This window comes from Amborella trichopoda, chromosome 10 (assembly GCF_054954075.1).
Source record: "Amborella trichopoda isolate Santa Cruz 75 chromosome 10, AtrichopodaSantaCruz75HAP2 v2.0, whole genome shotgun sequence".
Classification (NCBI taxonomy): Eukaryota; Viridiplantae; Streptophyta; class Magnoliopsida; order Amborellales; family Amborellaceae; genus Amborella; species Amborella trichopoda.
In genome coordinates, this window is record NC_142345.1 from 29,171,272 (window position 1) to 29,243,360 (window position 72,089).

At 35.0% G+C, this 72,089-nt stretch overlaps 2 protein-coding genes and 1 long non-coding RNA gene across 6 annotated transcripts; 2 read left to right on the forward strand and 1 right to left on the reverse strand.

Moving 5' to 3' along the window:
• Positions 1 to 18,049: 18,049 nt before the first annotated feature.
• Positions 18,050 to 19,969, forward strand: LOC148780127 (uncharacterized). Of its 2 annotated transcripts, none has more exons than XR_016043432.1 (3): positions 18,050 to 18,345; positions 18,440 to 18,524; positions 19,686 to 19,969. It is a non-coding gene; the product is annotated as an uncharacterized LOC148780127 (long non-coding RNA). The 2 variants fall into 2 exon arrangements; XR_016043433.1 differs by having other exon boundaries at positions 18,090 to 18,345; positions 19,338 to 19,777.
• A 19,890-nt stretch (positions 19,970 to 39,859) lies between these two features.
• On the forward strand, positions 39,860 to 47,780 carry LOC18429701 (65-kDa microtubule-associated protein 1). 3 transcript variants are annotated; one of them, XM_088849705.1, is made up of 11 exons: positions 39,860 to 39,959; positions 40,807 to 40,879; positions 41,884 to 42,014; positions 42,224 to 42,427; positions 42,625 to 42,882; positions 43,105 to 43,320; positions 44,084 to 44,239; positions 44,343 to 44,654; positions 44,854 to 44,941; positions 45,033 to 45,181; positions 47,259 to 47,780. In XM_088849705.1, the coding sequence occupies exons 3-11, from the start codon at positions 41,943 to 41,945 to the stop codon at positions 47,550 to 47,552; spliced, it is 1,749 nt and encodes a 582-aa protein (XP_088705831.1). In that variant the 5' UTR covers positions 39,860 to 39,959; positions 40,807 to 40,879; positions 41,884 to 41,942; the 3' UTR covers positions 47,553 to 47,780. The 3 variants fall into 3 exon arrangements, with proteins under 3 accessions (XP_088705831.1, XP_088705832.1, XP_088705830.1); XM_088849706.1 differs by having other exon boundaries at positions 40,807 to 40,874; positions 41,765 to 42,014; XM_088849704.1 differs by having other exon boundaries at positions 40,807 to 40,874.
• An 18,706-nt stretch (positions 47,781 to 66,486) lies between these two features.
• Positions 66,487 to 66,924, reverse strand: LOC18429702 (F-box protein GID2). The gene has a single exon (XM_006838985.2). It carries the CDS (start codon positions 66,922 to 66,924, stop codon positions 66,487 to 66,489), a length of 438 nt encoding a protein of 145 aa, XP_006839048.1.
• Positions 66,925 to 72,089: the final 5,165 nt, after the last annotated feature.

Genomic DNA, 72,089 nt, shown 5'->3' on the forward strand with positions numbered 1-72,089 from the left:
TACCAACTACAAAAACTCCAGAACAAACTGTAGAATCTTCTTCATCAACCCAAATAGTTGTTTATGAAACAGTAGCCACACCTTATAAGCTCAATAATACAAATATAGCTCGAATAGAATTACTTCCACACATAATCGAACAGAATAATTATACAAACCTTTGTCTTCATACATTAGGACAACAAACAAATAGATTAGAAAATCTATTACAACCTTCCATTCCCACTCACAAAGAGAAAAAACAATTATTCTTCAAACCACCTCCTGACTTGAATAGAGATAAGTTTCATATTGGAGATGATAATACAACACTCATGGGACAGCTAATTTCTAAATTAGAAATAAAAGATCCCAAACCTACAATAGTTCTCCCAGTTCTCCCTGATAATGATAAAGGAAAAGCAAAAATCCCTGAACACGATAATATGACTCTACAAGAGGAAATACTTTTCCAAACTAATGAAGTTGTAGAACCACCTATTGTCAATACAAACAAAACATGCAGGAAGCATTTTCTGAAATACAACTTGCTCCTGATAGTATAAATCGTACCAATTATAGTAAAACCTGGCAACCCATAAATGCCCGACCATATTATAAGAGACCAACCCCAGTTGATATCCAATTAGAAGAAGACCTGACAAGTCATACTTCTACATACACAGGTCGAACAATTATAGATTGGAATATAGATGGAATTTCTGATCATAGAATATTAGATACAATGAAACACATGACTATGTATGCATCGGCATGTAAAATGGCTGGTAGTCAAGACCAAGAAATAGCTAAAGCCATAGTTTCAGGATTCACAGGATGGCTTAGAGGATGGTGGGATTCATACCTTAATGAGCAAACAAAACAACAAATATTAACTAATACTCGGCAATGGACAGCGAAGAATGAACATAACCAAGATATGGTATATTCTGAAAGTGATGCTGTCAATTCCTTAATATATACAATTGCTCTTCATTTTATAGGAAATACTTAGATACTTGCAGCAAGAACTGCTGATCTTTTATCTAATTTACGATGTCCAACATTATCACATTATAAATGGTATAAAGACGTCTTTTTCTCCAGATTACTTATACGAGAAGATAGTCATCTTGATCATTGGAAAGAAAAATTTGTAGCAGGATTACCGTACCTCTTTGCTGAAAAAGTAAAAGAACGTCTCAAAAATAAAAACAGCGGTGTCATAAACTATTCCCAATATACATTAGGAGAATTATCCTCAGAAATTTGTGCTGAAGGTCTAGCCCTATGCACAGATCTGAAACTCAAGAAGCAACTTGATAAACAGAATCTAAGTGGCAAAAAGGAATTAGGAGATTTTTGCCAACAATTTGGCTATCATATGGACCAAGGTCATATAGATAAAACCAAACCGCATAAAATCCATAAAGTATATAAAAAGAAAAAACATCGAAATAAACCAGATAAAACCTATAAGTCTTTTCCAACCAAGCAGAAAAAATATAAGAAATTTACAAAACGTTTTGCTTCTAAATCATCTCAAAATAAAAAGAAATTACCTGTTTGCTATAAATGTGGCAAAATAGGCCATAATAAAAGCCAATGCAAAGTTAAACAAAAATTAGACTCTATTACTTTAGATGAATCCATCAGAAACAAAATTTATGATATTATTCAATTATATGATTCATCAGATAGTTCAGACTCCGATACTACTTCTTCCAGTAGTGATACTTCTTTTATAGGCACAAAACATAATGATGACTTTTATTGGACAGATAATAGTTCAGATACCGAAAACAATAATGAAATATGTAGATGCCCTATTACATCTTCGGATATTCATACATTGACAAAAGAAGATAATCTTATTTTAGATTTAATAGAAAAAATATCCGACCCTAATGAGAAAAGAGAAATAATTACTCAGTTTATCAATTTAACCAAAACAAAAACAAAACATACACCATTGGTTAAACCTCCTGATAATTATAATTTTTCTGATATCATGAAAAGGATCAGTCAGCATGAAGCTACCCAAAAAGAACCTACTATTGCTGACCTCAAAGCCGAAGTCAATACAGTAAAAATAGAATTATCCCAATTAAAAACAAGGATTCAAATCCTCGAACTTCATAATAATACTTCCGAAATACATACTGAAGAAGATAGAGTAGAGTTCAATCATTTACTTAAATCATATCATCCCAATGATTATTTAGAACAAATGAATCATGGTGAATCATCAAATAGACATTCAGTAAATGTGTTAAATAGAGTAATAACACAAAAATGGTTTGTATTAATCATCATAGTAATAAATGATGAATATGAATTTCAATCCTTAGCATTAATAGATTCGAGTGCTGATTTGAATTGCCTTAATGAAGGATTAGTCCCTACAAAATACTTTGATAAGACTACTCAAATCCTCAATACCGCTGACGGTAGCAGACTCTTTATCAAATACAAATTATCCAATGCTAAAATCTGTACGGAAGGACATTGTTTTCCAACCCCATTCATAATGGTCAAAGGACTCAGTCAAGCTGTGATCCTTGGCGTCCCTTTTCTTACTCTGTTATATCCTGTCACAGTTTCTCATACTGGTCTTGAAACAAATACACATGGTACTCCTATTAGATTTGAATTTCTTGATAAACCAAAAATTAAAGAAATAACTACTGTTAAACAGAATATGAAATACAAAGAAAATTTTCTAGGATCTTTACAACTTGAAATCAAACATAAGCTCACCAGCGAAAAGCTTCAATCGCCTGAGATAATGCAAAAAATACAACATCTCAAGAGCTTTATTGAAAAGGAAATATGCAATGAATTACCAAATGCTTTTTGGCATAGAAAACAACATATAGTAGGGTTACCATATGAACCTAGTTTTAGTGAAACAAAAATTCCAACAAAAGCTAGACCAATTCAGATGAATACCGAATTATTGCAAACATGTCAAATAGAAATAAATGACCTACTCCAAAAGAAATTAATACGTCCCAGTTCTTCTCCTTGGAGTTGTTCTGCCTTTTATGTCAATAAAAATGCTGAGCAGGAACGAGGAGTTCCTCGATTAGTCATCAATTATAAACCCCTTAATAAAGTCTTAAAATGGATTAGATATCCCATTCCAAATAAAAAAGATTTACTTGATAGATTATTACATGCTGTAATCTTCTCCAAATTCGATTTAAAATCCGGGTTTTGGCAAATCCTGATAAAAGAAGAAAATAAATATAAAACAGCCTTCAATGTCCCTTTCGGACAATATGAGTGGAACGTTATGCCTTTCGACCTTAAAATTGCTCCATCTGAATTTCAAAAAATTATGAATGAAATCTTTAATCCCTTTTATAAATTTATGATTGTTTATATTGATGATGTTTTAGTCTTTTCTGAATCAATAGACCAACATTTTAAACATCTTCATACTTTTATTCACATAGTTAAAACAGCTGGATTAGTTCTTTCTTCTAAAAAGATAAATTTGTTCCAAACAAAAATAAGATTCCTAGGACATAATATTAATCAGGGAACAATCATTCCAATTGATCGATCAATACTTTTTGCTGATAAATTTCCTGATAAAATCTTGGATAAAACAGAATTACAAAGATTTTTAGGATGTCTTAATTACATAAGTGATTTTTATCAAAATCTAGCATTAGATGCTAAACCTTTATATGATAGGTTAAAAAAGAATCCTCCACCATGGACTAATATTCATACTTTAGCTGTACAGAAACTTAAGCTCAAAGCTAAAGAACTTCCATGTTTAAATTTATCTAATCCAACAGCTTTTAAAATTATTGAATGCGATGCTTCTGAAATAGGATTAAGAGGAATATTAAAACAATCAATTGATTCGAAAGAACAATTAATACGTTTTACTTCTAAAGCATGGAATCCTACCCAAAAGAATTACTCTACTGTCAAAAAAGAATTGCTTGCGATTATTCATTGCGTATGCAAATTTCAAACTGATATTCTTAATCAACATTTTTTAATTCGCACTGATTGCAAGGCCGCCAAAGACATTCTGCAAAAGGATGTCCAAAACCTTGTATCAAAACAAATATTTGCCAGATGGCAAGCTATCTTATCTGCTTTTGACTTTTCTATTGAACATCTTCACGGTTCTTCTAATTCTCTGCCTGACTTCTTAACCCGTGAATTTTTGCAGGGGGGACCATATACCGCAACTTAAGGACAATACCATCTCATCCTACGGTTTTTCCTCCTACGGTTTGTAACTCTTTTTCTCAAATAAGAATAGCAATATAAATATGAATCCTCATTCTTCAGATCCCAAAGGAAAACATCCAATGGAGTTAGTCCCAAGCAATAGGTATGGGCCTCTTATGCCCATCCATTCCTCTCTTAACCTAACACCTATGTCACCCCTTCGATCCACTAATGTACCAGAATATCTTATACACACTCCTCCACAAAGTCCATCATCCACTCCAAGTCCGGCATTCTCCCCGGCATCATACCCACAAAAAAAAACCTCAACCTCTGCCAAATCCATTTATATAGATACTGCTTTTTTACCAGAGGTAATCATTTCTGATGATCATGCTCAACTCGACCCATATAAAATAGCTCCCCTCTACCTTTCAAATCATATGAATTCATCTTATGGCATTAAAACCCGCGAATGGTATGAAGCCATTCTCATGGAAACTGGTTCCGTATCCATTGTTCACTTCTACCAAGGAACTACCAAATTATATGCATATTCGAAACTCCAAGTCAAAAAATTGCTTTCTTATGAAGATTGGGGCTGTAATCCCCTCCAGGGAAAAAGATTATTAAATCCAGAATTTCCATATAAATCTTATAAATATTCTGAATATATTGAGGCATGGCATAAAGTATTTGCCTACCAAAATCCAAATAATACTCATACCTGGTATATCCAATTCAAACTTCCTGTCTTAGAAAGATTCCCCAGTTGGTTTCGCCACTGGTTTCTGATATGGGGATCTCAAACCCAAATATTGCCTGATGCTTTTCAGAACCTACAAACAAAATTTGCTCAACATAATACTTGCACCGACCTAGACGATTATCATCTCTACTTTATGGCAATATATCAAATCCCTTGGATTCTTAAGTGGGATTACTCAATTTCTGAAAATAATACCAACAACTATGAATATATTCCCCAATTAGGCAAAACTGTAAAAGTTAAATGGTGGGACATTTTTAGTACTAATCCTACCACACTTCCTTTGAAAAGAATGCCTCCACAACCTGAAACCCTCAAACCTGTGTCAAATAATACAGTCAGTCTTCCTACCTTTTCAGCTTACCTCAAAAAACTGAAGCAAACACATCCTAATGCTACATTTGAAGAAATAGAGCAAACACTACTCCATGTCTTTGCTCCTGATACAACCAGGCCAGCAACTTCAGACGAAACAGTCCAATCAGGGAATCCCCTATTGGAAGATTTTAGCCAAAGGCCCACAGACTGAATAGCCCGACCCGATGATTCGTTTCCCGATGGTTCGTTTCAGCTAATCCACTATTGATATGACCGCTACAGTATCAGATTATCAAAGATGCCATTTGTCCGACCACGACAAGACAGTAAATAGTACAAGATTCCCTCCCAATAGTAAAGAGTGAAGCAACTCATTTGATGTCACATCCAGGAGCACAGTAAAGATTCCTTTGCCGTACTATTCACGAATATGACAAAATAAAGCCACTGACTTGTCTCCTTTTTCTCAAGATAACTCACAAGCATAAGATTCGCCAGTCCACTCGCACAGTTCGCCAGTCCACTCGCACAGTGCAAAAGATTCGCCAGTCACCATCACCGACGCCCAGAGCCTTTCTGCTTCCACCACGTATCTACCTTCGCCATCAGCAACCTTATCTTCAGATTCCTTCCTCCGCAAGGAACTCATAAGAGCCACATGAGTTTCCTTCATCCCAAAGCAATTGCTGCCAACCACATATTTCCCATCAAAAGTTTCCTATAAATAAGCATTTCGACCAGAAGAGAGGACACACTGCATTCAAGGAAAGACCAAGCCTCTTCAAGCAAAGCAAAGTATAACTTCTCATATCTCTTCTCATCTCTCATATTATCTCTTTTCTACCTCCTTCTTACCTTCTTCTCCATTCTGTAGACAGTAGGTTAGATTTTATTCAAGTCATCGACATTTGTATATCATCAAAGTCGGTAACCTCTATGACTTCTTTTTAGTTAAAAATATAATATGTGTGATTGTAATCTATCTTCTTTACCCTCTTATTATCCTCCTGAGTGGAAGAAATTTGCAAGTCTCTGTATATGTAACCAGTAAGTTATGCAATTCAAATTTGTTTTTACATTTAAAATTTGCGATTATACTCATACTTCGTGGATCATATTTGATATTTCTGTACTTCCAACCTTAATCATTTTATTTATGTTTTTATTACCTCACTATTCTTCAACAGTTAGTAACCTATAATTCAGCAATCTTTTCATATTTACTGTAATACTGGCACTTTGTTACTTAGGGTAGATTTTGATATCCAATTAGAAGAAGACCTGACAAGTCATACTTCTACATACACAGGTCGAACAATTATAGATTGGAATATAGATGGAATTTCTGATCATAGAATATTAGATACAATGAAACACATGACTATGTATGCATCGGCATGTAAAATGGCTGGTAGTCATGACCAAGAAATAGCTAAAGCCATAGTTTCAGGATTCACAGGATGGCTTAGAGGATGGTGGGATTCATACCTTAATGAGCAAACAAAACAACAAATATTAACTAATACTCGGCAATGGACAACGAAGAATGAACATAACCAAGATATGGTATATTCTGAAAGTGATACTGTCAATTCCTTAATATATACAATTGCTATTCATTTTATAAGAAATACTTCGATACTTGCAGCAAGAACTGCTGATCTTTTATCTAATTTACGATGTCCAACATTATCACATTATAAATGGTATAAAGACGTCTTTTTCTCCAGATTACTTATACGAGAAGATAGTCATCTTGATCATTGGAAAGAAAAATTTGTTGCAGGATTACCTTACCTCTTTGCTGAAAAAGTAAAAGAACGTCTCAAAAATAAAAACAGCGGTGTCATAAACTATTCCCAATATACATTAGGAGAATTATCCTCAGAAATTTGTGCTGAAGGTCTAGCCCTATGCACAGATCTGAAACTCAAGAAGCAACTTGATAAACAAAATCTTAGTGGCAAAAAGGAATTAGGAGATTTTTGCCAACAATTTGGCTATCATATGGACCAAGGTCATATAGATAAAACCAAACCGCATAAAATCCATAAAGTATATAAAAAGAAAAAACATCGAAATAAACCCGATAAAACCTATAAGAGTCTTTTCCAACCAAGCAGAAAAAATATAAGAAATTTACAAAACGTTTTGCTTCTAAATCATCTCAAAATAAAAAGAAATTACCTGTTTGCTATAAATGTGGCAAAATAGGCCTTTATAAAAGCCAATGCAAAGTTAAACAAAAATTAGACTCTATTACTTTAGATGAATTCATCAGAAACAAAATTTATGATATTATTTAATTATATGATTCATCAGATAGTTCAGACTCCGATACTACTTCTTCCAGTAGTGATACTTCTTTTATAGGCACAATACATAATGATGACTTTTATTGGACAGATAATAGTTCGGATACGGAAAACAATAATGAAATATGTAGATGCCTTATTACATCTTCGGATATTCATACATTGACAAAAGAAGATAATCTTATTTTAGATTTAATAGAAAAAATATCCGACCCTAATGAGAAAAGAGAAATAATTACTCAGTTTATCAATTTAACCAAAACAAAAACAAAACATACACCATTAGTTAAACCTCCTGATAATTATAATTTTTCTGATATCATGAAAAGGATCAGTCAGCATGAAGCTACCCAAAAAGAACCTACTATTGCTGACCTCAAAGCCGAAGTCAATACTGTAAAAATAGAAATATCCCAATTAAAAACAAGGATTCAAATCCTCGAACTTCATAATAATACTTCCAAAATACATACTGAAGAAGATATAGTAGAGTTCAATTATTTACTTAAATCATATCATCCCAATGATTATTTAGAACAAATGAATCATGGTGAATCATCAAATAGACCTTCAGTAAATGTGTTAAATAGAGTAATAACACAAAAATGGTTTGTATTAATCACCATAGTAATAAATGATGAATATGAATTTCAATCCTTAGCATTAATAGATTCGGGTGCTGATTTGAATTGCCTTAATGAAGGATTAGTACCTACAAAATACTTTGATAAGACTACTCAAATCCTCAATACCGCTGACGGTAGCAGACTCTTTATCAAATACAAATTATCCAATGCTAAAATCTGTACGGAAGGACATTGTTTTCCAATCCCATTCATAATGGTCAAAGGACTCAGTCAAGCTGTGATCCTTGGCGTCCCTTTTCTTACTCTGTTATATCCTGTCACAGTTTCTCATACTGGTCTTGAAACAAATACACATGGTACTCCTATTAGATTTGAATTTCTTGATAAACCAAAAATTAAAGAAATAAATACTGTTAAACAGAATATGAAATACAAAGAAAATTTTCTAGGATCTTTACAACTTGAAATCAAACATAAGCTCACCAGCGAAAAGCTTCAATCTTCTGAGATAATACAAAAAATACAACATCTCAAGAGCTTTATTGAAAAGGAAATATGCAATGAATTACCAAATGCTTTTTGGCATAGAAAACAACATATAGTAGGGTTACCATATGAACCTAGTTTTAGTGAAACAAAAATTCCAACAAAAGCTAGACCAATTCAGATGAATACCGAATTATTGCAAACATGTCAAATAGAAATAAATGACCTACTCCAAAAGAAATTAATACGTCCCAGTTCTTCTCCTTGGAGTTGTTCTGCCTTTTATGTCAATAAAAATGCTGAGCAGGAACGAGGAGTTCCTCGATTAGTCATCAATTATAAACCCTTTAATAAAGTCTTAAAATGGATTAGATATCCCATTCCAAATAAAAAAGATTTACTTGATAGATTATTACATGCTGTAATCTTCTCCAAATTCGATTTAAAATCCGGGTTTTGGCAAATCCAGATAAAAGAAGAAGATAAATATAAAACAGCCTTCAATGTCCCTTTCAGACAATATGAGTGGAACGTTATGCCTTTCGGCCTTAAAAATGCTCCATCTGAATTTCAAAAAATTATGAATGAAATCTTTAATCCCTTTTATAAATTTTTGATTGTTTATATTGATGATGTTTTAGTCTTTTCTGAATAAATAGACCAACATTTTAAACATCTTCATACTTTTATTCACACAGTTAAAACAACTGGATTAGTTGTTTCTGCTAAAAAGATAAATTTGTTCCAAACAAAAATAAGATTCCTGGGACATAATATTAATCAGGGAACAATCATTCCAATTGATCGATCAATACTTTTTGCTGATAAATTTCCTGATAAAATCTTGGATAAAACTGAATTACAAAGATTTTTAGGATGTCTTAATTACATAAGTGATTTTTATCAAAATCTGGCTTTAGATTCTAAACCTTTATATGATAGGTTAAAAAAGAATCCTCCACCATGGACTAATATTCATACTTTAGCTGTACAGAAACTTAAGCTCAAAGCTAAAGAACTTCCATGTTTAAATTTATCTAATCCAACAGCTTTTAAAATTATTGAATGCGATGCTTCTGAAATAGGATTAGGAGGAATATTAAAACAATCAATTGATTCGAAAGAACAATTAATACGTTTTACTTCTAAAGCATGGAATCCTACCCAAAAGAATTACTCTACTGTCAAAAAAGAATTGCTTGCGATTATTCATTGCGTATGCAAATTTCAAACTGATATTCTTAATCAACATTTTTTAATTCGCACTGATTGCAAGGCCGCCAAAGACATTCTGCAAAAGGATGTCCAAAACCTTGTATCAAAACAAATATTTGCCAGATGGCAAGCTATCTTATCTGCTTTTGACTTTTCTATTGAACATCTTCACGGTTCTTCTAATTCTCTGCCTGACTTCTTAACCCGTGAATTTTTGCAGGGGGGACCATATACCGCAACTTAAGGACAATACCATCTCATCCTACGGTTTTTCCTCCTACGGTTTGTAACTCTTTTTCTCAAATAAGAATAGCAATATAAATATGAATCCTCATTCTTCAGATCCCAAAGGAAAACATCCAATGGAGTTAGTCCCAAGCAATAGGTATGGGCCTCTTATGCCCATCCATTCCTCTCTTAACCTAACACCTATGTCACCCCTTCGATCCACTAATGTACCAGAATATCTTATACACACTCCTCCACAAAGTCCATCATCCACTCCAAGTCCGGCATTCTCCCCGGCATCATACCCACAAAAAAAAACCTCAACCTCTGCCAAATCCATTTATATAGATACTGCTTTTTTACCAGAGGTAATCATTTCTGATGATCATGCTCAACTCGACCCATATAAAATAGCTCCCCTCTACCTTTCAAATCATATGAATTCATCTTATGGCATTAAAACCCGCGAATGGTATGAAGCCATTCTCATGGAAACTGGTTCCGTATCCATTGTTCACTTCTACCAAGGAACTACCAAATTATATGCATATTCGAAACTCCAAGTCAAAAAATTGCTTTCTTATGAAGATTGGGGCTGTAATCCCCTCCAGGGAAAAAGATTATTAAATCCAGAATTTCCATATAAATCTTATAAATATTCTGAATATATTGAGGCATGGCATAAAGTATTTGCCTACCAAAATCCAAATAATACTCATACCTGGTATATCCAATTCAAACTTCCTGTCTTAGAAAGATTCCCCAGTTGGTTTCGCCACTGGTTTCTGATATGGGGATCTCAAACCCAAATATTGCCTGATGCTTTTCAGAACCTACAAACAAAATTTGCTCAACATAATACTTGCACCGACCTAGACGATTATCATCTCTACTTTATGGCAATATATCAAATCCCGTGGATTCTTAAGTGGGAATACTCAATTTCTGAAAATAATACCAACAACTATGAATATATTCCCCAATTAGGCAAAACTGTAAAAGTTAAATGGTGGGACATTTTTAGTACTAATCCTACCACACTTCCTTTGAAAAGAATGCCTCCACAACCTGAAACCCTCAAACCTGTGTCAAATAATACAGTCAGTCTTCCTACCTTTTCAGCTTACCTCAAAAAACTGAAGCAAACACATCCTAATGCTACATTTGAAGAAATAGAGCAAACACTACTCCATGTCTTTGCTCCTGATACAACCAGGCCAGCAACTTTAGACGAAACAGTCCAATCAGGGAATCCCCTATTGGATGATTTTAGCCAAAGGCCCACAGACTGAATAGCCCGACCCGATGATTCGTTTCCCGATGGTTTGTTTCAGCTAATCCACTATTGATATGACCGCTACAGTATCAGATTATCAAAGATGCCATTTGTCCGACCACGACAAGACAGTAAATAGTACAAGATTCCCTCCCAATAGTAAAGAGTGAAGAAACTCATTTGATGTCACATCCAGGAGCACAGTAAAGATTCCTTTGCCGTACTATTCACGAATATGACAAAATAAAGCCACTGACTTGTCTCCTTTTTCTCAAGATAACTCACAAGCATAAGATTCACCAGTCCACTCGCACAGTTCGCCAGTCCACTCGTACAGTGCAAAAGATTCGCCAGTCACCATCACCGACGCCTAGAGCCTTTCTGCTTCCACCACGTATCTACCTTCGCCATCAGCAACCTTATCTTCAGATTCCTTCCTCCGCAAGGAACTCATAAGAGCCACATGAATTTCCTTCATCCCGAAGCAATTGCTGCCAACCACATATTTTCCATCAGAAGTTTCCTATAAATAAGCATTTCGACCAGAAGAGAGGACACACTGCATTCAAGGAAAGACCAAGCCTCTTCAAGCAAAGCAAAGCATAGCTTCTCATATCTCTTCTCATCTCTCATATTATCTCTTTTCTACCTCCTTCTTACCTTCTTCTCCATTCTGTAGACAGTAGGTTAGATTTTATTCAAGTCATCGACATTTGTATATCATCAAAGTCGGTAACCTCTATGACTTCTTTTTAGTTAAAAATATAATATGTGTGATTGTAATCTATCTTCTTTACCCTCTTATTATCCTCCTGAGTGGAAGAAATTTGCAAGTCTCTGTATATGTAATCAGTAAGTTATGCAATTCAAATTTGTTTTTACATTTAAAATTTGCGATTATACTCATACTTCGTGGATCATATTTGATATTTCTGTACTTCCAATCTTAATCATTTTATTTATGTTTTTATTACCTCACTATTCTTCAACAGTTAGTAGCCTGTAATTCAGCAATCTTTTCATATTTACTGTAATACTGGCACTTTGTTACTTAGGGTAGATTTTGGGCAAAATTGGTATCAGAGCCAACCCTGTTTTAGAGGTCTCATAGTGTTACTAGTTCTGCTATCTTAAGAAACTTAAGAAATTAATCCATTAAAGAAAGTTGGTCCGAGAGTTAAGACACGAGACGAAAAAGTCTTATGCAAAGTACCGCCAAGGCCGAGGAAGAGCCGCTTAGGGAAAACGCTGGACTTTTGGTCGTCCTGAGTTGTCATTATCCGCAACCTAATAATGGAGAAATTTATTAAGAATCTAACAGATACCACAGCCAATAAAACTATTAGAACTCTAAGGATTAAGAACAAAGAAGAAATCATTATTAATGATATTGAAAATCAAATACAGAATTGGAATATACTCAAGGTTCCAATATCAGATATTTACAAAAAAGGTACATTCGACCTCAAAATCGGATATGCCATAAAAACAGTAGAAGAAACTCTCTCTGTTACTAGTAATCAAGAAGATTTTCAATTATTATCTCAAAAAATATTACAAGTTCATCAAAATAGAAATTATAAATATCTACATATAGGATTAATACAAATAGCAGTCAAACCCTTGACTCGATTAGGATTAAATAATTCTATCTTAGTTTGTTTACGAGATACTAAGCATAATAGATTTTCAAATTCACTATTAGGAATGGTCGAATCCAGTTTATGTAGTGGACCAATATATTTCAACTGCTTTCCAAATTATTATGTATCACTCACAGACCCAAATATTTTAAATGTCTTATCTCTAAATCTTAAAACACAAGGATTTGATATGATAACAGGTTCTCAAAATATAGCTATTGTTTATAGAATATATTATAAAGTAATGACTACATTATGTCCAAATGTACTTCAAATAGATACTAGAGGACAAACAATATTTTTTCAAACTAATATGGAAAAATCAAATACAATTATACCAAAAATGATATATTGGTCAGATATTGTTCTACCTCAAACATGGGCTATCCATAATGAAACCCAACCATCACAAAACCCTATTCAAAATATTCCAGATAAGATTATTGAATACACAGATGGAAATATTGAAATACAGTTTACTACAAATAATAGAATTCTGAGTAATGCATCCATCTCAGATGCATCCATCTCAGAGACCTCGAATAATCATTCTTTTCGAGACCTAGAACCCCCAAGAAAATCCATTACTACTTATACTAGAATTCCTCCTATAATGAGTATTCCACCAACACCAAAACCACAGATTGATGGACTTCTGCGAACATCTAATAATATTATTATACCCCAACACAGACAAGCTGAAAATGAACTTGCTGAGGCAGAATTTATTCAGGTATTACAGCTTGAAGAAACATTCACCCGAGAGGATATTATCAAAGATTTTTTATCTCCGGAAAATAAAAATATTAGAGAATGGTACGTGAAAGAATTTAAACCTAGGCTAGTCGAATTATTTCATTCTCAATTTAACAAATGGAGACAAAAAGGAAATAAAGGAAAATGCCTTTTTGACTGGTTAAGAGACACATTAAGCCAGCATAGTATTCCTATTCCTAACTTTGAAATAAATACATTAGAAACTCAATATACGACATTTAATACCACAGAAGGAACTACTATCAAATCTATACATCCCCCTGAACAAAGCCTGAAAATCCAAGGAGTTGCTACTACAATACCAACTACAAAAACTCCAGAACAAACTGTAGAATCTTCTTCATCAACCCAAATAATTGTTTATGAAACAGTAGCCACACCTTATAAGCTCAATAATGCAAATATAGCTCGAATAGAATTACTTCCACACATAATCGAACAGAATAATTATACAAACATTTGTCTTCATACATTAGGACAACAAACAAATAGATTAGAAAATCTATTACAACCTTCCATTCCCACTCACAAAGAGAAAAAACAATTATTCTTCAAACCACCTCCTGACTTGAATAGAGATAAGTTTCATATTGGAGATGATAATACAACACTCATGGGGCAACTAATTTCTAAATTATCTATATATATACATATATACATATATATATCCGAGTTTGAAAACTCGCCGAGTCGAGCCGGACTCGCCCGGTTCCACTCGGGAATAGTCCTTCCCAGTTATTGTTAGGTTTAATATATATATATATCAGAGTTTGAAAACTCACTGAGTCGAGCCGGACTCGCTCTATTCGACTCCGGAATAGTCCGCAACCGAGCTGGTTCCACGAAAAAACCAGGAATCGCCCGTTTCTAGTGTCCAAAGAGAACCGGGCGATTCCCAATAGTGAATCGTGGGAATTGCGAGTCTTTCACGTGGCCGTTCCAATAGTGAATCGTTGGAATCGCGAGTCTTTCACGTGGCCGCCTCACGGGAGCAACACGTGGCACCTAAAAATCCTCCACACGTGGTAACTCACCTCACATGTCAGCCCCATCGCTTTTCTACATGCACAATGCAACATCTATTATATAGGAATTTATAGAGAACAAACCAACGCTCATCCTTTGATGTGGGATAATTTCCACAAAAAATCATTAAAGCAAGACGATTGAATATATATTATTATAGAAGCTAATAATAAAATCACATTAGGCGACGTGGCAGTGTTGGTTGACATCTCCGATTTTTCGGTGGACGTCTAGAGTTCAAACCCCTTAGCGCGCATCCTCGTTTTTATATTTTTGTTGTCAAAAAAATAAACAAAGGCAGAAAATACTGTTGTAAAAAAATAGAAAAAATAAAAAATAAAAGGCTTTTCAAGATAAAAATAATACAACATTTTTTTATTTTTTTTGTAAAAAAAATACAAAATAATATAACAAGTATTTCTTGCAAAAAAATAAAACAAAAGGCATAAAAAAATAAAATATACTTTGGCAGCATCATTTTTTTATTTTTCTTATAAAAAAAATAAAAAGTAATTCAACAAGTAAAAAAAAATGTAGTACAACATCTTTTTCTTTTGTCAAAAAAAAAGAAGAGATAATCAACAAGTATCATATTTTTCTTGTAAAAAAACAAAAAAGATAACACAATAAGTATTTTTTGTCAAAAAAATGAAAGGTATTTCTTAATACAACCTAAGAATAAATGGTCTAATTATATTTTTTATTTTTATAACATGATGGTCTTTAACATAAATTTAGTAATATTAATTTAAAGATAGGATTCATACAATGAGGTCATTTGAAATCTCTCTCTTTCAACTAACAATCTCTTTCACTGACTTATTATAGAAACCTAAAAAGTTAAAGAAAATTGGTACGCATTCTACTAATATCTATATTGATAACCAAATCTTTTATTTTATTTATTAATTTTTGTATTATAAATCATGTAGTGTACTATTTTTATTACAGTTGTCAATAATTAGTTAGGTTGTAATAATTTGGGTTTTTTTAGCGGATTAAGGTTTTTCGCCAATTCAAGATTTTAGTGGCCAATTTTTCATCAATTTAGTCAACTCTTTATTGTAGTCCATATATGATTATATACTTAATCCATGATAAGTCTATGATTTCTTGTGTGGGATGTAAATTTAATGGTCAACATAAGTTCATACAGGGAAAGAACATCTCAATATTCATAAATTGATGAAAACAATGAAAGTTAATAATGTAGTGCCCCCATTTCTTATTTGATTCCTAAAAAACAACATTTATAATGAATTTTAATAATTTTTTTGAAATTTTTTAAGGCTTAATCCCAGCGATTCGGCCCGATTTTCGATCTGGATCACTGATTCATCGATTCGAATCGGTTTTGGGATGTCCGATCCGGGTCACCGATCTGTTTTTTAAACTACTGTTATATATATATATATATATATATAAGTCTTCCCAATGCCTATAGAAAAAAATGAACAGTGATTTCGCCTACCCTCATCACCGTCCAAAACTCATCGCACGGTCACGATTGTCTAGTAGTGTTTTATTTTTTATTTTTTTTATAAATTAGAATGACCAAAAATTTGAAACGTGTGTACATCTTAGTTATGCATACCTAATAAAAATATAAAACAAATAATTTGTGAAAAACTAATTGACCAAAATACCCCTAAAAATTTTCAGGGGATTTTGATAACAAATTTTCTTGTAAAATATTTTATTTGATATTTTTCGTTATCCTATTTTTTATTAACATACGCTCTAAATTTCAGGTCATTCTGATTTGTAGAAAATCAATTAAAAAACAAATACTACTAGACAATCATGACCGTACGATAAACTTTGAACGGTGATGACAGTAGGCGAAATCACTGTTCATTTTTTCCTATAGGTGTTTTGTAGTATCTTCTATATGTATATATATATATGAGATTGTATACAATGCGACCATTTATCTTTGATACAAGGTGTTCGCAATTCCTTACAACCATTTGATGTGAAATTTGATAGTTTCCCTTGCAAATGAGAGAGAGAGAAATATAGACATAAAATATAATATTTACCTTCCATATCTATCTAGAGGGAAAGACAGGGAGAGAGAGAGAATGAGAGAGAAATAAATATAGGAGGAGAGATTTAAAGAAAGAGAGAGATAATTAAAACTATTTTAAATTATAAATACATATTATTACAAAATTAGATAAAAATATATCACATGATACATGTAACAAACTCATAATAAAAATATTCACCAAAGAAGAAGAGAAAACATGCATGTACTTATTAGTTCCTCTTGAAGGCTTTAGGAAGTGATCTGTATCGGAAAATATTCAATATAAAGTAAATTGACCTAAACTAAACGAAAATCCCAGTTCAAGTTAATATGAAGTAGTACATGCCTGATATATTTGATCAGATCATCTAGTAAGTAGATAAAAGGAACACAACCCATATATTATCAAATATCAAAAGCCAAACCAAACAAAAATCCCAATTCAAGTTAATATGAAGTAGTACATGCATGATATATTTGATTACATCATATGGTAAGCAGATAAAAGGAACCCAACCCATATATTATCAAATATCGAAAGCTAAATCAACAATACATCTCAAAAGAAACCAAATATTTCCACATAAGATATAAGAATATTCAACTCTAACGATACATAACACCACCATATCTATACCTATATAGAAAAAACAGAGAACAAACATATACTAGTATATTGGAACTTAGAATAACCAACATTAAAAAACAAAGTATAACCAAAAGGAACTAACCTCTTCTAATGCTCCAAAGTCACGTAGAGAGAGAGAGAGAGAGAGAGAGAGAGAGAGAGAGAGAGAGAGAAATTATGACAAAGATATAAATAAGAGGTATAGAGAGGAGAGAGAAATTATGACAATGATATAGATAAGAGGGAGAGAGTAGGTGTAACAATCCTAAACTTTCAAATAAAAAATAAAAAAAATATAATAATAATAATATTAATGGTGTTAATAGAACTAAATACAAAAAAATAAATAAATAAAATAATAACTATATATTAGTGATCATAATAATAATAATAATAATACTAATATACCGTTAGGATATTGTTGCCTTTATATTAACAATAAATAAAAGATATCATCGTTCATATATTTGAGGGTTCAATTTTACTTGGATGGACCTTAGGTCTACCACCTTAAAGTTTTACAATAACACTCCTTTAAATGACACCTTGCATTGAGGTGTTTCTTTTTTATACGTCTTTTTTTCTCTCTCTCTCTCTCTCTCGCAGCAGGCAGTCCTTCCAGTCTGAACCCTTTCTCAAGAAGCAGCGCTTCTCTGTTACAACCACAAAGGAGATCCTTTCCTCATCTCTTTTATCCAATTCCAAGTCTAGGATGCCTTAATTGAAACAAGAAGCCTTCAAACTCAAAGAAACATGATCCAGGTTAGCAAGAAAAACCCGGTGCAGCGACCTCAACCTTGCCAAAAAGATAGTGCCATCCGAACAAGTTTGCAGATGTTTCGGTTGAAAATTGCATGCTAATAGTGGTAGGACCTCTTGTAGGGTCTCTCTCTCTAGCATGGTTAGAATTTATATTTAGGTAATGATACTTACGTGTTTTTTTCTTTTTCCTTGGAAAAGATTCTTCATTCACATCGAGTCTCTGAAGAAAGTATTGATGTTTTATGTGAGATGGAACTGATGCTCCCCCAGTTTTGGAGTCAATGTAAGTGACTTCATTATCTTGAAAAATAATCCATTCTTTTTAAAAATGAAATGAAATAATTATTTCTGCTTATTATCATGAATTTTAGGCGAGATAAATTTTAGGCGCACGCGACCTCATTATTTTGAAAAATAATCTTTTGAATAAAATTGTGATATTTTATCTATGTTAGAAATTTTAAATGCTGTAAATTCTTAGAAATAAATTTATTTATTTTTCTTATCTATTGTTATAAAATTTTAGATATTGTAAAATTCTTAGAAATAAATGTGATATTTCTGCTGTTAGTAAAATTGTGAGATTTCTTTCTACTGTTTTTTAATATTTAGACATTGTAAATTTCATATGCACATAACTACCTTATTATTTGAAAATTGATATTTTTGCAATTGATTATAGCATTGTTGTGAAATGTTTATTTGCGAATTGACATCCCATAAATTGTGATAATTCCGTATTCTTGAATTTCTAGAAGAGTTTTTCTATACATATTAGATTGGCAATTATGCTAGAATGTCTTTACGAACTGCTACCTTTCTAAATTTGAGCCCAAAATATTTGATTGGTTATTTTTGAAATGTTATTGAAAGTGATTGTTATTAATGGTTTCAATGAAATTCATATTAATGATTTCAGTGATATATTGAGTACATGATATTGCTGCTTTCGAATGTTTAAAGATTTAAAAATACTTTAAGTATGCAAGTGGACTCATCCGGTTTGCCGGTGAGGTATAAGTGGACCTATTCGAGATGCCGGTAGGGATTAAGTAGACTCATCCGGTACGCCGCTGAGGTATAAGTGGATCTGCAGGGATTAAGTGGACCTATCTAGGACGCTGATAAGGATTAAGTGGACCCATCAAGACGGTGATGGGGTACATAGGTGACCTACTTGGGACGCCAGTAGGGTAATTTTGTGGAATCTTTTGAATTATGCACTGCCGTTAAAATGTTATATGTATTTCAATCATTTGGATTATGTTTAATTGTGCATTTCTGAAAGTGAAATTGTTATCTATAAATGCTTGTGCTCGCATTGTTTTTAATTGACTTCCATTTTGAAAGTTTGTTTATATCTTTCATTGATGATTATTTTTAGGATTATGATGATCACTTACTGAGTAGCCAAACTCATCAAACTATGGTAAATATTTTTCAGGATAATTGCGGTTTCATTTTAAGTGCTCGTCAGGATCAACCTTGGAAGATATTGTAGTTGTGCCTAAGCTTTCTTTTGTTACTTTGTAAGAATTCGCCACTGTAAATTTGTCCTATCAAGAGATGTATATATGTTTTGACTGTCATATCTCAAGAATAACAGTATTGTAAATTCTTGGGGTGTGACAGTAGGTGAGACATTTTGTGGAGTAGGTGAGACATTTTAAAGAGAGATTTTAGAAAAGAGGGAGAGAGATATAAAGAGAGTTTGTTAGATAGGAAAAACTTTCAAATTTTGTGAGAGATTTAAGGAAAGAGATGATATATAGAGAGAGAGAGGACGTGACAGAGATAGAGTGGAGAGAGTGATATGAGAGAGATAAAGAGAGAATAGAGAGAGAATAGAGAGAGAAAGAGAGATAATGACAAAAAAAGAAACTTTCTATCTCCCTCTCTAACACACTTCTCCTCTCTCTCTAACTTTTTAACTTTCTATCTCTCTCTCTTTTTATAAGTAATGAATAGAAACTTTCTATCTCCCTATCTAACACACTTCTCCTCTCTCTCTAACTTTTTAACTTTCTATCTCTCTCTCTTTATGAGTAATGAATAGATAAAGAGAGAATTCTCCAAAAATCTTTCTAAATGATAAGCCATCTAATAATTTGTATATTGGCCCCTAAAAAAATGGTATGTGATAGAAAGAGAGAGGACGTGAGAGAAACAAAAGAGCGTAGAGAGAGGGACATGAGAGAGAGTTAAAGAGAGAGAGAAAGAGAAAGAGATATATAAATTATAATATTCGCCTTCTATATCTATCAAGAGGGAAAGAGAGAAAGTGGGGGAGAGAGAGATATACAGGGGAAAGAGGGAGAGAGAGATATAGAGAGAGCTTGTTAGAGAGGGAAATACTTTCAAATTTTATGAGAGATGATAGAGAGGGAGGACGTGAGAGAGAGTATAGAGAGAAGGATGTGAGAGATAAAGATGGAGAGAGAGAGAGTGAACGAACAGTGATTTTACCTACCTTTATCACCATCCAAATTTCATCGCACGGTCACAGTTATCCAGTAATATTTCGATTTTCATTTTTTTTTTCTACAAATTCAAATTACTTGAAATTTGGAGCGTGTGTACATCTTAGTGAGGTGCACCTAATAAAAATATAAAAAAAATAATTCACAAAATATAAATTGATCAAAATACCTCCAAACATTTATGGGGATATTTTGATCAATTTATATTTTTCGAATTATTTTTTTCATATTTTTATTAGATGCTCCTCATTAAAATGTATACATGCTCTAAATTTCAGATTATTCCAATAAGTAAAAACAAAATGAAAATTGAAACGCTACCGGACAATTGTGACCGTACGATGAAGTTTGAATGGTGATGAGGTTAGGCGAAATCACTATTTATTTTCGCATATAGGAGTTTTGTAGTATCTTTATATATATATATATATATATATATATATATATATATATATATATATATATATATATACTCTTCAAATATGTGGAATTTTTGCTATAGAAAGGCACCAAGCATTATTTTAAAATCCAAAGTATTTTTAAGCGTCATAACGATTATTTGACATGTAAACTTCAGACCTTCAAGATCTGAAGTTGTGTTTTCATTACTAGGTAATAAGACACCAGTCCCAAATAGATTCCCTTTGATCCTATTTCAAACTTTTCAGCAGGGATGAGGTAGTAATGGTGGTAGAATTTATGGAGGGGGATGATTGGCAAAAGCATCAACTCTACATATATTACATTAATTCCAAATAAAGCAATAGTTGAAGGTCTTAATGCCATTAGGCGTAGTAGTTTATTTGCCAGCTTTATAAGATCATCTAAACTGTCTTAGCAAAGAGGTCGAAAAAGGTGTTACCTTTGATTGATCACTTACGGCATTCCCATTGGGGAGACAAGAGTTTTGCTAAAACTTGGTATGGAGAAGGGACATTGATTGAATGGTGTATTTTGAATGAAATTATAAGGTGTATAGGTTTTGGGGACAAGCGGAGAGGATGGATATTGGGTTGACTTTCAAGTGCTCATTTTTCCATACTCATTAATAGATGCCTGAAAGGTTTTTTTCAAAGCTTCTCAAAGTCTACGCAACGATAACCCCTATCTCCTTTCTTGTTTGCTTTTGTGGCAGAAGGTCTAAGTTGAATGCTCAAGAATGTGGAAGTTTAGACTCAGTTTTGTGGGTTTAAAATTTCATTAGATGGCCCTTGTATTTCTTATTTACAGTATGTCGATGATATTTTGTGATGTGAGTTTCGATCAGGTTAGAAACATCATTAGGTTTTTAGGATGATGTGAGATTTGGGTCTCATGGTGAATGTTACTAAAATTTCATTGCTGGGAGTAAGGCGCTGCCATGGTTGGTTTGTATGCTTGCTTCTCGAGTAGGTTGTGTGGTGGAAATTTTTCTATTAAGTATCTTAGCTTGTCCAATTGAGATTCAAGACTTGCCCAATTCAGATTCAAGACTTCTTAGAAACATATGAGATTTAGACCTTTGGAAGACTAAATTCTTATCTTTTAGGGAACAAATAACTTTGATTAAATCTTCTTTAGATAATTTACTAATTTGTCATACGTCTTTTCTTGAATAGGAGCAGCTTGGTGATTAAAGAAATTGAAACCTTGATAAGAAAGTTTCTATGATGTTCATATGATTGTGGAAAGAAATATCACCCGAAAAGTTGAGATAGAGTATGTAACCCTAAGAAAGACAGAAACCTAGGTATTAGACAGTTGAAGCAATTGAATAAGGTATTATTAGCGAAATGGTGGTCGAGGTCATTACATAGTGATGATCAGTTATGAAAGAGAGTTTTGGTAGAAAAATATGGGGTAGACCATAACATGCATCTAACTAGCAATGAGAGAGGGGCTTCTTGCCAGTCACAACTTTAGAAGGGTACTTTGGATGTAAATCCATTGTCGAGAGGAATATTCATTGGATAGTTGGTAAGGGAGATAAGGTAAACTTTTGGTTTCATAAGTGGATAAGGGACAGACCTTTAAAGGTCCCATTTTTGTATCTTTTTGCAAAATCTTCAATCCTATGAATGTCATGAACAACTGAGGCTGACTTGGACAATTCAGCGTAATTATAAGAGGGTCTTAGATCTTATTATTATGCAGCTTATGGATTTGCTAAAGCTTTGGACAACGTATACATTTCCCAAAATGCCAATAATTAGGTAGTGCGAGAAAGAGTAGATGTTTTTCAGTCAATATTTGTTTATTGAATGCTATTCCATGATCGACTATAGACTTTACAGAAGATGGGATTCTCATTGATGTTGCCTCAAAGATATATGAACAACTAAGCATCCCAAATTTACCAAAATTCGGGAACTTGCTTTGGGAAATTTTTAGAGCTGCATTATTATGGGAGATTTGGATAGAACGTAATAGAGAAATGTTTGAAGGTGCTGTTTTGGAGAAAGAAAGAACTAAAGAAAAACTCTATAGACCCTCTAGAGCTAGTTCTCTATTACAAAGGAGGGAGACGGTGTGTCAAAGGTGGATGTTGTTTTTAATTTGAAAAACATTGTTAATCAGTCTTCCTTAAAAGCAAGGCCTACAGGTAGATGGAATCTGCCTATATAGGGATGAATAAAGGCCAACTTTAATGGGAGTTCACTTGTTAATCCATGACCAGTTGGTATTGGTGGGGTAGTTCGAAATTCATATGGTGAGGTGATTTTCTGCTATTTGGTCATTGGGGCATTCCTATTGCAAATGAGGCAAAATTGTTGGCCATGTTGCAAGGTCTTAAAGCTAGTTAAAGAAAATGTTTGGGAGGTTGTAGAAACGCAAAGCAATCCATAAAAACAAAAAAGAAGAAAAAAATACAAAACAAAGAAACAACCAACCATAACCCAAAGATATACGTGGTTCGGCAACGTGCCTACGTTCACGGGAAATGAAAGCTTTTTTTACTGGCAATGGAGAATAGGGTTACAATAGCTCTCTTCCTCACGCCTCTCTGTTATCACTTATTACAAAGAGATCTGCGTTTTTCTCTTGACCCTAAAGAAAGAGAAAGTACTCAAATTTCTTAGTGAGAGAAAATTCTAAAATTTTAAGTTTTAGAGAGAGAGTACGGAAATATTTTAGAGTGACAAACTCTCTAAAAAATTTTAGAAAAAGAAATTATCTCAAATTTTAAATTTTAGAGAGAGGAAGTATGTTAAAATTTTAGAGAGAGAAAATATATCAAATTTTAGAGAGAGAAATAATCTCGAGTTTATCAAATTTTGGAGAAAAAAACTATCTCAAAATTTTAAGTTTTAGAGAAAGCAAGTACTTGAAAATTTTTAGAGAGAGAGAGTATCAAAATTTTTAGAAAGAGAAACTATCTCAAAATTTAAGTTTTAAAAAGAGTAAGTACTTGAAAATTTTTACAAAGAAAAAATATCTTAAAACTTTTAGAGAGAGAAACTATATCAAAATTTTTAAACAGAAAAGCTATCTCAAATTTTAAGTTTTAGAGAGAAAAAATATTTGAAATTTTTGGAGAGTGAAACTGTCTCTAATTTTTAGAGAGAAACTATATCAATTTTTAAGTTTTATAACGAGAGTATCTTAAGATTTTTAGAGAGAGAAACATTTTCAATTTTTTTAGATTGAGAAATTAACTCATATTTTTAGTTTTAGAGAGAAAAATATCTTAAAATGTTAGAGAGACAAACTATATCAAATTTTAGAGAGAAAAATTACTTAAAGTTTTTAGAGAGAGAAATTATATTTTCTCTCTCTAAAAATATTTTTGAGTCCTAGAGAGAGAAAATACTTAAACATTTTTAGTGAGAGAAATTATCTTAAAATTTTTAGAGAAAAAAATTATCCCAAATTTTAAGTTTTATGGGGAAAAATATCTTAAAACTTTAGAGAGAGAAACTATATCAAATTTTAGAGAGAGAAACTATATCAAATTTTAGAAAGAGAAACTACTTAAAAGTTTTTAGAGAGAAATTATCTCAAAATATTTAGAGAGAGATATTATCACAAATTTAATAAAAAAACATTATGATGAATTGTATAATAAAAATATTTAACATTTTTTTAAAATAATAATAAAAATGCTATGCATCCATGTAGCATCCAAACAGTCGAAATCTAGTTTATAAGCAATACTTTTCTCAAAATATATTTCAATGGAAATATATTTTTCCTGGCAATCCATTTCCAAGGATCCAAATAGCCCCTTAATCTTTTCAAGAAAACATAATGAAATTTGGCCATTTTGACCTAACAAAATATGCCTATGTACCGGGGCAACTTGAATGAAATTTAGCCATTCTGATCTAGCAAATTGACCTATTTTCCACCATAAGCCTTAGCATCCAGTTCTAGGGGAGACTTAAGACCAGAGAAAAACATTGACTCCCTAATATTAAGGCTGGCTTGAGCCCAGCACCCGAGCGTTGCCTTTGGCCTTTTCGGGCTAAAACCGAGCCCGACCCAAATTTTTGGGGAGTGAGATTTCTAAATAGGTTTTTATTTGTCTTCCATGCACGTGAGACAAAGAGTTCAAGACTAAAGGCCGCACTCCATATCATCATCTAATTAAGAACACCTTGCAGTTCGCACTTTCCACATTGTTTGGTCCTAATCTTTTTTGCTTATAAGAACACTTAGCACCTTGTTTTAGTTTTCACATTGGTCAAGTCTATCTGTAAACATCCAACATTCCAAACCATTTTAAATTTCTTCCAAAAACAAATCGTTCATGGAAGGAGTTGGATCATGGTGGTAGCTCCCCCATACCTAGTTACCACATTGTGGTTTCTAATCGCACCGACACCTTAAAAAATGTAATTCCAAATGTTACTGACACCTTAAAAAAATATAACTCCTAATCTCACTGACACCTTAAAAAATGTAACTCCTAATCTATTTGAAAAAACGGTTAGGGGTGTTCTTCCCCATTGAATTACCCACAAAAAAAAAAAAAAAAAAAGGTTGAGAAGGGCACCATACCTTCATATTCAGAACTAGTGGGCATCGAGTGTCATCAAATGGAGCACCCCCATGCATATTTACTTTATCTGGGTGAATGTTTGGTATGGCTCACTTCCTGTGGGTGTACCAAAGAAAAGAGCCAAAGATTTCTTATTCAGGATACATGCACCCATCTCTATCCTCCAAGTTACTAAGGCACTCAAATAATGCACCCATCTCAAGTTACTCAGGCACTCAGATAGGACATATGCACCCATCTCTATCCTTCGAGTTACTCAGGCACTTAGATAGGATACAGACACCCACCTCTGGCTACCAAGGCACAAAAGTTATAATCTACTTGCCCACTTAGATGGGATAGGCACCATTTCTATCCCCTATTGGCTAACTCACAAGGATACTGCCAATAGATAGAGAGTTTCACAATGGACACATCCCTCCCAACAACGTAACCAAAGACACATCCCTCCTAACAGCATAACCAGAACCACTACAAGGTACTAGAAGTCAGTATGCCGATGAATGCAAACTAAATGTGTACAAGTGTTGCTATAATTAGCTTGTTTATATCAGTATATTTATTTATAACTAGCTTTGAGATCCAATGGGTCATAATAGATAATGGGGCTGCCATCAGTATATATCCAACTTCTTTTGGAAAGTATCAAAACATTACAGCCAAGGACGAGACCATGCGATTATCAATTATCATTACAAAGCTCCCTCATCTCTCAAACCTCTGAGATGAGATGGTAGGAGAAACTAGGGTTGTAGTTGGTAAGGAGGATGGTTTTCTAACACCGATCATGGCAGTGCGGTTTGATTTGTCTAGTGGTTTGCTTTCGGATGCTCAATTTCTTATCGTGGGATCATTCTCCCTACCTTCGAATGATCTCTTTGGTTTAAGCGATTGGGCCAAAAGGGGATGAGGCTTATCTTACTCTCCAAAAGTTAAAGTGTTGGGGGAGAATAAGATAGTCTTTCTCTTGCATGACAAAGAGGATGCTATGGTAGCTTTAGCAAACCACTTTGTCAGAGCTCAGAGTAAGCTTTTATCTTTAGACTTCTAGAAACTTGCGTCTCATTTATCTTATTACAGAAGGAGAGTTTTTAGATAAGATTGTCAGGGATTCCACTCCATGCCTGGACATTAGATACTTGTCGTAAGTTGGCTAATTGTTGTGGGGAATTTTGTGACATTGATAAGGGCTCCCTTCAAGGGATTGTTTTTAGGTTTATGCGTATCCACATATGGAAGTGGAGTGGGGATTCCACTCCCAAAATGATGAGACTTATGGTTGGCCAAGAATCTTTCTCCATAGAGATTTCTATAGAGATGAAGACGGTCAATCAGATTCAACCTGTGACTAAGTCCGTTGTGGGTCCTCTCTTTGACAAAGGGGGTTGGCAGGAGGTTACTTGCCGTTGAGCTGCTGCTCCGGTGAAGGTGGATCATGGCAAAGTTTTTTCGATGATTGCTAATCGGTATTTTTCGAGACGAAAGAGTCGACGCAATTTCAGGGCAACAAAGAGGGAATTTCAAAATTTGAAAATTAGCAAGTGTTGGATCCCGTGGGACGTTTCATAGAATGCTTGGCGGCTTTAGCATCAGCTGTTTTGGATAGAGATGAGGGTCTACATGATTAGGTAGACCGGTTGGGTTCACCAAACACTATTTCTAAGGATGGTTTGGTTGGCGACATTTCTCTGCACGGTAGATTTGAGGCATCATTCCCGGTGAAGGATTTGGAAGATGTGGTTGCATCCCCGGCTTTTACGCCGACGCGATGGGAAGTGGAAAAACCGCCTTCTCCTTCCCCATCATTCTTTCTTGATTCAGGTGTGAAGTCGGTGGTTCTTCATTGCAAAAGCAGCAATTTCAGTTTGTTTTTCTTCTTTACTGCTCTGGTGGTTGCAGGTCATAGACAGTGTTCGTCTTTGGCTCTTCATTTGTTATTGATGTCGGTGGCCAATATGTATCCTATGTTCCATCGCTATGCTGCGAGGAAGCCGTGCTCTTCTCCTAGGCCTTCCTTTGATCCCCTGACGGTTGACCCTCTGGCATTGGTGGTGCTTGATGAGGGTGATGCGTATTTGTTTTTGGAGGAAGGAGAATTTGTTCCTGAGACGACGAACATCATGTTGAATCTGATATCATAGATGGGCCTTGGCTCAGAACCCTGATCTTGCAATGGTGGAAGTAGTTGTCTCCACCCCTCTCAATGTTTTACGGCAAGAGGATATGCCTCTTATGTTTCATCTGATTGCTGCAAACCCTTTGGTCGAAACCCATAACTCTAATGTTCTAGAGGTAAAGACTGTAGCAATAGAGGTATTGAATCCAGAGGCAGAGCTTCAAGGAAAAACCGATGAGGAAGAGATTTCTTCCATTGTCTCTGATTGTGGAATGGACTATGATGTTCCTTTTAGAGTGGTCTTTAAATATATTCTTGCAAAGAAGATGGCGAAGAAAAAAAGGAAGCAATCTGTTGGGGAGGAGAAGTCTGTTGTTGTTGGGAAGACTCCTAGCAAAGAAGGGCACAAATCAAAAGCCAAAGGTAAAAGCCCGATAAAGGGTACAAGGCCTTCTGCGAGATTGCAGGCCTGGGGAACTCGACATGCTCTTTCGGCTGCAAGAAGAATGATCATCTCTGATGAACAGGTTATAGAGGTGAGCTCAAGGCGTTCCTTTTCTTTTCACTCTTCGGATTGGGAAGAAATCTTGGATGAGGCCATGGAGGAAGCTACGTTCTTGGAAGAGGTCTTCCTTGGCGCAAGCAGGGACGGTCCAGGTTCCTCCTCTGCTAACTCCTTCTCATGATTATTATATCCTGAAATGTACGAGGTTTGGGCAACCTGAAACACAAGAAAGACGTCCTCTTTCTGGTTTCTCATTTTCAGCCTGCTATTCTTATTTTGCAGGAAACTAAACTTCCTAGCCCCATTTTATCTGGTGCTAGGCATGTTTGGGGACCTGGGTCTGTAAATTTCTTGGGGATTGACTTTGTGGGTGCTTCTGGGAGATTGTGGATTTTGTGGGATCCTACAGTACTGCAGTCTTTTTGCTTTGTTAAAAAAGATATTTTCTTGGTGGTTGGTTTTGTGGGGCCTGATTCTGACTTTTGTTGGGGTTTAATGAATGTTTATGGTCTCCAAGGTTTTACCCAAAAAGAAATCTTTATTAATAATATGTCAGACTTCATTAATAATTTTCCCCATATGATTTATTTTGGGGGGATTTTAATTTTATCAGATGGTCATTTGAGAGTAGCTATGGTGGACATATTACGTCTGTTATGCGCATGTTTAATCGGTTTATTGAGTCTTATGCCTTGTTAGATTTGCCAATATCAGATACAAGTTTTACATGGCAAATGGAAGTACTTCAAATTTATCCATGTCTAAACTTGACAGATGTTTTGTTTCAGGGGAATGGTCTGATTTCTTCCCTCTTGCTTTGGTTACGGCCTTACCTAGACTCTCCTATGATCATACTCCTATTTTACTTTGTTCTAAAGTTATTCTTATATGACATAAACCATTTACGTTCAAAGCTAGTTGGCTTGAGGAGATGGAGGTGGTTGACATTATTAAAAGTGCTTGGAAGAATACTATTTCCATTGGTTATATGGATTTTCAACTCCATAAGAAGCTTTTAAGTGTCAAGCATAAGCTTATTGCTTGGAAAAATGACAGGAGGTTTTATGTTGATAGGAAAATTGATGAAGTACTTAGATGCATAGAAGAAGTGGATTATGTTGTTCAAAATTCAGGAATTTTGTCTGATGAGATGGTTTTGGAGAGGAGCTCTAAATCAAATGAGCTTCAAGAACTTAGAAGGATAGAAGAGGTGTATTGGAAGCAAAGGTTTAGGGTCAAATGGTTGAAGGAAGGGAATTTGAACACTAAATTCTTCTATGCCATTGCAAATGCTCGTAGACATCAAAATGATGTTTCTGGGCTAGTGATCTATGGAGTTGATCCTGATGATGACAATGGGATGTCTAATGTGGTCATCAACCACTTCAAAAAAGCTTTCACCATTGAGGTGAAGGTTACACATCAGTTATCCGGAGTGGGCTTTACAATACTTCCGTCTAATTTGGTAGCCTTTCTTGAGGGAGAGGTATCTATGGAAAAATTAAAAAAAGTTGTGTTTTCCCTTCTAGGTGATAAAGCACCTGGTTCTGACGGTTTCCTCTCTTCTTTTCCCACAAGTTTTGGAGTTGTTTTTTTATGCGTTAGGTGAGAATGGAAGCCTAGACCTTAACTGGAGCACAAGTGGTGCTACCACCACGACTCCAACCCCATTCTCATTAATGGATGAAATTAACCATCAAGAAATTCCATAAGTTTTGTAGTCCCATGAAGGATGCGTGCGTGGCCTATGGGAATAGGTCAGGCGGGTCTAGGTGACACGACCCCGGACCGGACAAGACTAGGTTTAGGTTAGCCTCGGACTCAAGTTAGAACCTGACCCACCGGATTGGATAGGGTCCGTGTATATAGATAAAAAATATACAAAAAATTATTTTAACACTATCTAATTAATTTTTTCTATATATTTCTACTAATACATACTAGGTCGGATTTGTTGATCCCAACTGACCCAATAGGATCCAAGTTGGACTTGGACCTGGACCCTACCCCGATCGAGTCAAGATCAAGTGGAATTAGACCTGACCAAGGTCTAGATCCAGACCGAACCCAGGTCTAGATCCAGACCCAGTCAGTTATAGATCGGCCTGACCAATTTCCCACCCAATATATTGTATACCATACACCAGTGATTAAAAAATTGGCCGAGTGGTTTCTACTCGGCTGAGTTACTCAGGTTCAAGCCTTTGCTGAGCTCGAGATGTCCCAAGTTGGACATCCAACTTAGGAATATTAAAAAAAATTCTAAAAATTAATAAAAAGTCTAAAAATAAGAAGAAGTTATTTGGGATATATTTTTATCATTTTTGGCAAAGATTGAAAACATTTTTTACCATAAATATTTAATTTTATATTCTCATTTTTTTTGGATTATTTCAAAAGTACCCTCAGGCACAAGTTGATTTTTTTTTTTTACTATTTTTTTTTTACATCATTTTAAAGTGTTTTCTTTTGTCTCAATTTAAACCTACATTCTCTTTTCTTTTCCTTTTTAGATTTTTTAAATAATTTTTTAAACCTTTTTTCGTCCTATAGTGCTCGACATTGATCATCCGAGTTACTCAGACTTTGTTCGAGTAATAGGCTCCAGCCAGGACCGATTACTCCGCCCGAGTCGTACTTTCTAACATTGCCATACACTAAGCTATTGGTATATGCAAGGTTAGCCTATTATATATGGAAATGTCTACAATAGGATTATTTGCTTTTGATACAAGGAGGTCACAGTTATCATTAATTGTTAAATATGAGATTTGGTAGCTTAGGGTGTGTCATTGTTTGGGCACAAGAAACAAATTTTTTTAAATATTGTGAGGCAATTTTATCTATTGATTTTTCACATCCAATGGTAAAAAAATGATTGTGAGGCTTTTGTACAAAAGATAAAATAAAAAACAATGGTCGTGTACTTTACCATCCCATTATATATACCCGAAAGTGTTTTCCTCTTTAGGTAGGTTTGTATAGTTACAAACTAAGGACCATCAAACCGAACGGACAAGTCATGGGAACGGCAATAACAAGGAGCAAAAGAGTGGGAAATTTATTTACCACCAAACCTATCTAAGACGAAAATTATGAATGCACCTAATTTTCACCTTAATGTTATGGTGGCTGATGTGGCAATTAATGATATGGAATTGTCGACGAAGAGACCATTTATCATTTGTGCATGAAAGTCACAAATTATGCACACTCATTAGATGTCAAATTTGATGGCTTGGGGTGAGGCATGAAGTCCGAAAATTTTCTTTTGGAACTGTGTCTATTCAATGGCACTCTTACAACCACTATTTTGAAATTAAAGGGACAATAATGATTATGACCTTCATATACAAAAGATAAATAATATCTTTGTAGACAATCCCTAAGAATATTTTGATGAATGTACCTTTTTATTTGTGGATCATGAATAGCTTTTTATGGTAGGAGTATATTATCCATTTACTCCCTTTGAGGTAATTAGTAAGATTTCTTTATACGCTATTTGAGATCCATTTGATTCTCATAAGATCATTATTTCTAAAAAATTTAATTATATGTTCCTGAACTTACATCAGAGCATCTAGAAATGGAAAATCTTTCTATGTTCTCCATACAACATAGAAGTTCTGTGTTTCCCCTTATCCAACAGTCCATTTTTGAATGGAGGGCTAAGATTGCTCCAATCACAATGTCACGTCTCTACACTGTTTTATTTTTAAGTTTTTTCTATGAACTGTTTTTTGGATGTCAATTCATATATTAAACTCAGACTAACGAAAAATATAAAAAAAAATATTTTCAATAAAAAAATGACCAAAATACCCCTAAAAGGTTCAAGGGGTATTTTGGTCATTAATTTTTATCGAAAAATTATTGTTAATATTTTTTATAGGTGTGTCCCAATGAGAATATGGCACGTACCAAATTTCATATTCAAAACAAGTGTATTAAAAAAACTAAAAATAAAATACTTTGAGTTGTCGGATCTAAGGTCAAATGGTGAGCGGCTCTCTGGATAAAAAATGGACAGCTGGATGGTAGGGGGAACATAGAACTTCTATTTTGTAGGGGGAACATAGAAAACTTCAATCTTAGGATGTTGTTCTTTCAGTTGTTATGGTGGTTTGAGTGACTCATAGAATCATGTCTTGATTATTATGAAATTTTACCATATTTCTACACATCTAAAACATGGGTGAAAATATAGAGAGAAAAAAAAAAAGTGAGGTTGGAACTAACACCATGTTTGGATAGGAATTAGAAAAGGAAAAAGTTTGCAATTTTAAAATGCAGATGTAAAGATGCACCTCAAAAATCCATCAAAAAATGTTTTTTTTTATGTTGAAAACCCTTCTAATTGATCATCTCGGCATAAATTGGAGGGCTAGATTCTAAAGGGTATTTTGAGTTTCAAACTCTTTGCTTGCATCTCCCCAGCCATTCGAAGTTAACAATGGATGGTTCGATGCACCTTTCCTACACTTTGAGTGAAGGAATGGTCCATCCCTATCATTTTCGAAACACTATTGCTAGCACAGCATACTATTTTCCTCTAAAAACATCAAAATGAAATCTACTTTGTACTCCTTCGATGAAGAGCTTCCATGTGCGTCTCATTGTATAATATTCATGTAATCCACTTAATATTCAGATAGTCATTACCTTTGTTTTATAATACAAAAGTGTTTTAACAAGGAATTTTTTTTTTTTTATTAGTAAGATGTTGAATAGATATTTTTATAAAAAATAATTATATTTTATTAGTAGTTGAGAGTAACTCATTTGGATAATGTCACATCTCATATCATATTTGTTATGTCATTTCCCACCGTATTTAATAAATACTTATATTTTTAACAAAACGTTATACTTTAACTTTGATCAATTACTTAAAGTAAACCTCAACAAAATAAGAAGTCACTATATTAAGGAGTAAGGGTATCAAGCCTAGGAAAATGTTGAGTATGATCAAAAAATAATCCATAGGAAATAGTAGCCCAAGAAAACTCAAAAAACACATTTCCCATTTTATGATCATCTTCAAGCTAGTTTTCAGTAATTTTCAACAAAACAACAGGAATAACTCAAAAAACAGCACACACATTTTCCGCCAAATTTTTTGCCATTCTGTCACAAGTTTCCGGTGGCTTGCCAGGCACCAGTGACTGAAGATTGATGGAAAATGGCCGGACTGGATGTCATTTGGAAATTATACCACTTCTGAATCCTGGTTTTTAGTGAATTGACAAGCCTGCTCCATGAGAGAAGATTCTTTCAAATCCATAAATATTGATGTTCGTATCAAAGGAGTTTCTTGATAACGCAATTGTGATTTATTCAACAAGGATGTCATAGGGGATTTGTGCTTCCGTCGGAGATGGGGATGGATACGTGAGAGAGAGAGGGAGGGAGGTGAAGAATGGGACGTCTATGTGAGAAAAGTGGGTCATACAGGTTTAGAGCATGTTTAAAGAGAGAGAATGACATTTTACAAGGGACCAGGCGGCCCTACCACGCCCTGAAAAATTAGAACTTAATCCACAAAATGTGGCCTAAGGACCGTGCCTGGGTCATGACCTTGTTCTTTTGTCCTTTTCATTGGGATCTATCGGACCCAACCTGGCCCAACAATGTCCCAGTAGGGGGGTTGATTGCCATCTAGAGGTGGCAACGGGTTGTCGGGTCTGGGTTTGGGACCTTACTTTAATTCATCGGACCCAGACCTAGACCCGATCCAAAAATTTTAAAAATAAAATAAAAATATGTATGTGTATATATATATATATATATATATATATATATATATATATATATATATATATATATATATATATATATATATATATATATATATATATATATATATTTAATTATATTTAAATATATTTTATTTATTGAGATCCAAAAACTATTACCGGACCTGACTAGAATCGGACCCAAATAGTGTCCAGGTCCAAAATTTAGACCTGGACCCCGGGTCGCGTCCAAGTCCATTGCTACCCTATTGCCAACCTCATGTTGAGATAAAAGAACGATCCACTTGAAAAAATAATGAAGAGGATTATAGCATGCAATATATGTTCGTGTTATTTAGATCTCCCTATAATATTTCTTATTAACTTTTGAGAAAGGTTTCTATGCTTCCCTTAGAACATAGAGGTTCTATCCTCCCCATACCATCCAGCCGACCAATTTTGATCAAGAGAGCCACTCATTGTTTGATCTTAGATCCGACGCCCCAAAGTATTTTATTTTTAGTTTTTTTATACAAATTGTATGATTATAAAATTTGGTATGTGCCATCTTCTCATTGGGGTGCACCTATCAAAAATAAGTTTTTGATAAAAATATAATGACCAAAATACCCCTTGAAACTTTTAGGGGTATTTTGGTCATTTTATTTTATTGAAAATATTTTTTTTTATATTTTTCACCAGTGTGAGTTTAATAGAGGAATAGACGTCCAAAATTTGGTGTCAAAATAATTTATAGAAAACATTAAAAATAAAATACTATAAAGACGTGACATTGTGATTGAGACAATCTTAACCCTCCATTCAAAATGGACGGTTGGATAAGGAGAAAGATAAAACTTAAAGGGAGCATAAAAAGCTTGCCCTTGACTTTTTTTACCTATATTTCACCTATTCATCAGTGGATTGCTAATCCAACCTGTCCAAATCCGTACAATTGTGAGGTATTCAAAAATCGAAATTCCGGTTCTATCAACGTGACCCTATAGTATTTGGGAGGCAGTTAAAAAGTCCCCATTGAAAAGTAAAAGCCAAAAGATATTATACTCCGAGGGTGTATTCTGTCTATTTACTCCCTCGGGTAAAATCTAACGTAGGATAATTTTAAGACCCAAAACTTTGGAGCTATAATCTCTTCAACTGGTAGATTAACTTTAATAAAAAGAAAATTCAAGATTGAAAAGCCACCATCCAATTTTTACATGGTGAGATTTAAGTGTTGCAAAATTTAAATTTCAATTTTTTTACCTTTTAAAAATAATTATATTCCTAATTTTTTAAATTAAAAAAATCCTCCCAAGTGAGACCGAGGGAGTGTTCCGTGGTCTCAAATTTTGGAAAGGGTGTGGAGCTTTGTCAGTTTGCTTCTATTGCATATATTGTGCTCGCGCATGAGAAATAATGCACATCTACTCCCTAGGTCGAAACATCTAGCTAGGTTTATTTTTGTAGTATTAACCATCGGAAATCATATAACAATTACTAAATTATCATTAAAAGAAAAAAAGAATTGAATTTGGAGTATTTTTTACACTTAGATCTAGCCATTAAAAATTGGGCGGTCTATATTCAATGTTGATGCATTAGTTTTTTTTATTACATAGATAATTTATTTCTGAACTTTTTTTTTTTGCTGAAATTGTTCTATAGGTTATAAAGATTACATCCCCAAGACTTGTGTTCTTAAAAGAGCATGTGGTTTGCTTGAGGGAGGAAATGGATAGTATACTCCTTAGAGACGGGGAAATCTTTTATCTTTTGGTGATGTGAGCCTATTTTATGCCATTTTGAATTGCCAGCGTGCTTCCACTAGAATAATATACAAAGTTTTGGATGTTTGGGAAACTTCCAAGCTCAATTAAACAGCGTTATTTAGAGTGTCGTGCTTGCCGTCATCAGCTCATAGATTTTGCAAACACCCAATCGATTGCTTGCAGTAATGGAAAACTCCACTGTAAGTTGTATTTTACACAAACAAAGAAAATAGCTCAAAATTTTTTATTTTTTTGTTTTTCAGATAAAGTTATCAAAACCCACTCAGAATATCAATTATTGAACATGCCACTCGCTTTTTCAAAACATGACTAAAATGTCAACTCTTTTTATTTATAGTTATGTGTTCATTGATGGGATTTATGATAGAAATTAGTGAGAAGTTAGATAATTCATCTCTTGGGTGTGTTTTAATAATAATAATAATAATAATAATAATAATAATAATAATACACCTCCAAGATTGAGGCGAATTTGAATGAGTTAATAACATTATGTTATTTGATCGCTAAGGGCCAAGTTTGAATGGACCAGTAATACTATCTTCCTTTGTTGTTCTAGCTACATTATGGCAGCTAGCTCGTGTCCACTTACACAAAAGATGACACTTATAATATGCTATGCTCGCTCAGGAGCATAGTTTACTTCAACAGCATAGTTTATTTCCACTCCCTTGATCAGATGATCTATTAGGGAGAATTTTTTTCGATCTTAAATTTTGGTAACTCCCTTAGGATCACTAGATAATTATTCTCAAAAGAATAAGATTGAAATTTGAGTTTTCTAACGCTTAGATTCCACCCTTTTAAAAATTAGACGGTTTCTATTCAATCTTAAGACATTATTTTTTTTAAGTGCTTAGAAGTTGCAATTCGAAAAAAAATTATTGACATTAATCTGCGTGTTAAAGAGATTTTATTTCCTAAATTTGGGGTCCTAAAACTAATCCTGGGTGGAGTTTTACCCAAGGGAATGATTAAAGAATATACTCTCGAGAGAGTAAAGGACCTTTCTCATAAGAGATACTGCCAAATAGTAGCTACTTGGAAATTGTTCGACCATTTGCGACGCTACATCCTAGACTCAATTCTTACCAAGAATAGAGGCCGAGTGACTCATCAAAAATAAATTAAAAAAAAAATAAAAAATAAAAACCTCCTATCTTGATTATGTTATAGTAAGATGAAGAATAATATCCTTCGGGGCACGGGCCAAAGATTTCCTTTGGCGTCTATGTGACCATAACACTCTTCTTCCCTAGATTTAATCTTTACCGCCCATTACGCAAATTAACGTGTGAAGGAAATTATGTTTGATGACATAGTTATTGAAAAATAGTTGTTTTCTGTTATAAACACCCATGTAAATAGGTGGCATATAGGCCTTAGGAGGTACAATAGCGTGTATAGTAACGCGGAAGGATACACTAATCTTACTTGGGCAAAATACCTACTAGGTAGGATATTTTAAATCAGGAATTTTTGGATCCACTAGATTAAAAGAAGAATTTGAATTTCTTTTCTTATTTTTCATTTTCTAGTGTTCTTTTGAGGTTATTGCAAGATTGTAAATATTTACATACCCAAAATTTGAAGTCTTGAAAGTACCCCTAGAATTGCTTTTACCAAAAAAAAGAAAAGAAAAAAAGACCGCTAACCCTATCAAAATAATTAAAGCCTCACCTTATAACTCATTGAAAATTGTAATTCAAGCATTGGAAAATATTTAAAATCGACCATCTTAGCTTGATTATTGTGGTTATAAAAAAAATTAGGATTTCAAGTTCTAAAAATAGTGTATATTGCAACGAATTATTTAGACCGTCCATTTTGCTCTAAAAATAAGTGTTCAAAGATCCGTAAGATTAGTATTTTTTTTTTTTGTTTCAAATGTTATTGTCAGTATTGAAAATTGATTTTAGAGCCATTATAGAGATTTCCATTGCCAAATGTTCTTCCCGTACACTACACTAGGTGCTCTAGTACCTTATTCAGGGAGGAGGAATTCTGTTTTAGCAGTATGAATCTTAGAAAACTCTCTAACAACTTATATTCTAAGATTTTTTAGCATCATTAACGCATTAGATATTTAGGAATGTTTTAGGAACCACTCCATTCTCACCAAAGGTAGGGGCCCAAATCTTCACTGACTTGCTTTTTTTTTTTTGTTTTTTTTATTACCCAAAAAAAAAGAATGTGTTACGAACCATTCAAAAGGAAAAATATACAAAAAGACCATTTATTTTTGGGTGTGATTTGTATAAGCTTAACCCTAACCAATCAAAGTAAGGCGCACTTTCAAATAGTGCTGAAATATTTTGATTTGGCCTTAGAAATCTTTATGATGGCCTGAAAATTTAGTTTTATATCTAATTGTAAAATTTGATTAAAAAACATTATAGATCGAGCAGATATGTAAACACTTTAAAGTCCTAAAAATTGACAGTCTAGATAATCCATTACAAGATGCGTTATGTCCAAGGCTTGGAATTTTCTCGTATCCATGCATCTTGAGGGCAAGGTGATCGAAATTACGGGTTAGTATTGAAACAACCTCTTCTAGTAAATTTTTGAGGTGTAATTTAATTTGATTATTTAGGGCCTCACGTTTATATAAACTTCTTCCTTTGTTTTTGTATAATGATATCACAATTACTGTTGTCTATTCAATTTCAAATCAGGTGGTTGTGAATGTATTATTGATTGGATTCAAAATTCAAATTTTTTTTCTCGAACTTCGAGACACATCCCGAGCTATTTAAATTGCCATCTATTGGCCAGGAGTAATTGTGATCTCTTTGTAACAATGATAAACTCCCTAATAGTATACAATCCCTTTTCATTTAGCCATGGATTGTCAAGTACAAGATGACACATTATAAGCAAGGTATGATGTTAGTTTTTTGAAATACTGATCAATTGCATATAAAATAACTGCTCTTAAAATACCACCTTTGCATTATACTGTATCCTTACTCCCTCAGGTAAAAAAAACCTCTTAAGAGGCTTCTTTTATTTGAACGACTTTAGATTTACATAAGAATCATCAATCATTATTTCTTAAATACATTTAATTTTCCATTCTTAAAAATTTAGATGTGACTGTCAAAAATTTGGACTTTCGATCACATTTTTAGAATACCATCTTTTCAGGCATATTCACATAGTGTTTAACTTTCTTTGGTTAATTCCTAGGTTTGAGAAGGTTAAAAGCATCCGATTGAGTTTTATCAAGGATATGCTCAACATAATTATCTTTTGTCAACTTGTGCAATCTTTAGCCCTGGTAAGGGCCAAGTCGGCCTTGGCTAGGTTCGGTTTGGGTCCCTATAGAACCGGCCCTACCCGGCTTGGTCTGGATGGGGCCAAGAGGCTATGGCCCAGGCCTTATCCCGATCCAGGCCAGACCTTATTAAACAAAACAAAAAGAAAAAAAACTGCAGGGCTACCCTAGCCCGGCCTTCGGTGGTAGCAAAGCCATGGCTCAAAGCTCGGGCCACATTTTGTGGCCAGGACCTACTTTTTTAGGGCCCGGCCCATTTCCAGCCCTAACCTTTTCATGTGAGGGCAAACCTAGCCTGGCTTCGGTCCATGGTAGCCAAGCCCTGGCTCAACTCTTGGGCCACATTTTGTGGCCAGGAGTACTATTCCAAGGCCCGGCCCGTTGCCCGCCCTGACCTTGTCATGTGAAAAGAGACGATGTTTTGCTCGGGCATAAAAATCCAAAATGGCATGGCTAGGAAGCAGATTGGAACCCACGAATCAGAGGCAAGCACGGTCCCTAATGGTCGTAGATTGCGGTAGCGTTTAACCAATTAATAGAGGGGTAAATTTGGAAACAGATAAAACGAAGGGTGATCTAGAAATTTCATGTAAAGATAGGGGCCGTTTCTCATCACGTGGTCATAATAATTGGACCCAGGAAATTCCTAAAATACTTTTAACACTGCTGAGCCCAGACACACACACTGACACTATTTGTACCCTCTCTCTCTTCTTTCTCTCTCTAATGAATCTTATTCGCGTTTCTCCTGTGAAGGAGCGTTCTAGGCCTCTCTCTCCCTGGAAATGCACTCATGTACCAGATCTGCAACCTTAATTTCCTGAGGTAAGCTACATTCTCGCATTCGTTTGTGTTTCTAGTGCTCTTAAGTTGATCTTAACGAGAAATGGCAAGAAAATTGCAGTGATTGATCGTTTTGCCCTTGTGATCTCTTCCTGAATGCCGCTTTATCTCCCTAGAGTGATTCTTCTCTGAAATAGTAGTCTATTTCTAGTTCATTGACTTTTGATGTAGTGTTTTGAGTTTGTTTTTGAGCTTACTGTGGTCTTAAATTTAAGTGGGATGTCGATTTAGGGTATAATGTGGTGTACATACGTGGAATTCTTTATTTGTGTTTCTTGTGATCTTTTAGTTCTTTTGCTAAGAAATGCTATATCATTACAGTAATTGTTAGTTCAGATGCCGTGATCTTGTTCTAAATGGCTTTTTCTGTCTCTAGAAAGGGTTTTCTCTGGTATGATGAAGCATTTGCAGTTCTTGGATTTGTAATGTAGTGTTCTAAGTTGCTTTTCAAGCTCACCATGGTGGATTTGAGTAAAATGTGGATTTAGGGTCTTGTGTAGGTTGCCATGCATGGAGTGCTTGAAATTGTTTTGAACTGAAATTGAGGATGATATTCCTTCTTTCCTAAAGTGTTTGTTGTATGAAATGGTTATGAAATCAAAGTGATTGGTCTTTTTTTGCTCGGTTGAAGTGATCTCTAGTTTTATGTGCTGGATTTTGACTTTGATGTGTGTTGTCATTCGCTTAAATATCGTTGATCGTGGTTTGGGTGATATTTTCTTTCAATTTGATGATTGCAAAGAGCGAATTTTGCAAAATTTATAAATTTTTGGGTTTCTCTTTTTCAAATGTACATTTCTCTAAAGCAACTGTAATGGTGCAAATGCAGAATGCATTTTCTGGTCTTTTGAAGTCTTGACTTTGCTTGCCCAACCGTGGTCGCTGAAGTTGTTTAAGGTGAGGTTTGTGCTTCATCCAAGTCTCTCTCTCTCTCTCTTCTCTCTTGCATTTTAGTGAAGAATCAGTATATTGTACTACTGCTGGATTCACAGAATCTTTTTTTCTTTTTTTTTTTGAGATATACTGGTTGCGGTTGATGATTACCAAGAAAAATTATGTCCAAGTCTGTGCTTCTATAATGGAATTATGTTATTTAGGATATTCTGGGCAAAAAGGAAGGTTGCTTTCCAGTATGTGATAAAAAAACCAAACTTTGTTTTTTAAGTTGAATCTTTGACCTGCTTGGGATACACCATTTCTGAGAGCTACAAAACTATCTGGAAATTATGGTTACTTCAGTCATCTGCATTGCATTTGATCCCTCACGCTTGGTGTGCCGTGTTTAATACCAGTTTTGATTCTTAAAACTATCAGAATATGTATGCAAACCTGCAAATCTAGATCAAACTTCAAATTGAAATGCATTAAAATTATGCTAGAGTTAGCCGCAGTTTATGAGGCTTAGTGCTTGTAAAGTTGCATACTTTGGGGTATCCCGTTTATGAAATTTCCTCAGTTCTAAGTATGTTCTGTGCTTGAGTTTGTTCTTATCCTTTCTCAAGGGAAGACTTACGCTTTTACTCTGTTATAATCTTCAATAATTTTCTTTTTCTGTGCTTGAGTTTGTTCTTATCCTTTCTCAAGGGAAGTCTTACGCTTTTACTCTGTTATAATCTTCAATAATTTTCTTTTCCTTACTTTTTTCTTTTCTTGTCCTATCTTTCATCCCAAGTTCATTAAATTAAGTAAATCTGTAATTTTTTTTTTATCACTAAGTTGTCAGCTTCTTAGATGCTCATATTGGGCTAACCTCAATGTTTCATCTGTATTTTTCTCCCGGTGGCTAGGATTTGGCAGGTGCTGAAATTCATAACTGAATTTCTAATCAATTTCATCATTGTCATAGGCATTGGAGGAACCGAGTTCAAGTTGACTTGGTTTTCATTCTTATTCTGTTTCTCTGCAGTGATTTAGAGCAAATTTCCCCACTACTTGAGTTCGGGTTAGATTAATCAGGGGGATCTAATGGCTGCTGCTGGGTTACCAAATCCACTACTAGGGGAAACTACTTGTGGGTCTTTACTGCAACAGTTGCAGGTGAGCCACTCTTTCTCGATATTTATTTATTTTGACTTTATAGATTTGAGGTGACTTTCTAAATTCAGGGGGCTTTCTTACTTCTGATTTATGCGGTCAATGTCAACTTTCACGGCATTTATTTTGAAATGCACATACGAGTTGCAAATTACTGCTATCATGTATGGCTGTATATTGTCTAATTACAATTTCCAAATTTTTGATTGCAGCAAATATGGGATGAGGTTGGTGAGAGTGATGAAGAAAGAGATAAGATGCTACTCCAGTTAGAGCAAGATTGCCTGGATGTGTACAAGAAGAAGGTTGACCAAGCTTCAAAATCTAGGGCTCGCCTTCTTCAGTCTTTGGCAGATTCTAAGGCTGAACTCGCCAATCTTCTATCGGCTCTTGGAGAAAAGACTTTTGTAGGCCTAGTAAGTAACCTAGATACTTTTGTTTGCATTATAAGAAACCATAATCTAGATAATGGCTCTGTTGATGCTACTGCTTCATAGTGATTCTTATTGGTCTGAAATATGGCCTCTTTGTGGGTATCTTTGTTCATTGCCTAATGCATCTTAACTAATAATTCGTTACACGTTCTTTTTTTTTTCCTTGTTTTCTCCCATAGCCTGATAAATCTACAGGCACAATCAAAGAGCAACTTGCAGCTATAGCACCTATTCTGGAGCAGCTTTGGCAGCAGAAGGAAGAGAGGATTAAGGAATTCGCAGATGTTCAGTTACAAATCCAGAAAATATGTGGAGAAATTTCAGGGACTCTAAAGCTTAATGAGCAAGTTGGAACTCCAAAGGTTGATGAGAATGACCTGTCCATCAAAAAACTTGATGAGTTCCATTCTCAATTACAAGAACTTCAAAAGGAGAAGGTAGTTTTTGTTCCTTATATATTATTTATTTATCACTTAAAGGAAGAAACTTAAAAAAATAAAATGTTTGGTTTAAATCTGTGGTATTTTGTCTGATCTATAGATTCTGTTGAACCTCAATCTTTGTCCTTGTTTTGTCAATATTATCAATGTTGTATACATCGTTTGGATCTTGAAATGCAAAATGACTAACAATGTTGGCCCCCCTCTTCCTTTTGACAGAGTGAACGACTGCACAAGGTTCTTGACTTTGTAAGCACAGTACATGATCTCTGTGCTGTCTTGGGAATGGACTTTTTTGGTACTATTACTGAAGTTCACCCCAGCTTAGATGATTCCGTTGGAGTACAGTCCAAAAGCATCAGTGATGATACATTATCAAGACTGGCTAAGATGGTGGAATCATTAAAAGAAGATAAGAAGCAGAGATTGCAGAAGGTCTGACTTTAATAATATCTTTAGCATTACGTGTTAGTTCAGAATATTCTCATTTATTTGGGTTCATATTTCCTAGTTAACAGCTTTCTAAAGCTTTGGATATATGTTTTCCTAATGTGCTGGATAGCTCTGTTCCACTATATTTCTGTTTGTGTAATAATATTGTCTCTTGCATGTGTGTATAATTTACAAGAGGTTCCATATCTTTATCAAGAACATGCAACTTGCGTTGTGGGTATCTTATTTTTCAGTATTTTGAATTCATTGTTGTGCTCTGAGCAAGGAAGGGAACTGTTATCGGATCTTTTGGAAATAGCCTTTGCTTTCCATGGATATTGCGCTTCCGAGTTCCTATTTCATGTAATGACGTCTCACATATTTATCCATACAAAAAATTGCATTCTCTGGACAGTAACTTTTTGATAGCCTTTGACAGCCATGAATCAGAAACAGAGAAAGTTTTCATCCAAAATTATTTAGTTTGCATGGATGCATGTCATGTGCTTAGTTTGCAACTAAAACACATGTTTCTGTAGGATGTTTGCCCTATCTTGGGCCTTTTAGTTTTCCCCTTACCAAATGACAGGTTCAATGAATCACAGAATGCATCTATTGATGATCAAATGTGGCCAAACATATCTCTTCTACTGAGAGTGCAGTTGTCACTTTGCTTCCAAGGATGCAATGCCATTTTTAAAAAATTCATGCTTTGAGAATGAGAATTTCACGAATGTAGTTTGACTGTAATTTTACCTTTTTGCAGCTTCAAGAGCTAGCATCACAACTATCTGATCTTTGGAACCTGATGGATACACCTATGGAGGAGCGGAGCTTTTTTGATCATGTCACATGTAACATCTCAGCTTCAGTTGACGAAGTCACTGTGCCTGGAGCTCTTGCTCTTGACCTCATTGAGCAGGTTGGAACACAAATGCCATCTTAAGAAAAATGTAACAATAAACTTATTTAGTTCTAAATTCAACTTGTTAACTTTTTCTTCTTTGCATTATGACTATCTGAAGGCCGAGGTAGAAGTAGAAAGATTAGATATGCTTAAGGCCAGCAGAATGAAAGAGATTGCTTTCAAGAAGCAAGCAGAGCTTGAAGACATATATCATCTTGCTCACATAGAGATAGACCCAGAGGTTGCTCGAGAGAAGATTATGGCTTTAATTGACTCTGGGAATATAGAGCCATCGGAGTTATTGGCTGACATGGATAATCAGATAGTGAACGCTAAAGAAGAGGCACTCAGCAGGAAAGAAATATTGGAGAAGGTTGAAAAGTGGATGTCAGCATGTGAAGAAGAAAGCTGGCTTGAAGATTACAATAGGGTACCCTCAATTCTTCTTAGTAAACTTCATGTAATGATTGCTAGACTGGGTCCTAAGTTCGAATCGTACCACTGAACTACCCCCAAAAACCTTCCATTTATTCAGTGATAGCTTGAGCTTTTCATTGGTTGTCAGATTCAATAAGTAGCTTTATGGCTTTTATTTGCTGAAATCACTGACGTGTTTTATGGCGAGACAGGATGAGAACAGGTATAACTCTAGCAGGGGTGCACACATAAACTTGAAACGTGCAGAGAAAGCCCGCATTCTTGTAAACAAAATTCCAGGTAAATCAATAAACTAGAAATTTAAAATCCTTTGTTTTTTTACTCCCGTCTCCATTGGATGAAAAGAATAAACAGTTTTTTCTTGCTCTAGCTCTGGTTGACACATTGATTGCAAAGACACGTGCATGGGAAGAGGATCGCAGGATTTCATTTACATATGATGGCGTTCCTCTGCTTGCAATGCTAGATGAATATGCAATGCTTAGGCAAGACAGAGAGGAAGAAAAGAGGAGATTACGGGTAAGCATTCATTTTAAGAAGGGTGCGGTTTGTAAAGAGCCTAGTCTCTAAACAATCAAATTAGAGCTTACCTTCAAATAGTGTCGAGAAATGTGGTTTCAATACTGGAAATCTTTGTGATATCTTTAAAATATATTTTTATATTTATTCATAAAGTATAAAGCTTCAAAAATAGCGTAGATTGACAGATCTATGAACACTTGAAAATATTGAAAATTGACGCTCCAAAAATGTGTTACAAAATACACTATTTCCAAAACTTGAAATCAATTTTTTTCTCATATCCATGCATCTTGATGTCGAGATGATCAATTTGAAGATATTTGGGCATCAAAACAACCTCTTCTATTGAAAGTTTTGAGGTAGGCTCAAATTTGATTGTTTAGAGCCTTGGCTCTATAGAAACTTTCCCTTTTAAGAATGAGGCAGTTGTTTTCATATTCTTTCTTATTTTATTTGATAGACCAGAATTCCTCCATCCTTTTTACCTCCAAGCCTACATTTTTCCTAGTTCTCGACTAAGGTGCACCATGCATACTTGGAGTTCTTAATATGTTTGCCCTCATGCTGTTGCCTTGAATGTGCTGAACTTCTCCTAGTTTTCTTACATTTATTTTCAAAGTTGTCTAGGATAAACCTCATATTGGCAATTTGGCTATTCATTCAGTGAATCATAATTCCATAAACTTAAGAAGACAATACTTGGTATTTTACTTTCTGTAAATGTTTTGTTGGTGTAGAATATCTTTTGATTAATAATTTGGACTTCTTGATCAAACATCAGCTTTATCCTTCCCTAAAAATCCATGTTCTTTATTTATTATATGAATTAGAATTTTCATTGCGATGCATCATGCTGTCACTTCACAATGTTGATTATCTGGTATACCTTTCTTTGTTAAACTAGCAGAATATGCTGGCCCACCTGTTTGTGTGAAACAATATTAAGAATACACTAGTTTTTTTGGCAGTTATCAATTTTGATAGATCTTCACGTTTGTGAGATTTATTTAAGACCTTTTTGTCTTTGTGAGACTTATTTAAGATCTTATTGTCATACTTGTATGCCACACTGCCACTCACTATTCAACATGCTACTCATGGGTGTTTTTTCAGTGGTCTCTTGGACTTTCCCCATTTACATGGAGATAGCGCTCCATGCGATAGATTGTAGGAATCTTAGGTGCATAAACATTTTCCTTGGTCAATAGTGCTTAGGCCCATTTATTCGATTTACTTTTGGACATTAGATTTTAAATCGAGTGGTTGTGAATGTATCATTGATTAGACTAAAGTTCAGAAAAAATATCTTGTTAACTTTGTGACGTGCCCCAACCATCCAATTTGACATCTAATGGCTTGTAGCAATTGTGACCTTGTAAGAAAGATAAATGCTCTTATTCCCTTTACTTTTACGTGGGATATAGCTATAAGCTAGTATTAATCAATTGACCTTTTAGGCATGCCTGGTTTTTGGTTATCTAAGAAGGTCATGAAAGGATGCACGGTTTTGTTCTTTTGTAGGCAAGCATGGGATTCAAAGCACAAACACTAGCTTTGTGGCTGTTACGCCCAAACCAGTAAGGCCATAGGCCAGACCTCAAACACGAGATACATTGGTTGCAATAACTAGTGCATCATATTGATGTTAGCTCTTTTGATTCACGCCTATATTTGGGACCTTTTCTAGGATACAAAAGAATAGTAAAAGTATATAATAATGTGGAGTATGAAAAATCAGAGTCCATGGTGATCATCACCATGAAATAAATGGGCTGTGATGGAAGAGGGACCCACATTTGGGGTGATGTAATTGATGTTCCAGACTGATGGATGCAACTCTCCCATGGCCATCCACTATTTCGTGGGATGGCAACGACCCATCGGACTGCCATCTTTCTAGTTTACAGTCTCAATTTTAAGTTCACTTTTTTTTTTGGGTAAATTATTTTAGCGTACTTTTGCATAAATTAATTTCAAGAAAAAGAGCACGCCTTATGAATAACAAAGTGGATTCAAAGAGAAAGAGTGAAATCTATTTGTTTATACTTGAGTTGATGGTGGCTTGTGATAACAGGACCAAAAGCGATTTCATGAGCAGCTAACAACCGAGCAAGAGACCTTGTTTGGATCAAGGCCAAGTCCAAACAAGCCCCTTGGCCCGAAGAAAGTGGTTGGCCCACGAGCCAATGGGGGCACTGCAAATGGAACCCCAAATCGCCGCCTCTCTCTTGGGGTTCGCTCTGCATCTAAGGATGGCGGAAAACGAGATAATCAGAGGCCTGAAGCCCCAGTCAATTATGTGGCCATTTCCAAAGAAGATGTGTCTTCACATATATCTGCTAATGACTCGAATCCTACATCACCATGAGAGGACATTGAGGTGGCAGTCTATTTCAACTTTAGTGTAGAGAGAGAGAGATGCTAGAGTAGTTGGTTGAGGCAATAATTGAACGTAATGTGTAACTTGTGTATGTTGTACTTGGTTTTTGAGTTATTTTATATGATAATTGCGTCTCCATATCTGCATGTGCTTGTAGAATTAGGGTTCTTAAAGAGACTATTTATGAAATGAACAAGTTTCCTTTTTGGATCTGAATTTGGAATTTCAGGGATGCTTTGTATGACCATGGATACTGCAGATATTTTATTATTTCTTTTCTTGGGTTGTAAGTCAAACATAAAAGGTTTTAAGTTCTAATCATTTTCCTGGATTTCCTTCAAGCGATTTGATCGATGATATCCTCTCTGTATTCGAAGAGGCAGCATATGCCAGGTCTCTATTTTAAATGGTGAGGTAGGCAGCACAATACAGCACGATGCCATACCCCCTACGAGTATACTGTCCAGCTACTTTTACCCAACATCCACAGTCCATGTTTCGGATTTGAGCAACTAATCTCGCCAAAAAATAAAAGCTATGAAGGCGGGTTGTTCGACGACTACTGTATAAATATGGACAGTGGACTAAGCTCTCTATTTGGTACTCAATACGGGGCATGTAATATCTTCCCAATGCGTTACTGGGCTATTCCGAAAGCCCCAATCCCATGTTTACCCACTGTTATGGAAAGGCTTTGATAATTAATATAATTCGGTTGCCATATTTGGACCTACAACCTCTGAAACAAAGGGTAAGCACCTTATCATTTTGCAACAAATGATGTTTAAAACCAAATGTCATTGGGTTATTATCCTCGAACCAATGGATGGGCAATAATAAGGATGCATTTTTCAGTGTCCCACTCTCATTGTCACTGTTCATAAGATAATTGGAGGATGATGACCAAATGGAACTTCATGGAATTTAGTAGGTCCGTGGGAAATGTGTGAGGATGCTGAGCACCCTAGGGGATCACATGGTCACAGGTACTGTCCAACTTTCGGTTGGAATATGTGGGAGACTCCCAAAGCAATTAGTATGTGGGAGACTCCCAAAGCAATTAGATACAAAAATATGAAGAATGCCACAAGGATTTGACAATTGTTACGTAAACTTTTTTTCATGGACAGTTTGTATGAGTTCATGTAGAAATGAGTCGACACTTAAAAATCTATTTTGGAGATGCATTTTCGGACCCAATTTTTTAAGGACATGTAATCTTTAACATGGAGATCGTGAATATAAAAAAAGAATAATAAATTTTAAGAAATAAATATAATGATTTTATGAAAAAACATTTGGGCCGGTACTTTAAATTGTTTTTAAATGGACGGCCTATTTGCATCTATCTTTAAGATAGATGCTTTATACCTTGGTGGACCACATATTATATAAAAGGTGCGGTTTGTATAGAGCCGATGCTCTAAACAATCAAAGTAAAGCGCACCTTCAAATAGTATTGATAAAAGTGGTTTCAATACTGGAAATCTTTGTGATTAACTTAAAATATATTTTCATCTCTAATTATAAAATTTAAATCTTAAAAAATAGTGTAGATCCAACAAATCTATGAAAACTTGAAAATCTTGAAAGTTTGACTGTCTAAAAATGCATTATAAGATGCACTATTTCCAAAACTTGAAATCTATTTTTTTCTCATGTCCATACATCTTGATATTGAGATGATCAATTTGATGATATTTGAGCATCAAAACAACCTCTTCCAATGCTATTTTTTATGTGGGCTCTAATTTGATTATTTAGAGCCTAGGCTCTATATAAACTTTTTTCTTGTATAAATGCGGTCCAGACTGCATGAAACAATTTTTATTTTTTTTATGGATGAAGAGGGCCCTACCCTTGGTAGTAATTGAGCCTAGAACGTACCATTGCAAATCGTGAAGCGCTAACTAATTGAGCCCGGGCTCTATTCGGATCTACCCTTCCTTTTATGAGTGCCCGTACGCCTTGAGGAGTCAGAGGTCAATGCCCATATCCTCAGGTTCGCTAAATGATTGCAAGAACCAAAAGTAGAATTTCACAACACAAAATGCTAAGCTTGTGATGGAGATGGCTTGAGTTCTCGTTCATTCACTTGGTTTGGATGGTACTTATCCCTTTCTAGGGTTTTTAAAAAGGGAGAAAAAATAAAAGAGGAGATAGAATGCCCGTTAATATCTAGAGAAAGAGGGCTGAGAGAAGTGGTACGTCTTCTTGCCTCCATAAGATTTTTGTGTCAAATTCTCTACCTAAAACTCTTTAGATAAAGGAGCTCAGTATCTCTCCTATGTGTGTATTTTTTTCAAATTTGGATAGGATTATTTATAACCATATTTATCCTTAATTGGAATCCTCATTACATAAAATTAGTTTAATTTAATTTAATTAATATAACAAATACCAATTAAGCTCTTTACCAATAAAAGGCATGCCTAAAAACCAACATCCCCTACCGATCACACATTTACTGCACATGATCATGTCGGCTCCTCAGCATCAATCTGCTATATATCACAACACATAGGGAAATGAACCATGAGATTTTGAGGATTGTCTGCATCTCTGCAAATAGAACCTTAGCAAAATTTCATTAAACTAACATAGAACAATTCTTCTCTCTTATTCAAAATTACTCTAGCCTGCAGTAGACACACTTGACCATACCAGAATGAATCTCTCAACTTATACCCTCTCTATGCTTAGGAGACTAAACCCTTTTGGTACACATAACCAACTCATCCAATAAAACATTGCTCACGTATGCCAAATAATTCATTTGCCAAAACATATTATGTTATTAATATAAATGTTCTAAAGCATTTTGCAAAATAACATATTGAGTAAGACATTCCAATCTATATGCATCTAATGAGGGTCATGGTGTGCATTGGTTCTGAGGACACCAATCATAGCGTGATGCCTAGTCTTGCCTTTGCCTTACTATTTATCAGCTTTGTTCTTATTGCTATCTTAACTTTATTCCCAACCTGGCCGATCATACATGACTATGGGAATGATATGTTAAAGCAGCAACATCAACCCTCCACTTCCTATTATTGTCATATGATTTATGAAGGCACTCAGGTTACTTGGTGACCGAGTATTATTGTATGGCGTAAAAGGATATATGAATTATCCTTTACACATCTATATCCAAAGTAATGACAGTCTAGTTAACCACGTGTGGTATGAATCACATGCTATAATGTAAATAGTATGAGTCGTAGGATATATGTTGGGTTTACACTAGCAGGTCTTAGTTCAATCATAGCCTTGCTCATCGAAACGAATTTGCCCCATGGTCGCACTAGCGACAATATCGTTAATGCTCCTATATACATGCTACTGGTTGCCTAAAATGCGAGCAAATACATTTATGATATTATGGCTCTATGTTATAGAAATAAACCAAAGAGCTAAAGGAATTCGGGCCAAGTTTGTCCTTGAGTTTCAATTATTGAAACAAGCTGGGTTTTTACATATATACAGGGTACATGAGGAGTTCTAGGAACTTCTGATTCCTGTTGCAATTTACATCAACCCTCTATACGGGATCAATCACCTTTGATTCGAGAAACATATTCACAGATCTAAAAGTAAAATATATAGACAAATGGAGAATATTAATACCAAGGGGCGTATACGCAAGGGTATTGTCCACAGATATGTTGATTCTCAAACCGAGGCTTCAAGTGAGTCAAGTAATCAACAGCTTTCTCTTTGTTTGATGATTTCCACACTCGCAGAACAAAGAACGACACTATTGGGGCCTATCTCTTGACTGCGAGTGCAATAACTTGATGATGTATAGTCACTCTCTTGTCTCTCCCTCTCTCTCTATTATGCATACAGATGGGAAATTAGGGGTGGCAATGGACCTGGATCCGACCTGGGACCTGCCGGTATTTTCAAACGGGTTCGGGTATGGGTCCAACATTTGGACTCAACGGGTCAGGTCTGGGTCCGGGTTCGGTTGGATCTGACCAATACTCGATCCGTACCCATAAATTGTTAGAGATAAAATAATTCAAGCCCTATTTGTTTAGGTGTATTATGGATCGTATACAATAATAATGCATAATAATCTTTAGCTATTAAAAGACAAATAAGATAGTTTGAAATCTAACGGCGGGTTGTGACCTTATTGCCAATAATTTAGGCATATGATGGTAAAGAAAAGGGCAAAAAAGAAGAAGAAGAAAGCTCATAAGGAGGGTGGCAATAGACTCGACTAGACTCATAACCCTATCGGATAGATCCGGGATCTGATGGGTACGAGTATGGGTCAAACTTTTGGACCCAACGGGTTGGGTCCGGGTTCAAAACCTGGACTCAAATACATTCAGGTCTAGGTTCAGGTCTAGACTCGACCCATACCCGACCCGTTGTCACCCCTATGGGAAATGTGAAGGGGGTGTATATAAATTCAGAGATCAGTCCCCATCTGTCCCTGAGAGGTGGGTTTAAATAGGTTATGTGATATAATAATGATGATGGTTGATGAAGCACATCCAAATCGTTAACCATATCCAATCATCTCTCATGATTTGGTTTTAAATGATAAAACTTATTATCCTTATTTAATTATGAAAACACCTCAAGTGGCTTTAATGATAAGCTCGGACCTTGTTTGATCTCGATCTTGTCCTGATGTGATTTAAATATATAACTGCCAATATTCATCATGATATTACATAGAAAATTAAAGAAAATAGTTATTCTTATCAGCCGTATGCCGGTTTGTAGAACAATTCTTCCATGTTTGGGTATTTTAATTGCCGCTTTTTGAATCTAATCATAATAAAATTTTGTGGAGTGATAGAGGACTCATAGAGAATCACAATGGTTTAAAACTCACCTCAATTGGATCACAAATGAGGAAGATATGACCCACATAAGTGAACCCATTTTTTTTATAGATTACGATAGCAGATCTAATGATTGCGAGCTCAATCGCTCTCATCACAGGAGATTATAGACCTTAGGAATGTAATAAGTATTTAGAGGGCAATATAAAACACATCTGTACAAAAGTTTGGCTAAAAATTCTCTATATGTTGGGAGATATCATGCAGTGGCAACCAAGCTTTTACACAGTTTTTATAGCTACTATTGTGGAGCTCGCCAGTCTCACAAGAGAGATTGATAGGATGCCGCAATTATATGCCTGATAGGGTATTGAGTCATGAATATGATGTTCTAGGTCCCATGAGAAAATTCCTTATAGATTGGGAGACATCTCAAATTTAATGATCAAAGATCATTTTGGCTATATGTTTGGTAGGTGATATACAAGGATTTGACTGCTGATGAATATGGACTATGGGCTAACATATTTACAATTAATCTAAAAATTTGGGATCAAGGATATGATGCCTTTAATATGATTTTTTAAGAGTACTAGATCAATTAAGAAAACATCGTATTTGGATCAGTCAAGGCATATTGTAGTTGCTAATGAATTATGAATGATGAGCCAAATGATGTCCAATTTATATAATTATTGAACTAGAGGAATATGAGGCTTCATTGAATGTATATGTAATGGCGCAACTCAGTGCGATATCTTATGATGAGGTTTTCTTATTATCCAGCTGTCACACACTCTTTTGGCAGACGACAGATTTTAAGACATATCATATCGTTTCCAAACTCTTACATCATCACGCGAAGAGGTATGCTATGCCTTGGGGATATATGACCTAGAGCTTGTTTGAAATTAAGATGGACAAATGGTTTTTCATGACCAGTCATTAGCCAAGATACACATATTTGATCGGCGATGGGTTCAAAGGTTTGTTGTACTATGTCCAAATTTTTTTAATATTGTGCGAAAAGGCATATTGTGGCCTCAAGGATATTTGATTCAGAGTTTGTTTCAAATTGAGATGACTTGATACTTTTTTCTATTATTGATCATTAGCCAAGGTATATGAGTTCACCGATGACCAGGATTCATATGGACTATAGGGGCCATATGACTAGTCCTAAGCGTATCATACTCCACTATCATACCAAGAGTATGTCTCACAAATGTTTTTCAAGTATCATACGCATTGGATTTGTATAGTGACCCACCATCTGCCAAGGTATATAGACCTAACGTCTATTCAATACTTTTTCCTGCATTCTATCCAAGGGCTTGTATGTAAATTTATCCAAGTATACTTAATCTTCTATTATGACTAAAAATTACACCAAAAAACTACATGACCTGGTGAACCGTCATATGATTATATCAAGTTTAAACCGTAACATCTTACTCACCCCATGTATGTCTCATCTGCTAGTGTCTTTGACATTGACGTTGGTGAATGTTATGTGCTAAGAAGACCAAGCTTGTCAACGATTTATTTCACAATGAACACATGTCATAGTATGAAAATGTGTGCACACATTCATACCGTGTTTATGCGCATCAAACACACCACAATATCATAAACCTTTCAAATAAATGGTACAAGTCAATTAACAATAACTTCTATGTATTGAACGACTTACACAATGGAGATGGTACAAAATTCTAATTGAGGACTCCCAAGTCTCACTCTCTTGACACGAGCTTTATACTTTTCTCAAGCTATGGGATTAGTCACGCCCTCTCTTTCCTTTAAGTGGCATCATACACATAGTCATATTTGACATTTATGTATTTCATTTTACTATGATATTTGGGATTCTTTGCCAAAGCAAACAATATCATATTAGCACAACATACTCATTGGCTCTCTAGGATCCAATATGATCCCTATGCTTAGTAAGATCCTCTTAAGCCACATGCCCTCTTGCAATGCTATATGACAAAATATAAACTCTTACTCCATTATAACGGTGCCCCACATTTCTGATATTAATTAAAATAGGAAATTGTTCCCACTCTTAGAGTGAAGATATATCACAATGTGGATCATTACTCATCTAGGTCAGCCATCCTATCGTACTCACTATATTATTGCAACTGTTATCTGTCCAGTATGTAGCTTCTATGAGATATTAGGCTATCATCTTAAAAGGATATCATTGTTCTCGACATGGATTTCTTTGGCAACAATTAACAAGTCTTTATAACATATTCAATCACTTGCAAAACATGGCAAAATATAAGATTACTTTTTATAATACACAAGGTACACATACTAACTTTTCTTTTTCGGACCTTTGTCTAGTAATTTAGAGTAGGCACATAACTTTGCTTGACAACAATAATGATGGGCTCACCATCATGCTTTTTATTAAAATTTTCATAATGTAAGTCTACTAAGACAAAATAAGGAGCCTCTTGGAATGATTGTGCTTAATCTTAACGTCAAACATATAATACATTTGATCCATGTTCTTCGCATCAATATTGGGGACAACCACGCCCAAATGGCATCTATCATCCTTGCCATTGCTCTCTATAGGGATTCTTTGAATTGCAATGACATGATCACAAAACTCCTATTGTCCTCGATAATTGATTATGGTCAAGTTTATGGTCTTAACATCTATTGGATTTATTTCTAGAGCCAAATCCACTATTCTAACGAATCTGAGGTGAGTTCAAACCATCTTCACCACTAAAAAAAATGTCTCATAATATTGTATATCCTAAAATGGATGAACCCTTTTGCTACTAGTCGGATCTTATACTTGTCCATAACTTAATAAACTTTTTTATAATTTTTCGAACCTACTTGTTCTCGATAGACTTTTCCACTTGGTGGAAGATGAATGAGTTCCCAAAATTGTATATTCTTGATGGAAACAATATCTGTCCATTATGACAATCCAATTGTCGACAACAAGTCATCCCAATCTATTTTAGTATGAACTTGGTTATTGTCATGAAGATACACATCAGACATACCATTTAATCTCAAAATGCTTCTAGGAAACTTTGCCTCATATACTACTATAAGGTTCTGGAATGAATTGTGGCCATGTGCATATACTCCCATTAATGCCCTTTAGTGGAGGAATTTCCTCATTGTTATCTCTGTCTGAGACCCAATCATCTCACTTAGAGTCTTAAACCGCTTTTCACTTGGGAACTTCAATTCATGAAGTCTAAATTACAAAATTCAACTTTTCTTAGGTCCCCATATTCTTATAATGTAGGACATACTTATTAGAGTTCTCAAGATATTTAGTGAGCCTCATTCTATAGACCTCTAATTTAGCTTACCTATCAGTTGAAACGACAAGAATAGCTAACACCTAAGGGTACAAATGAGACAGTTCAGTTTTCCTATCAATCTATAACTCAGAGGTGGTTTGGACATAAATTCTGAAAGTAGCCTATCCAAGATGTATACATTAGTACTTATCTCCCCAAAAGCTAACATGGACATTTCCTTCTGTCATCATGAACATTACCATGCCAAGTAGGATACGATTCCTTCTCTTTGCAACAATATATTATTCATGAGTGCATGACTTCCTTCCCTGCTAATGATTCTCATGATCCTGACAAAACTTTCCAAATAATTCAAATATGCAATTGCACTATTTGTGAGTTTTAAGAACCATAATTATTTTTCTTGTTTGGTTTTTAATCTCTCCTTAATAGATCTCTTAAAGATAGTGAATTGCCTCTAATTAATTCAAGTGAGATTATGTATACATACCCTCAACATGAGTAATCATCAATAAAACCAATGGAACATGGGGATTCGATTGAAGCTTTTACATCAAAGGTACCACATATGTTTCAAGGCATGATGTCTAGCTGTTATTTCAATCTTTCTACCTTAGAAAAGGGGGGTTTTCTAGTGGATACTTCTGTCGAGTAGTATCCTTAGGTGGTAAGTTTACTTTGGTTAAGAATACCAAAAACTCTTTTAATCATCTTATGTTTTATTGATACGATTCTATCTAGTATTCTGTAATAAAAATATAAAACATCATCATGGATAGAAGAGTATATAAAAGGAGGAAGGGCATCCACTAAGAATTTTTTTATGTCCAAAGAAAACGATTTTTCTATGAGAAAAGTCATTAAAACAAGTACATGAAAACCCTACACCTTTTGGAATATTGGATGTGCTATTGAAGAAGGTTTGAACATTGAGATTAAGTTTCTACTTGTCTCAGAGCACTAAACATATAATGGAGCAACATTATCCAATTATAGTGATCTGTAGGGCCTTATTCCTTCCTTTTCCTTTGTGTGTTGTTCTCCATAAAGTATTTACACTTCCCATTAATATGGGGAAAGTAAATGAATATGTTTAATTCTCTTGCTATGCATTGTAAGGCTTCCAAGTCCATCATTCAATTAATGAAATATGACTGAACAATTAACACCTGAGTGCATATACTAGCAATCACAATTGGATGAACGGTTTGTCCCTACTAGCTCAATGTTCTCATGATGGAAGTCGTTGGTCATTTATACAATTAGAGGGTGTTAGGACTGACTTATCCCTTGGAGGGTTGCATTTCGCTTTGTTTCTATTTTCCCATAGCACCCTCAACTTATATTTCCTCTTCCTTAAGGGAGTCCTTCCCTTGGATTTATTACCACCTTGGGCAGGTCTAACTTGCCAAGTATTAGGGTTGGATCTCAATCTGTATGTTTGCAACTTCTAAGATAGCCAAGGCTCTCAAAACACGGGAAATTGACACATAGACTCTCCTTGTGGGCAAAATTCCTAATTTGCTTTAATCCAAATGGGCCCTTATGTTTCAAAGATACATCAGAGAGAGAGAGATCGACTAGGATACCATGGAAAAAAATTCAAAATTAATGCACAGGTTTATCAACCAAAGAATATCCACCCCATAGAATCAACTAGATCTCAAAACAAGTACAAGTGTGTTTTCCTCATAACACAAACCATGCACTCAATCTACAATAACAACAACTGCAAGAGGAAATTTTAGTAACGCATATTGCAACAAATACAAAGAAGAAGAAGAAGGATCAATTAATTGAATAAATCAATAATTAAAATAAAAAATACAACCAATTCATTACAATAAGCATATGATGAAGACCCAACTAGAATTAACTACAAGATTACTCAAAAAAAAAATAATGAGAGAGAATTCACATGCAACGGACCCTACCAACTCTATGGTTGCCATGTTGATGCATAATGAAGGTGCCAACTTAAATCAGGCTCTTTTCTATCTTTAGACAAGTTAAAATGAACAAGACTCTGGGTATGACTTAAGCCAATGGAAGAGTAAGCTCTCTTATCTGTTTCTTAGAAAAACTAAGCTTTCTTCTCTATTTCTTAGAAAAACTCTTTACAAAACGAAATACCTCTCCAATAACATAAGTGTTCCTCTCTTAAGTTCAAAACAAACTCTAAAAGGAGAAAAAAAAAAAAAAAAAAGCTATGTTTTTCTTCCCCACATGCCTTGCCTCTAAGTCAAGATGTTGAGATTAGTTAACCTCCCTTACATAGTATCTCCATATGATTATGAGGAAGAAGGAATAGACATCAATACAACCATTATTTGTTGCTCATAACTTAGAAAGTTCCAGTAGCACTTCAGTCATATATCAATAAGATATTTTCCTTGAATGCTCTGTCATGGAGACATTTGAGAGCATTTTGTACACCTTAAATGGCCGCATAAGCTTGTGCAACCTAATAGTTGAGCTGCCACTAAACTGTAACTATAAGGCTTTCCTTATTTCATTAGTTATTGCATAACTTTCAAATTTATCATTTCGATCCTTGATCATACTATGCAACATATGAAAACATGTATAATGACCATTCTTTGATCCATATCTAACAAACCTCCATCTCTTTGCTAGGCTTGTTCGTATTCCTTTATCTAGGGGTTCCATTTTGATGGTCATGGTTTTATAATACTAATTCCTCATCAAGCATATATTGTATCTCACATATTTAAATTTCTATTGTCTAGCATTTACCATTTAAGTAGGTTGGAAATTACATCCTTTGATGCCCTAGCTTTTATATTCATAAGTAAAAAGGAAATTAGAATCACAGTTATCCAACAATGTTTATACATGCATTGACTAATATGTTTCATAGCATCTAGGCACTCCTTTGAGTCTTCAAGTGATCAGAGATTTACCATTTTTACGCGAAGATTTCTTACAAAGATGAAGATAGATTTTAATAGTCATGATTAAAACAAAAATAGTTATTTATCATTTTCAATGTGAAGTTAAAAGATAACCTTATAGATTCCGTGCCTTTGTTCCATAGCTCAAGATTTAGATGTTTGCCGTAGCTGAATTATAAGAGAGGGAATGATGCAAATCGCATCGAGGCTCGCAAGAATTAGATTGATTAAATTTTGTTTATCTATTTTTTAAAAATTGATTTTAGGGATATGGGTGTAATTTTTTTATTTTATTGGTTGAATTATGACTTAAGGCATGAGGGATAAAACGGATTTTTATTTTATTTAGAATGCATGTGGATGTATTTCCTAGTTCCATCATCCTATTTTTTTCGGGATTATGAGCTAATTGGAAAGAGAATGATGAGTAAAGGTTGATCACGTGAGCGGTATATTAATTTCATTGAAAAGTAGATCTAGGGGATAGAAGATAAGAAATATAAGAAAGGAGGATTTACATGATTTAGGAAAAGATAATTATTAGTGGTATAAGACCAATGGGCTAGAAATGCAATCTTTTAAAAAATTTCCATTGTATAAAAACTCAAGGGTTTAAATGCATGAAATACATATATTTCAGCCTACAAACATGGTTTATACACATTTGAATAATAAAATTCAACCCTAATAGGTTCCTTACAAAATCCCTTATTCAAAAATTCAATTAAACTGAATACAATAATCAAATATTCACATTGTACATCTCTACAACATATTGCAGTACTTGCACTCGCAATTTCTCATTATATCAAAATTATATGATAATTTCATCTTCATTTTTTATCCTCATCATATATCATAATATCTCATACATATCATACACTTGATTATAATAATTCAATAAGATTTCAATTTGCATAAAGTATAATGCATAGCATTAAAGCTCATACCACAAGATTAAAAAACAATCTCAATATTCACACAACATACTCAATTTAATCAATCATGAATCCATTTAATAACTGCAAATACGTCAAATTAACATGCAAACATATATGGGGAAACCATGGTTTGAACCCCTTGTGCCCGGGCTACGAAAAGATCTTTTGAGGACTTAATTTTGTCCTATTGTCTAAGGCACTGGTGATAGTAATTACTCAAGGAGATCAATCCAATGGGAGGAAAATGACTACATTTATTTCACTTAATGGGGATCAAATCATGAAAGATACATATATCAAAATAGCCCTTCAAAGTTTTAGAGAGATACTACACAAAATAAGAAAGTTATGATGAAACTACACCATGTGGTCCATAAGGGACCACACAAACTTTTCAACATTAAAAAGGGAACTCAATGGACTATTTCTTATGCTCAAATATGATGAAATAAGACTCTCATCAGTTGTATATTCTCAATAAAAATTCTAGAAAAATGTGATTAAGAAATAAAGTTGAAACTACTCAAGATCATGAAGTAAGCAAGCTAGTCTACACGTACTATATGTATAGACTACACTATTGCTTTGAAACTCTTCAAATATCAAGTTTTCATGACAAAAAATGAATAAAGCTACAATAAATTAAGAATTACAACAAGCTTTGATAATGAAAATGAGGTAGGAATTAAAAATATGAGAAGAAAAATCAATACTTTAATGAAGCAATGATATGGGCTTGATCACATAAATGATGGACTACTCCAGGGAAGGGTTTCAAATGAAAGCTCAAGGAAGAAGATAGTCTCATAGGTGACCACAGTTTTTTTCAAGGGCTCTCTCTCTCTCTCTCTCTCTTTTTGAAGTGAATACTCAAGTTAGGGTAATAATTGATCTCATAAGTTATTTTTACACTTAGATCATAAAGATGGATTTGATCTTGATTCTTGATACCTTAGATCAATAGCACACGAGAGGCTTTTATCCAAACCACTCGTTCATATCTTATCACCAAGATCAATGGATAAGCTTTTGATACCCTTCACTCCTCAAAACCTAGGTTTATAGTCATTTTACTTTGAAGCCTTTAGCTCCATGTTTTATTTCCCATTAAGTCCAAATTCATGTTTACACATATGCCAATGGTTTTTTGAATAATTTGTGAGAGTCAATAAAATATAAGGACATGGACATAAATGTAATATGAGACATCCACACATGTGAATAAAATATCTTCTGACACCACCAATAGGATTTTAACAACAGTAAAGTTTCACATGGGTCAAGCCCATAAAGTGGTGCCGCATAAGATATACTCACATGCTACAAAATCATATGTGGATAATAATATGAATTACATTAATTTTCAAAATTTCATGACTTCACACATGCCAAAAATGACATATATGAGCTAAAAAAAAGCATGTGACTTAAATCAAACTTAAGTCATAACAATATATAACCTTTTAAATAACTAGATAACATGTTATAACATAATACCAACAAAAGAATTAATAGCAAATAGGTCCCCACATGGATATAATATCAGCATGATGTCATCCACTAGTGGGGACGTGGGGGCGCCACATGGCATCCCTATGGCCACTTGGGATCCATGTGGCATCCCTATATGATGTCTTTGTTTGGTATTTAAGTCAAATAAATTTGAAAATCATATTTTTTATTATTTAAAAAATCTGAAAAATTCTTCAAAAATTTCAAAAATTCTCTAAATAATTTCTCAACATTATTACACAATTTATCATCAATATAAAATCTTTTTTCGTTAATTTTAGATTAATTTGGGCCAAAGATAAATAAGATCTCTAGACTTATAACACTAGTCAGAGTCTTCCATTGGGAATGACGTTCCACCGGTATCTAAAGCCAACCCAATGGGCCTATGCTCTATAGTCTACGACAGGGACACATAATTGGTCACATCAGAGTCACTGAGCCAGAGCTTCCCATCATCAGGGGTTCAATGGATTACTGGTGCACCCTTGTGAGACTTGTATTTACTCAAATACAGGGGTCCTCTCAAAGCACATGTACACTAACTCTTCCAAGTCGGATAATACTATTGAAAAGTGGCTTCCCTATAAGACTGTCGTTGCACATGCCATGGAACAGTCTCGTGTCAGGATACGGGCTCATGTCCCGTGAGTCGACTATTCCATACAGGGCCAATACTGTTTTAAATACTCAGGTTCTATTATTTTCGATTAGATTCTCCAAACCCTAGCTTATCACATCAACTATGAGGCATTCTAATCAATATAGTCCTGACTGGGAGGTGAACCTCACACCTCCTTGAGAGTTCACACTCTCAAAACGTATACTCTCAATGCCTCAAATACTCGGGCTATATGAATCTGGGCCCCAGTGTGCCAAGCACCTAGATTCAGTCTCTTTATAATTCCCAATGAGCATAAGACTATTGGCTTTAAGACCTTGAAAAGCCACATAGCCAACAATAATCATGGGAAGTTACATGAGGAGAAAGAAAAAATGTTCAAAGAGAGAGAGAGAGAGAGAGAGAGAGAGAGAGAGAGAGTCATTGGGGTTTTTGGTTTGGATTTATAAAGTATAACTTTCTCCTTCGAAGGGGGACTTGAATATTTTATAGAATGTTTTATGAATGAAGAAAAGAGAGCTTCTTCTTCCCATGACTTGATTTACAACCACCTTAGTTTCTCTATAATTTCTAGATTTATTGGTTTTAAGATCAAAAGAAGGCCGTATTTAATTTCTTGGACTCCTTTCACATCATTTGATATCAGAGTAGGGTTGGAAAAGGATCAGCTACTACAACGACTGGTTGTGGAGTTTGCAACAGTAGGAATGTCAAATATAAAAAAAGATCGACAACTTAATGGAGATTAGTGCAAAGTTGTTACAAAAAAAAGATTGCAACAACGCAAATCGAACAAGATGAGACCTTCGGTGCCGATCCATATTGTGTGATTCTTGTGGAAATCTATGTAAATCAAAGTGTGAGTCTGAGTGGGAATGACCTGATGTTATGTTTGATCGCACTTATGGGTTCGGAGCACAACGATGTCGACACATGAATGTAGAGAAAAGTTGGGTAACCAACAACCATAAAGCCAAGTGATTGATATAGGGGAGTAAACCGAAATCAATGTAGAGACGAGCAAATAAAGAATTTTACCACATTTAAATCCACCTCTGGAGCAGAATCATCTCAAACTAAGAGGTTGATACCTTCAACTCAGGGAATTGTTTCTCCTGCAGTCAAACTAGGACACAAGCAACATAGAATTATGCAAACAAAGGTATGTGACCCCTTGACCCAATAAAATCTATATTTATTATAGGAAAAGTAGATGAAATTGATGGTACAGGTTTTTACATGCCTCGTGGCAAATCGGCTTCCATGTCAACCTTGAGGCCTAGTTTTAACTTAGATGGCTCTCTAACATTCTCCCCAAATAGTCTAAGGATTGGTAAATTTATGTATAATTCAATGGATTTGCTTGATTCCTTGAGGAACTAGTATTTCCATGATCATCCATTTTCAAGGGTGTGTGATGATGTTCTTGGGGAGCTACCAAAGTTCTCAAGGCCACGGAAACCAGGGTTCTTTCAAGATTTGGCTTTAATGATGGTTCTATTGGTGAAAAAAAGGTGATAAATCTAAAAATCTTTCTTCCCAAAACCATGTTCAAAGCAATAGGAATGGTGTCTCAATGAATCCTCAGTTTGTACATCAAAGGGAAGATAGGGCACGATACTTTTGTACTATGGCAGGCACTGGGAAAAGCCCATTGGGCCCTACAAGCACGGTTTATGGATCCTTTGGTAATTGGTTACAATGTTCTATGGGGATGGAGATCCATGGTTTTTAATCTTTCCATTCTACTTGTGTTGGTATTTTTACGTTAGAATGGCATAGAGAAATTGTGGAGCGTGTAGTAGCAACCAAGCAAATGTACGTCAAATTTTTTAAATTTGGACCTGGTGGTAATGTTTGCATTGTCATTGCAAGAGGGCTAGTCTCTTTCCCATAGATTCAATGTTTACTCTTACAAGCTATAAATGTCAAGGTAGTTTTGAATGAACATCCTCAAGATGGTGTGATAAGGAGTTATGTGAAAAACTTTCCTACTATACTCTTTCATGATGTTGGAATAGGCTGGTTTAGTCTTCATGTTATTATCAGTGAGTACTTATTCTTGAACTCGAGAAATTAAATCTTTGGATTTCAAGCTCAAGAGTCTAATGTTAGGTGGGGCTTGGGCTCAGATGTTTTGATGGGGAATTCTTTAATGTTTATATATACTAGGCTTGATTCATTAGTGGATGCTTAGTTTCCTTTTGGAATTTTGTGGACCCAAAACGTAATTAATTTGAGATCTTTGATAACAGTCTATAACTTCGATGGCTTTAAAGAAAGGCTGTGTTATGTTTGGGGGTTCCACGCTTTCAAACTGAAGTTAAATGAGCATAAAATCGGTGCCCTATATTCGAGAGCATTGTAGATAAGCCTATGCTTTTGCTTTACATAAAATATTGCTAGCGTGCCATGAAGTAATTGAAAGAATTCTCTATTTGAGCTACGAATTAAGTATCTTGGTATTTGCGGAGCTAAAGTTGTTGATGATTGTGACACAACCCATAAAATTTACACTCCTTGCATTATTGTCAAAGCTTATAATTTAGACATGTTAAAAATGTTTGAACTTATGCCTCTCAAAGAACAATTGCATGGGGACGTAGGGCTTCACCATCAACTAAGAGACAGTGGAGATGTAGTAGAAGAAACTCGAGACGAGTTTTATTTTCAATCCAAAGAGTTTGATGCAAATGGCATCGACGCTCGAAAGAATTAGACTAATTAACATATTATTTATCTATTTTTTAAAATTTGATTTTAGGGATATGGGTGTTACTTCTTTATTGGTTGAATTTGTGACTTAAGGCATGCGAGATAAAAAGGTTTTTATTTTATTTAGGTTGGGCTTGGATGAATTTCTTATTTCCATGATCCTATTTTGGTAGGGATCGTTAGCTAATTGGAAAGAGAATGATGGTGAAAGTTGATCACGTCATGGATAAAGATACTTCCTTGAAAGGAGAATCTAGGGAAGAGAAGATAAGAAAGTATGAGAAATGAGGATTTACATGATTTAAAGATAGATAATCATGAGAAGTTACACGAGGAGAGAGAGAAATGTTTAATGAGAAAGAGATAGAAAGGGAGAGTCATTGAGTTTTTTTATTGAGAAAATATCCCCATACCTTTTATTTTTTGTTTTCATATCTCAATAGATCCAAAGATTCAAAATATATTTCCTAAGCCCCTGACTTACTTTATCCACTTTTAACTATGTTTTTAGCCCTAAAAAATATAAAAAAATATATGCTTATTCTAAACCCTTTATCTCTTTACGTGATATATTCCCCCCAATTTGTTTTTTCTCTCTCTCTCTTCAACATTCACCCTAACGGGGGAGAGAAAGTAAGAGACATTGGGGAGAGAGTGAAAAAATAGGTAGAGAGAGATTTCGAGGGAAAATCACGTAGAGAGAGAAATGATATGTCTTTCTTATATTTGTTTGAGGCAAAAAAATAGGTTTTAAGGGGAAAAAGTTAGCTTAAAGGGTTAAAAGATATAAAACTTATAATTTTTATGACCCAAGATATGTTTTGAAACCTTGAGTCCATTGTGATATAAAACTTAAAAATGGGGGGTATGCAAATATTTTCCCTTTTTTATTTTGGTTTGTATTTAAAAAGTCTAACTTTCCATTTAAAAGGGGGACGGACTCGGATATTTAATAGAGAGTATTTATAAATAAATAAAAAAAAGGTTTTTTATTTCTATGACTTGATTTACAACCACTTTATTTTCTCCATAATAGTTGATTTTGGTTGGTTTTAAGATCAAAAGAATGTCGAGTGATCCTAACATTGAATTAAGAGAGGAGTGACAGTGAGAAAGAGTTGTCCCAATTGTGACTTGAGAGAGAGAGAGAGCTGTTGATGAGAAAGATAAGGGCGGAAATGGGCTGGGTCTGGGCCTCAACCCTAGAAACTCTACTAGGATAGTGCCTTTGGTTAGGTGGCCTGGTCTGGCCTTGTGAATGACTTAGGGAGGGCCATGCCTATTTCAAAATATTCTTTTAATACAAAAAACCAAAAGGGAAAGGTCGGGCCTGGCCATGGCCATGGCTCTTGGCATGACCTATCCACTGGGTTGGGAGTTTAGGCTTGGGCCTAGCTCTCCAGGCCGAAGCCCTAGCTATTCCGGACTGGGCCGAGCTGCCAAATTCCCACCCTTAGAGGGTTGCCCTAGCTGTGAGTTGAGCATGAGAGCGATTAGTTGAGAGAGAGAGAGAGAGAGACAAATGACGTGGAAATGAGAGTATCCTCTCATCCCTTAGAGTAGAGAGGGAGAGTCAAACCCAAACCACACCCCTCCCCTCCCCCACAAAAAACAAACAAAAGGAAAAAAGGAAAAAAAAAAAAGAAAAGAAAAAGAAGGTTCCCCCATTGAATAGGAATGGGGCCATTACAATAGGGGGAAAACCCCACAATCACAGAATGCTCATTCTCACAATAACTGATTGCCCCTTATCTGCAATCAAACACATCCTTGCAGTGCTCTGCTCTAAAAATGAAACAGGCCTATTATGACATGATACAGAATTCAATTGAAATGGTCTCTCAAAAAACACAACATCATTACAAAACGATTGGGGATTACGTTGACTAGGAAACAGTTCTATCATTTGGCTCTGGTATACTATTCAATTGTTCTTGTGGAGCATCCATTGTTTACCCAAAAAGCTTTTGCTCCAACATTCAATCTCCCCCTTCAAACTCCTGATGTATGGTTGATGCTCAACTAGAACAAAGGGACTGTGTATTCCAAGCCAAAACACACTCAAAAAATCATTTACAAATTCAAAGGAGTATGAGGATCATAACTGTGAAGACACAGAGAGGATATCAGAAGAAGAATTCTTCAAACTTTTCAAGTAGTGCACTGAAAATAGAGAAAGGGAAAGAGTTATCTCATCTTCAACAGAAGAAGCTCTCCATGAGCTCGTCTTTCTTCTCAAGGGGTGCAAGCAACTCTTGTACATGAGCCTAAACCCACCCAAAGCCAAAATCATGGACCTCAGTCGATCCACCGGGAACCTTGAGGACTCCCAATGTCTGTGAAATGTTACTTCCCATACATGCTCGCTAGCTCCCGCTTCACGCCATCTTTTGGACACACAACTTGCTCTACCCAATGATTTGGGATCAAGTTTCTTGAAAATCTCCTCTAGCAAATCCATGCTGTCATCTCCTATGAGCAGATCAAAGCTCCCATGGTCTTCCTCTGTGAACTTTGACCTCTTAATCTTCACCATTATTTAGAAGAAATCGTGGGACTCCTTCGGAAACTATTCAACTCTCCTGTTCTTCACCATTACTTCTCAGCGAGCTTTCTCGAAAACATAATGGTTCTGAGGAATTTAAAATCCCCAATTCATGGAGATTGGAGACTTTCAAGTTTTTGATCTCCCACTTTCATGGGTCATCTGCCTGTGCTGATCAATTGGGTCCTCATGGCTACCTAATTTTAGGGTATGGTGGATAGGTTGGGTAGTGGAAAATGGGGCATGGCAAAGAGGTTGGGTTGTAGATGAGTTCAAGAGAATCATTACAAAGATTGGCAGTGTCCCCAATTCATTGAAAGTTGAAGAGGCATCATGTGTCAATGTATGAGATAGGTGGGAGATGATTGAGTAATGGTGGGTAAGCAATCTTGGAAGCTTGTGGCAGCATAAGTCAAGAAAGGTGCTCAAGCATGCTAAAATCCACTGGTTTTTGGTGGGTTAAGAGGAAACAAGCAAATGCATTGAGATGGAGGGCATTCAAATACAAAACCTCACATAGAAATTCCCACCTGTCCTTTTCTACATTTTACTTTGTAGGAAATAGGAAGATGGGTCTCATTAAAGCACTATTTGTTTGTATTGAAAGGACAAAAGCAACCCGTCTTTGTCTTTGTTTTCCTTCAAAATGCATCAGTGCTGTTAATTCAATTCAACACTTAACACCGAAAGTTTCCAAAGGAGAATAAAAACATGTTTTCTTTACGTAAAGTCTTCTTTAAGAATCACCAAATTACGGAATCCGTACATTTCTTTGCTTTGTGGAAGTGCAAGGTGTATCTCCTGGTTTCTCTAAGTGCAGTGTCTTTGTTTTGAAAATCGGATCAGCCCCAAAATTGCTAGGATTTTGTGGTTTTATTCCCATTCAACTGATCTGATTTGGGCGATTCTTGGCTTAGTATGGAATCAAGCGATTTTGATTCGGATCAGCTATTTCAAATACTAAAAGAAGATGTGCAACAAGAAATAAAGTCGCATATTTGGCTATTCACTTGTTGAATTATTCATCCTCGGCCTTGATTCTTCCACCCACTAATTTGACCAACAACTGTTGGCTCGATTGTTTGTAATGATCAAAACTGCTCCCAATAAACCAATAAACCACACATTTCTGAGTAAATAAACATTTTGCTTGGCATCAGGAAACCCTTACCCAATAGACCTACAAACTTGATCCAAAAAATAAAAAAGGGACACCTTAGAACCCCAAAATCTTGTCCAACGTTTAAGGAGCACTCACAATCGAACCTATTCTTTTTTACAGTTAGAAAACTCCAAAAATCATAATGTTAGCCAATTTTCCCAGTACCTCTACCTATCTCTTAGACTTCCGCCTGAAAAAATTTTCGATCTCCTATTTCTTTTTTCCCATTATCTACTAAATGGCAAAAAAAAATAGAGGAATGGGGTTGAGTTCAAAGCAATAGCATCACTTGTAACTCTACTACCGGTCTCAGTTTCCATTCTTACCAGTACAAAACCCTATCGAAAAAAAAAAATATTAACCCCACTAGTGCAAAACCATTTTGAAAAAAATTGTTAACCCACTACTAACAGTCAACCTTAAAAAAAACTTTATTTTTTGCCACAGTCATACCTAGGCATGTAGATGCTCATCCCTTTTATTCACTGGAAAAAAAAAAAAAAACTTTTTATCCAGTGTTTCAGAAATATAACCAAAAACTTCAGATAAAAAAATTCTCCTAAATAGGTCATTGGCCTAAAGAGCAAATGATTTTTTTTTGGCTCCCATAGGACTACAATATTAGTTAGCTTTTACTGAGTCTTTGTGAATATGGCAAAGACATAAAAGACATAAATTAGTGGTTTTGTTGGGAAGCATATTGCGTCCACTTTACCCCAACTTCCTTAATTCCAAGGGGCAAATGTGTGTTTCTACGGGCTCCACCCTTTTGTCTTGAAACCCTAGAGTGGTTGATACCAGACAAAATTGAGAAATTGACATGCTCCTTTGTTCCCATTGTTTCACATTACAAAACAGACACATAACTACATTTAAAATAAGGAACTGAGTTTTGTGGTTGCTCCTAAATCTTGATAACATATCTCATGATGTCATTCAAAACGTCTGGTTTCAAATAAAAAAAAGAGATGGATGGTTTATATTGTGGAAGTTCTAGATCACGACCGTTGATTTGTCAACGGATTTAGAACATACTTGATTTCCTTCTTGCTTATGTAACACGCGTGAACCCACCCTGTTTGGGGTAAAGAGAAACTCAAGTTGATCTGAAAATGGTGCTTTTGTATTGGGTTCTTGTAAAAGATGTTTGGATAGAATTTTGATGAAATCTATGTTCTAAATTTCCAATATTTGGAATCAACTCTATGTAAAACCTGGATTTTGGCTAAAAATTTTTCTATCCAATTTGTATTAAGTTGTAAGGGTTTATTAATTTTTTGCCTTTTTCTTTTTACAATCTATTTATCTCCTTATTTTTATCCATGAAGATCTATTCAGTTTCTTAGTTGTTTATTCTTTTTCCTTCTATTGAAGATTTTTCTTCTTTCCCCTTGAACTTTTAGTAGTATTTCATCGAGAGAACGAAAAAAGGTCAATAAGGAGTCAAAAAAGAGGCTATGAAAAACCCTAACAAAAGAAATGGCAACTAAAGAAATAACACGACAAAAAGAAAACACGGGCAGGAGTTGCAGGTTTGACAAGGTCATCTGCCAATGAGCTAAGTTCCCTATTGACATGTTGAAAGAGAACCTCCTTGCCCAAGAGGGAAATAAGGATCTCATCCATGACTGTTTCCATGCCCACTGCGTGGATTGGGGCTCTTTACACCGCTTAATAACATTAGCAGAATCCCCGTCAACAGCCACCTTTTTTAACTGTGGATTTAACTTGAGAACTTCAAACTTTAAAGCCAAACTTTGCCTTATTAGTCCTACCTAAGACCAAACGCCCTTGATACGTCCATAGAATATCATCCTTATCATTTCTCAATAAACCATCATATCCTACCTGCTAACCAGCACCCCTTATGCTTCCATCAAAGTTGAGTTTCACTTAGTACGTCAGTGGAGAAATCCATTATTTGATTCTTTGACCTTTCGTTTTTTTTTTTTTTGTTTGAAGAAACGAGGGTCTCTTAGATTAGCTTCAAAAGTATTATTTGGGAATCTCTTTGAATTCAGTTGGTCGCCCTAGCCCACTAAACTATTAGCCTTTTTATCACATATTTGATCTGAGAGATATCCTGGACACTGCCTGGACAATTCTTCTGTTTCTCTCCTTCAAATTTGCCAAATTATTGAGGCCATTGTTATCTTCACAATTCACTTCCATACTTTGTAAAGGCAAAAAGCTGGTTTACAAAAGCTGATAGGCAATTGATTCTGGTAGCACTTCTTCAATTGATTCGGTCCTTGTTGGTTCGGTGATCTAGGGCATATAGGTTTGAGGGGTTGGATAGGTTCGGGTCATGTAGGTTAGGTGGTATGAATCGGCTTGGTTGGGGTATAGGCGAGTAGGAATGAAAGAGGATGGACCACAATATGGCAGAATTCCATCACCATCTCCTCTATGGGGGGTATGATCGACAAGAGAAAAGGTGCTCCACAATTAGCCAAAGCAACCGGAGGAGTCCGCTGGCGGGGTTCGACGTGGGTACTAAGCTTGATCAGGCACCACCTTGGAAGAGCCTTCGCCTTTCTTGAACTTAAAATTGGGTGTGTTTTAATCTTCAATCTTATGCAAATTTTACCTCAAATCAAAGCCCTCTGATATGCAGTTGCAATGGACCCATATTTGATGTGATCCGATGTCGGGGCTTCGAGATATAGCCGTTTGAATGAAGCGATGTTTTTCTTTAAAAATTCTACAACACATGAGTTTTTAGATGCAATTTTTTTTTTGAAATTCTTTCGTTTCTGGCAATGTCACGAGTTGTGCAATATATCAAAACGATCGTCTTGATAAGCTCCGCAACATATCAAAATTTGAGTTTAATTGGCCTCAAGATGAGAGAGTTATGAGCTTCATAAAGTAAGCCCAAAATTTAATGACATTATTTAAATGGAAACTGGTTTATAGAGGCTGCACCAAAATAGTGTAAAACGCACACATTTTTGGTAAGTTTTACCCATAATGGTTCAGAAAGATGCAAATGAGCCAAAAATTGGTATTTGGGTTTTTTTTGGCTTTTTGGATCCAATTGTGGTGGTCTGATTCTTACCAGAAGCCTTAGTAATAAGGCCCTAATTATGAGGTGTTTTTTCAGCATGATAGGAATTGGCTTCACGAAGTAAATTTCATCATGATATGCCTTAGCCTTGTCCGATCGAGACAGAACTTTGTGGGTCTCCTTAGGGCATCAAGTGCTACCCTCATATGCTTTTTGAGGATGATCTGACACCTTTTCAAATTCACCCAAAATCGAGATTATTTATTCAGTGCTTCTGTAGGTGCAGGCATTTTTGGTACCCACAAGACCAGGTTACAAATGGCTCCTTCCTTATTTGTACGAGGGATAAAAATGCATAACAACGTTGTCGAAGAAATTTGAATGGTTTGATCCTTTCTACTTGTTGTTATTTGATGTCCAACACGTATGAAGCTTCCCCTAGATCCTTCAAATCAAATTGTCGTAAAAGGAACTCTTTTGATTCCAATTCAAGGGCCATCGAGCTACTAACTATTAGCATATCATCTATGGTTGGGTATTTGTGTACAGTAAAGACATTATGAGAGCATAAATCAATATTTGGATATAGCGGAACAAAAAAACTTAGTGGGAATATGGTCCGATTGGACCAAAATAGGTAAATACTAATTGTCGATATTCAGACTAGGCTTAACATGCTAGGTCAGTCGAGTTGGAAAACTCTTAATTACCTGAGCATAAAGTACATCCGAAAAGGGTTAGCAGGATTATGCTTTGATAAGGTTGGAGTTGCCCAGGGTAGTGAGCTAAAGGACTGTGTAACCTTTGTGTGCGATGGTAAGCCTGTATAGACGAGGGTCAAAGCCTCATCATTAAACCATCACATAACATACACATATGATAGCCGTATTGTGAAAGAGAGTCACTATTGAGGGTGATATGTGTACATGTAAGAGATGACCCATATGCACCATAAAGTTATTGTTGCACAAGGTTTGTGTGACC

Coding starts and splice junctions, on each gene's coding strand:
- LOC18429701 (XM_088849705.1), top strand. CDS start 41,943: ATGGCTGCTGCTGGGTTACCAAATCCACTACTAGGGGAAACTACTTGT. Junction 42,015..42,223: donor CTTTACTGCAACAGTTGCAG/GTGAGCCACTCT, acceptor TTTTGATTGCAG/CAAATATGGGATGAGGTTGG. Junction 42,428..42,624: donor AAAAGACTTTTGTAGGCCTA/GTAAGTAACCTA, acceptor TTTCTCCCATAG/CCTGATAAATCTACAGGCAC.
- LOC18429702 (XM_006838985.2), bottom strand. CDS start 66,924: ATGGTGAAGATTAAGAGGTCAAAGTTCACAGAGGAAGACCATGGGAGC.